A 55,188-nucleotide genomic window follows, 5' to 3' on the forward strand; every position below is an offset into this window, starting at 1 on the left:
CTCATCAATAATTCATCCTTCAACAATCCTTCTGATGTTGTCTTTAGCTTTGTATCCAGGGCGTCTAGGACTAACGCTGTGAATTTGTCCAAAAACAGATTCCTGTATATTTTTCATCAAGGATTAGCAATACCGTGGGGATTGTGAGTTTGGACCATTACTCTGCCCTTGCGCTCAAAGCTACATTTTGAGTAGTTTGTTCTCTGGATTGGTTAGAACAGCAAATTCCAAGGGTCCCGAGGAACACGTTTACCAATAGCCTCCTCCATGACCTGATCCCAGGGTATGATAGGACTAGGCACATGCACCAGATATGGAAGAGGTATGAATTGTTTTTTCCGCAGGTTTTCCAGCGCAGATCTTTTTGGCACATATGAAAGGGAGTAGCCTTTTACCTTAAGAGTGTTATATGCGTGCTCCTTGCGGGTGACATAAATAGAGGCTTCCCAAATATATTTTCGGTATATTAGTTCATAGATGTTCTGATCTACTTCTGATACCAGCCTGCGGCGTCACTATGATTAGGTTGATTTTTAATACAGTTACACAATGCTCGCTCCCAGGCGGACTAGAACTATGCGTATAATGGGTATGATGGCTCTCTCCCACACCCAGCTGTGTATAGTCAGCGCAGGGCTGTGAACAGATGATTGATTGCTCACTTGGATCGATGTAACAACCCCGTCCAAGTGTGTGTTCCCTCTCTCGCCCCGCACTCTGTGTAAGAGGTCCTGGGCTGTGAATTTCCATGTGACCTGCTGTCTGTGGTGTGCAGGAGTGTGTTTTTGACCCTTTCTGCCAACCGCCCCCTCTTCTGACAATAGCTCTTTTCTTCTAGCTCGCTCTGATGCAGCTGATGTGGGACAACCCAATGTTTTGACAACGGGTCATGTTTACCGAGGGTGGAGCTTGGTAAACAACGGGTTAAGAAGACACACCCTATAAACCAGCATTAATCGCAAGCAGAGATATCTAAAGCCATCACGATATGACGCTGGGCACGGTACACAGTGCTATCTATATAGGAGAATGTAATTAAGTCTGCGAGCCGGACCCGCTTTATCTCATGCACCGGTTTGACGTAGTCTGTCAGTTCTAGTCTTGTCGTACCCCTTGAATATATGTATTGTACGGAGCGCTGCGTAGATTGTTAGCGCTATATAAATAAAAGATAATAATTATTCAACAGCATATGAAAAGTGAAATGATTCCAGATCCGGTGTGCTCTGCGTAATCATACCTATCTGCATACATGGGAACTCATAGGGTTGGACCCTAACTTTTTATCTCATTTTAGGGTCTTGGTAAATGTGGAGACTCTCAGTCACAAGTATGAAGTATTAATACTCTACTCCGATTTTCCAGCTGGTGCTTTTGATCTATGGCATATGCCAGTTGAAATCCCTGCTTGAACACAGGTGACTTCACCGTATTTTGGACATTCCCAAGTTCAGGTCATGTATAAAGTTCTCAGATATGTCTATCATCCCTTCATTTAAATGGTAGAAAATAGTCTTATTAAGAATCATTCATAAACATGTTTGAACATTCCACAAGGCACTTTGTCTCTGCAACCTGAAACATAAACGGACAAAGACAATATGAAGTGAAGGTCACGGGCGGTAAGGGTTAATACTGCTGTCCTGTCACGGGACGGCTGGGAGAAGGGAAGGAGGGTTTGGTAAGAAGGTGAAATGACCTCCAGGCGCTCCCTGGTAAAGGTTCTTGTGGCCCGGGACTGTGGGCACCTGGGGTCGGGGGGGTTGCTGGAAGTTGGTGCCAGGTGACTGTGGGCCTGCCTTGCACGGCGGGGAAGGGCAGGCCCAGCGGTCCCATTCCAGGTCCTGGTGTTCCCGGTGTACCAGGTGTGCCCAGCTCCACCCCCGGGGCCGGAATGCGGAAGCAGTGGCTGCGGGGAGAAGAGGAGGAGTCCGGGGGAGACAGAGCGGGGTGACTCCCGGAGACAGAGCCCGGGACTGCGGAGGAGACCTGGATTTACACACCCCAAATACAGACACCCCCCAAGGACACGTGTAGAAGGAGAGGCGAGGGGAAGACCCGGATTTACCGGTCCCGGCAGCCGCCTGGGTTGCTATTCGTACGATACACGAGCCAGGCTGGCATAGCCAGCCCCACCATGCCACCCACCTTGTGAACCATGTCCACCGAGACCGCCCCACCCCCGGACCATGAGTCTGTGCCTCCGGTGCCAGGCCCGGGCATCACGGAGCCAAAAAAGAAGAAGCACAAACCGGGCACCTTGCGGCGGGCTCTGAGCTGGCTCCGTGGGCGCAGGAAGAAGAAGCCAGAGGCCAAGCAGCAAGAGAGCAAAGGTAACGGGGCAGCGGGAGCGCCCGGGCACCGAGCAGACAGGTGGCGTCATATTTATTATCGCGGCGTATAGACAGCCTTTGAATAGTATAGAGCGCAGGAGACGGGTTTCGTTGCCTCCGATGGCATGTGCAGGGCACGGATGGGGCAGGGGTGTGTTGCTTGGCTGAGCTGGCTGCAGGTTGCACCGTGCTCCGTGTTACAGGTACAGCAGGCCACTCGTGATTTGGTGAGTGGGGTCTTTATCCACGCTCTGAATGATCGTGATGGCGAGCAGAGGATATCCGACACGCTTAGAACATCCCATGTATGTCTTGGGCTCCAACTCCCATTATGCACGGACAGCTCTTGGCTGAGCTTCATGAGAGGTGCATTGTGCAACAGCTGGATAATCTTAACCCTTTCCTGAATCAGAGGTCAAGGACTTTTACAAGCGGTTGATCTGCCTTAAGAAAGGTGACAGACCCAGGAGATGGGGTTCCTGTGATCATGTCTGTACATGCGAGCGACTGTATTTGAGTCTGCATGTTATTACCTGTGACTTTCTATACCGTGCATGTATTTACTGTTCTTATTACATATTCCTACTTATCCTATTACCTAAGTCTCTGTAACAGGCAATTTTTTTTCATATTGATTATATTTTTCTGTGCAGACGAGACATTAATAATTTTGCGAATGCGTGTAAAGCTATTTCCACTGATTTTAGTACAAATGATTTGAGTTTTGCCATTTTTTTATGTTCGGAACCATTAGCATTGGTGGCAGCTGTTTGCTTTTTCAGTAGGACGTAGTCCGTGTCGTTGAAGAACTTGACAGGGGTTTTTCAGAGCAGGTTATGTAGAACTGTCCGTGTTAACAGATATCTGGCCAGAGGATGATAGCAACGGTGCCAACGGCATGTTTACAAATCCAAGACAACCAGCACATTAATGTACATGGGATTGTGTGTGCAGATTCCTCAAGCAAACGCAGAAAGTATGTGACCACACGTGACGTTTTGTGAATACCGCCTGTCTCCTGCATTTTCTAACGTGACACACAATCACTTTCCTTCCTGTACGTGTCACACACCCTTTTTCCTGGAGCCGTGTGTCGCACTCTGCTTGAAATCACTAATCTAACACGCAGGAGTATGTAACCTTCTTCCCACACGGCGTGCTTGCGTGTGTGTCCTGGAATTGTGTAATATTTTATTTTCCCCAGGCATCCCATATATGAAGTTTGAGCTGCGTGTTCCCAGGTGGAAGTGTGTGTGTGTGTGTTGTGTAACACTGCTGAGACGCCCAGAGTACACAATGTGCAGCGGCTGTTTTATATTCAAACACCCAAGGTTTACAGTTATGTTTCAGTTGTGTAACATTGCGTGTGCAAAAATATATAACCGCACGCACAGAACTGCCTTTATTAATCATTATGTATTTAAAGAAGAATAAAATGATAGCCGTATACATATTATTAGAAAAGGAAAATCTGTTATGTTACTTTTTTTGCGGCCCTTGAGGCCTGAAATTTGCAAACTCTCAGCATCTGTCAGATCCCCCGTAATCTCAGCCTGACTCAGCTGTAACATGTCTGTGTTTGCCTGATAGGGGAAAACATTGCAAAGTACAAAGGTGGATACGTTTATTTCTCGTTGCCACAGGGTTTACTATAATTGCTCAGGACAAATGTTACAGAAATGTTAATTTCTGTATTTTCTGTATTTTGCATGTATATTTTAAAGAATATATATATATATATATATATATATATAATCTCACACAAACAATACAGTATAACAGGCATTTGCACAGTATGTTGACCGACATGATCTAGTGACACGCCAGTGTCATGGAATGCATGTTAGAGCTCTTAATTCAATATACATTCATTATCTGCGCATGGGTATCTCAAAAGCCCCGCATCAGAATGGTCACCAAGCATGCCCTGGAACTGACTGGCAGCAGGCATGCCATGTTCCTTCCATGCCATGTTCTGGTTTGCTGAACACATCTACACGGAAAATAGTTGGGGTGTGGGGAAAGGGCCAGTGAATATGGGGGGATTCTGCAGAATTCCTCCATGTATTTGCAAGGGGATACCATGACAATGTAAAGGGACCCCTCCGCTATTGTATGCACTAATGATGGCTGGAGGGTCCCTTTTAATATTTGGACTAAAACAGTGTCACTTCGAGAATAGTGATGGGCTGTCCGCACCGTAACTGTTGGTAACAAGTTGGTTCCTAAATTCCCAGGAAACATTAAAAAGAACTTCCTCTTTTATTTAAGAGACACAATCGGTATGATGTCTTATACATACAGGACAGACCCTGTAGAACTAATATTAAGATATAAAGCCATTTTTTGGTTATATACTTTTTTTCTTCTGCTTTGGATGTCTGTAGAGTTCTATAGCTGCAGGCTTTACAGTTTTATCTGTGCTTCCTAAATCATCCACTGTGAGGACAGCAGTCAGATTTTGCCCTCTTACACTTGTTTTTGACAAGCGTTGGGGCGTGATTTGTCATTGCTAGGTAAGAATGAAAAATGAGGCCTGGAGTTATGAGATGTTACAGATCTCCAGTTAAAAAAAAAAAAAAAAAAAATTAACCAAAAACACACATATACACACACATTCATTCTACCACAAAGACCTATCCCTCATATTGTAGGGAACAAGTGATCTACAATATAGTAATACACTGATGGGACCTATGAAGGCCGTTCTGGACTGCCCTTGTTGCACAATCAGACTGATAAGAGATTTTTCTTCTGTAATGGCACAAGAGAGCTTAAAGCTTGAGATGGGGTGCACTGTAGGACAGGCTATTAAGCGTCTGTCTGTCCTTGGTGGGTTAATCTCTAAGTAACAAAATAACTGTACCCATTACAGTCCACTTAGTTCATTAACAGCGTGCAAGGGAGCTCTATAACTGGAGTGATCGAGAAGGCATCCTTTTCAGAACTGTAAGCTTTTTATATTTTAACTTTTAACTCCTGCTTGGTCTAGTAACCACAAAGGGAGTATTTTACTAGAAATCATTTGGGTGAATAGAGCGACGACAACCATAAAAAGGGTCTCTTGGCATTATCATAGATATTGTATGAGCACTCAAATACTTGTCCCTACTCTTACTCAAGACAAACATTACATTACAAGTCGTGTTAGTTTCTTTTTTTCAATAAAGTACGGAATGTCTTTGCATCCTAAACCAGTGCCCAAGGGCGCACCTAGAATTCATTATGGCAAACAAATACAAGTAGTACCAAGCTGAATCCCAGTGTATAAACCATACCCAGGTAGCATACATGGCTTCCAACACTCCTGTGGTCTATTCACTAAAGTGTTAGATGACGTGGGTGTTTGCTGGAGAGTTGATTTCCTCACTTTGCTATTCATTATGAAGGGCTATACTTGCAAATCTGCAAGAAGATCATAGCTGGTCATGGATAATGCATAGTTCAATTGATAAGGTGGCATTTAGGAATTATCGTTTAATTATACTCTATACAGGGCTGGCCAAGCTCTCCACCTAGCAGAAGCGTAATGCATAATAAAGTTGGTGAGTTCAGTCTCCTCTGCAAACTCTCCTACCAACTCTACTGAGATGAAATTTTACCCCCGACAAGAGTACTCTTTGATGCCCCAACCCCCCCCTCCATGCCATTTTTCCCCCATTGGAGATGGAGACAGAGGATTAGGTAAAATGTAAAGAAGTTTTATAATATGGAATGGGCTCCTAGTGGAAGCGGTAGAGGCTAAAACAGTGAAGGAATGTAAACATGTATGAGAAAGGCATAAAGCTATTCTGAATCTAAGGCGGCCAAGGACTGATTAAGGTCTTTACATCAGAAAAAATGGACAGACTAGATGGGCTGAATGGTTCTTACCTGCTGTTAAATTCAATGTTTCATAAGAAAGGGGAGCGCTTCTAAATAGAGGATTGTTGAGAGGACCGCAGTGTCGCGCTATTCCGCTTGCCCCAAAGTGGCCGTGAAGCACATTAGTCAAATCCCTAGAAGGCCGTTGCCTTTAGGTGTGTTACTACTTTTCCTCTTCGCGTCGCTACACTTGAATATAGCAGTACATTGGATAGATATACCTTGACAGATCGCCATACAAGAGAACTTTGTGGCTCTGAAAACCCAGAGCCCTCCCCTTGCGGTATGCAGGTCGGCGGTCCGGCTAACGTTGGGTTGTGCTGCAAAGCGTTTCCCACAACCTGGTCACCCATGGTGACCCATAGAAGTGGCACTTCCCCCGGAGTCTGCCTGCAAAATTTAGAGAGTTCCCAGGTATGCAGATCACACACAGACAGTGTCCCCACACACTTTCTTTTCATGTCTAAATCAAATTTTATTGAGGGAGAGAAAAAAAAAAAAACACTCAAGGCTGAGCAAGTTGGCGCATTAAAATAAACTTTTCACAGTAGACATAGAAGCAGTGTATTCTGCATCGTGATCCTTATACCCCAAAAGCCACCTCCCCGCTCCTCGCACACTTCATCATTTGTGAAGGAACTGCACTAGTGCACTCCAGCTGCCTCACTGCACACTGCATGGGGACTGACTCCTCACACACCCAGTATGTACACACAAACTTTTAACCTGCTTCCTAAAAGTGTATTAAATTGTGCCTTATTTAGGTGACATTGTCACACAGCTGCTTTCTCTGTAATGTTGTCTGTACAGGCATGTGGTGTGTTTATGCCTGAAGAATCTGAGGAGTGTATAATGTGTTTGCTGTCTGTGTGCATTTTGTTAGTGGGAAAAGTGTGTTTTGTGCGGCCTATAATGTTTTAAGATCATGGTGATCTCTTGAGTCGTATTGTGCTGATGTTAACCCGTGATATTGAAGCCCTGTGTCCTCCCAAGCAGCGAGTGAGTCAGTGGAAAATAAACAAGTAATACGCCCCGAATTTGTGGTCGCATTTAGGTTGGGCTGGTCCTGTCACGCTGGATTCTTCTCTCATTGTTACTCCTTACAGCCTGTGCATCGCTTGCGATGACCTTGCTTTTCAATCTTTCTCGGCGTGAGAGAAGGGTTTATTTAGATTACAAACTCTGCTTCCTATTATTAATGCTTCATTATTCTAAGAGGGCAAAGATGTAACCATTGATCTTATGTCTTTCAAAGCTCAACCCAAAAATGATGGCGATTCCCAACCTACAACTGCTCCCGGAGATGAACCCCCTGAAAATGTTTTCTTTCCTTCCGGAAGCACACCCTTCCTGGAAGATATCCACAACCAGGCTCAAGAGGGCCTTAAATCTCTGCAGAGAAGAGGTAACATTTTGTGTGTGTGTGTACCCTATTTTCACAAAAGTACTCAAAGTTCTTTGTGCCTAAAATAGGCAAACCTAAATATTTATTTGGTGTATTCCAGAGAAACAGAACAAGAACAACACGCAGGATGAGAACAAGAGCCCCCAGGTAAGAAGGAACAACGGTGCATGTTCTCGAGAGCACCGTGTCGCCTACATAAACAGAATTTATTTTACTGCTTTTGCAGCCAAGAGTAATAGGTCTGCCCGGTTTTAACTGTAAGCAACTAATACAGCACGAATAATTAAAGATAACATTTTGTTCCTTAAACCACTGGGCAGTTGCTGAACTGTCATGATGACCTTCATATTTACTCCACATATAGCATACATATATACATATAGCAAGTTCCAGATGCTGTCTATAACCCATCTGTGGATTTACCCTTATAACTGTCCTTTAATTTCAACTTTAGTGTGCCTAATCATACCAACATTAGCATTTTACTTTATTTTACTGTTGGACCATTTTCCATCCTGAAGATGCTGTTCGCAGTCATCCCTGATGACTTTCTTATTTTATCGTAGTCTACTGTTGTTAACATTGTTTTAATATAAACATACACTCATACACTCATACTGTTCTATGTTGATGCTTTGCTATGTACAGAAGACCCTTACTTGCTCTTATGGAGGGACATAGCTGAACCACTGGTATTTGTACTGTTCACATAATGTCCTTATCTATGTGTCTGTGTACAGGGAACAGGGTAAATAATTTCTCCCTCTCTGCATTTTGTTTGTGTGTCTGTGTATATAAATAATAATTTCTAATACTTTTATCACCTTTATCATACTCTCTATTATTTCTCTTATATTTTCCTTTTATTATCTACCTTTAATGGTTCTTGTCCAACTCTTTAGACCCCGCTTGATACTGCTGAAAACGGAGTCAGCGCTCATTCGCTTCCTTCCGCCACAGAAAACACTGATGATGCTATGTCCGTTCGTTCAGAGATGATACAACGCAAAGGTTAGGCGGCGTATTGCAGATTCTGGGGATTCGTGAGCCAGCGTCTGATATAGAGCAGGTCATGGAGAAGAGTAAAGTAGTGGTGCTTGGAGTCTTCATTTGTTATGTGTTAAATAGAGGGATGGAATCTAAGGGCGGTGTTAATGTTGGCGCTATAGAAATATAAGATAATAATAATAAGGGGCAGCTACTAAACTAATGTTTAGTTATCCTGAAACACTGCCATGTGCTAGGGTATTTCTCAATTTTTTTTTTGAGGCTGCTTTTCTATATTAAAGCACACCTGACACTTTACAGTCCCATACACTAAACCAATATTTTTTGCAACATTTATATGAAATTGTATTTGCAGATTGAAATAAATATATAATGTATATATATAATGTATGTAGCTATCAGAATCCCATTTTATGTGTATACTGTGATCTTAGATTCCCTTTTTTCGGGATTTCCAAGATTATTGCTTTCTAGTACATTACCTCTTGCCTGTTGTTAAGTAACTGATTCATTTTGATTGGGTCATAGCCTTTGTAGAGGTGAGCGAGGAAAAGGAGGATAATTGTAGAAAAGGAAATAAATTAGGTAATGCTAGTTGTGCCACATTGAGATCACCGCTCCCATGAGGCATACTTTCAACTGAATATTTATAAAACATTTACAGTGATTATAGAACAAAAGCCACATGCTGTAGGTTATTTTTGTAGTTTGCTTGTTATCCTAAAAACAGAGAAAATTATTTGTGTATATAAAATTCAGTCATCCACTGCATTCGTTGACAGCCCATGCGTAATATACAGGTTTGCCGATTCTAGCACTTGAAGCAGTTAATGGAATGTAGCTTAAGGGGAACTGCAGTATAAATTACCAAAATGGATCCATCTAATGTATTAAGGTGAGGTTGCGGAAATGTATGCATCTGTTTTTTGTTACAGGCTCTACTTTTAGGCCTCATGATCCACCGAGAAGTCCCTCAGGGAGGTCAGGAAGGAAGCATAGACAGAAAAGGGCCACTGTGGTGGGTGTCCCACATCACATTGCTGCAGAACTTGGTAAGAACACAGTAGGGGAGTCGTTTTGCAATGCCTCGTTGGTATGGGCTTCAGTCCATTAGAGCAGGGTTCTTCACTCCCAAGATGGCCCTCACTGTATTGTGCACTGCACTGTAGAGTAGTATTTAGTAGACTTGTGCATTCAAATTTGCATTAATTGCAAATAAACCCAGTTTTTGTGAATTCGGCAATTTGTACCACACCCTGAAAACGAGGCCAGACCACCTCCCACGAAGCAAGCTAAGAATTGGGGCCCGCTTTCACTTTTATTCTCGTTCACTCTCCCATGCTCTAAATGTTTCCCACCTTCTCTGTCAACCGCTTCAGCATCTTCTTCATCTTCTTATCTTTTTTATCTTCTCCCTTCTCTTCTATTTTCTATATTTGTCCACATCCGCGCAGAGGCTGTGCTTATGGAGATGTTCTCCCCCGATCCTCCAATCGCGGGAGAGGAGGTCACTAAAGGAGCCGTCCTTTTGCCCTTACTTCAGCTCCATTGACATCATCTCCATGATCCTCCAATCGGGGGAGATGTCACCAAAAGCACCATCATTTTGCCCTAACTTGTACTCAGGGCAAGTGCAAGCACTGCCATATTCCCCTGTGGGGAGAGTCGGCGAGGAGCCGGAGGAAAAAAATATTTCAAATTCCTCCCAATACTGCCTTTAGAAATGTGTTTTTGGTACTACTATATTAGTGGGACATTTGGCAGGGCTTGCCCCGTGTGCCAGAAGATACACCCACTGTACCCTGTAAGCACACAATAGTTCTGATATATCAGAGTTCTGATATTTACTGCATTCGGTCACCAGGAAAAAATTAAGAGCACTGTGTTAAAAAAATAAAAAAGTATTTTTAATTCAAGTTAAACTGTACCAAATGTTCTATTCATTCTCTTTTCTCTCCTATCATTCAGGGCTCCAGTCCCGTTCCTCAGCCTCACACCGGGGCATCCATGAGCTTTTTCCACAGGCAGACCAAGGCATGACTAAGCTTGGAACTTGTGTCCCTGTGGTGAATGGCTCTCCAGGGTCAGAACAAGAATTTGTAGTGATTCCCACAGTGGATGGTAACCAGACTGCAAGACCACAGGATGGAGCTCGTGTTTCGCTGGCAGCACTGGAGAACACTGAGGCTGCTCTTCAGCGACATATAAACAGGGTGTATCAAGATGACAGCTGTATTGGCTGGAAGTCTGGACCAAAGATATCCCCCTTGCTTCTTCGTCCAAAGTCTTTGGCCGTCCCTGGCATGACTACGCATTCCTCCCAGAACGACCCTGTGGGCCCTGTCATGTCGATATCACCACAGGCCACATATATGTCTAAAATAATTCCCAATGCAGTGTTGCCTCCTATGGTCGATGTGGTGGCACTAAGCCGATCCAGTGTTCGGACTCTAAGCCGCTGTAGTCTGACAACAGCCAGCCCAGCATCAGTGCGTGGATCCTTACTCAGAGGAAGGGGTCAGTCTTTCTCCAGTGACGCGTGGAGTCGCTCTCAGTCCACCGAGACCATTGTTTCAGACTCCTCCACTATTTCCTCTCATGGAGGAGGACACACACGGGAGACAGGTGAAAGGCATGAGTCAGGTCTGAGTACAGGTAGAACATCTCCTGCTCCTAGCACAGGCACCCAAGACGAGTCAGATGCTGCCAGTATGTGTAGTGGCCGCTCGTCCATTCGTAGTGTGTCCTTGCGTAAGAACAAGAAAGCTCCACTGCCTCCTAAGCGAACCTATTCACTGCAGCAGCAGAGGGGCATGGGACTCCCTCCCAGGCCTGAAAGGAAACCTTCCAGTAAGCCTAACCATGCACCGGATCCTTGGGTGTTGCGAACAGGTGGGATGGCAGTAGAGAATGATGTGTTTTCAACAGCCTTGGATGAAGTCAAACTGAACTCCCCCAGTAGGTCAGACAGAACTCTGTCGCCTTCCAGTGGTTATTCCAGCCAAAGTGGGACTCCCACTCTGCCTGCAAGGGCTCTGATTGAGTATCCAGAGTCTCCTGGCTCACGTAAGAAAATACCCACAAAGCCAGAGAGGACCAGTCTTGTTAAGTCAATAGCTGTTGATCCCACAACTACTTTATCTTCTACTGAAAAAACTTCTCCTGTTCTTGCTAGTCCCCCAAGAGCTGGCTCTTCCATGCCATACCAAGAACGGCAAGACCTTATTCCCCCACACCCAAAAGTGCCTGCTCCATTGTGCCCACCACCCATCAAGGCACTGGTGGGAAGCCAAAAATCCACTCCACCTCCATCTCCACCACCCACTCATCATCCCACACCACCACCAGCACGGAAATCTGAGTCAGATGCTGATGTCTCAAATTCTGCATTAGAGGAGACTGTTCAAAAGGAATCTTTGTGGCCTCCACCACCTCCTGAGGTTCCAGATGAGCAGGATCTGTCTATGGCTGATTTTCCACCACCTGCAGATGAACTATTTTTACCCCCTCCGACAGCCCTTGAACCAGAAGGCCCTCTCACAACTGAACAGTTACCTGTTGTTGCTCGTGATGACCATGATTTACTTGCTGAAAGAACATCAAAAATAATTACCAATGAAGAGAAGCCTTTGAACATTACCAATGCTTTCATGGCCCAGCCTGCTCCTGTGCCACACTTTGCCACAGAGTCTTCCACAGCTCAAGAGCCACCTTTAGCTAAAGAGCAATCAGCACCTTCTGTCCCTCTGTCTTCAGATTCCTCAAAGACTCACCTGGTTCCATCTTCGAATATAGAGCCTCCTTCACCTGCTCCTCCAGGAACCTCAACATATAAACCACATTTTATTACCACTACATCAACTTTAACCACTGACATTAACAACATTGAACCTACTGTGCCACATGTTCCTTTGGATCCACCTGATATCGCTTTAAAAGAAACTGTTTCCAAAGAATCAAGTGAAACCACTGTATCATCATCTCATTCAGTAACTACTGTTCCACAGTCTGCTGTTGTATCAGCAGACTGCACTGTTCCAGTGATGCCAGACACCACCAGCACACGCCCCACCCCAAGTGTCTGGAAACCTGTCATTGCCCCTGGAGGAAGTCCTAAGAAAGTGGCTGCACCCATTCAAAATGCTGCATTGTCTCAAAAAGAAGATGCTAACTTGCCCATTGTCACACCTTCCTTATTGCAGATGGTTCGCCTGCGTTCTGTACAAGTTAGAGGACCACAGGTGCACAGCACTCAACATTCATCTGGACTCCCTGCCCCTCAGAAACCAGTTCGCAAATCCTTGTCCCTTAGGTCCCCTCCAGGACCAGACTCTCCCCCAGGGGAAGTTCCTGTGGGATCTTCACATCTGCCTCTGAAGTCCCCAGATCCAGATCCTTCTTCACACAGATCCTCAGCTTCTGCTGCTAGCTTTGTATTTGCTCGGGGATCCAAGAAGTTTGTGTTTGAGCCTCCTGCATCCCAAGAAGCTGAGTCATCCTTAAAGAAGGATCTTGTGACTGAACTTAAATCATACGGGGGACCACGCAGCCCAGAGGGTAAACCACCACTTCAGAAAAAGCCTAGCAAGATCCCCCCACCTGTTGCAAGGAAACCATCATTGGGTATACCACGAACCCCCAACAGTCCTCAGACGCCTAACAGCCCTTTGACATCAACTGCAGGCAGCAATGGCAGTGTATTCACACCATCCAGTGCAGGGCCATCTTCACAAGTAACTGGCACAGATGTAGCTGTGACAATGGCAGGCCATGAGCAGCAAAACTAGAACCCTGTGGGACAAGGTAATTCTTAACGCATGTACCATCTATAGATGCATCTTTGTCATTGGTTATTTCTGCATTTTTGCACTCTATCAGGTCATTTCACTGATAAGTTTCCCTCTATGCATGTACTGGACTTAGATCATATTGCTACTCCTTCTTACAGGGCCGCCATCAGAAATTTCGGGGCCCAGTACATGCTTAACGCCTGGGCCCCATGTCTGTCCCGCTGTCTCACCCATCAGTCCATCTTAAGATGCTTCCGTAAGCACACTTTATGAAAACAGTGGGAAGGTTAGGGTTAGTGGCATCTGGGTGCAGTGTTTCTTCAAGACCCCGCTATAACTAACATACAAACCCGCTTTAACACCCACTCGCTCTTCCCCAGTATACTTGCATACACACACATTCCTTCTCTTGCTCCTCCTCTCCCCTCCTGAGGGCACTACTAACTCTCTGCTCACCCTAACACTGCTAGCACCATATGCTGAAACACAAACTCACAATAACATCATACGCTGATACCCATGCATACATGCTCACCAAATAACACCATACGCTGAAACATCCTGACACACACATGCTAACATTGTATGCTCGAAAACTTTTAACATCTTACAGTAACACACACGTGCTAACTTCTTACACCATTATATATACACTCATGCATGTAATGCAGTAACGCACAAAACACCATATGTGCACACAAGCTAACACCGCACTCTTATATACATTCACACACACACTCTCCAACAATACACACTAACGCGCTGCCTCCGTACTGTGCAACTCTGGTTGCATCTTCTCGTTCTTCTGTCTTCTTTTTTCTTTTTGTCCACTGCTCCAAGAAGTCATCTTTCCTCTGGTGCTTCTCCATGGACAACGTGACATGAAATTCTGCAAAATAGCAGAGCTTCTGGGCGCACTCTCTTGCCGGATTGGAGTGTGCGAGGAGGTTCCTCCCTTTTACAGAAGTTCCCAGCGAGGTTAGTTCAGGAGCCCCAGTATGTCCAGGGAGGGTTGGTGGAGCTTGTGCTAGGCGCCGGGCCCAGTAGACCAGTACTAGTCATGCCCTTCTGATGGTGGTCCTGCATTTTTAGTTTCTTTTTACCTGCAGTCATCATTGGTATTTTTATTGACTCGTTTGAATGCCTCCAATTTATTCTGCGTAGGTGCTGCATATATGTTGTGTTAAACAGTTTCAAACAATGGGGGTTTTCTATAACAAAAGTGATTCTGGAGCAAACTTGCAAAAGTGGTCCTAACTGTTGATAAGACCACTTCACACTGAACAGGAATCACCTTTTTATATGTTACCCCAAAGTATCTGCTTGCTTTATCAACATTTGGTACTAAGCCCAGACCATTACAGAAAATAATGAATGACAGCAGTGCTGTTTGACCCTAAACATTTACTTTTGAAACTTGTACTGTACCGAGTCTAGACACACTTATTACTGCACCTACGTCCTGTCCTGCATTAGATGTAACCACTTCCCTTTTTTTCTGCACATCGCTATAATATAACTTCTCAATTTATTTCAGCCTGGCCGGTTGTGGGGATATTCAGGGATGTGCTGTCTCAGGGACGCCTCTGCAGGAGATCCCCGCGTACTACTGGATTCACACAATTTGCCTTAACCATGGACAGCCTTGGTTTTTATACAACTGGTGATGGATTTCACTTTAATCTACTAACTGTCCTTGGACTGGAGAGGTTCTGTTTCACCATGACTTGGCTTGGAGCTCCCTCTGTTGGGGACAACGTGATTCTGCAACGTTCTCAACAAACTGATGCTGGACTGTTTGAAATTTTAGCTTTTTAAATAATTTTAGTTTTTTTTCTTTTTAAGCTCCTTGGCTTCTAAATCAGTAGGCACATTCTGTTCTGATCTATACACAGAGTTGCCCACTGCTCCTATAGCCTTGGAAATATACAGATACTGGTGTATTCTGCACAACGGTAGAAATCAGAGCACTTTTCTATGAAATGCTACAGCTTTTTTTTCCCTTAGCCCTGTGGCTACTCAAAAAGAAACTGTAACTACTGAAAGGCCTTGGAACCATTAGCAATCATCAACGTTAAATCTTAGATCAACAGAGCACAGTTTTGTAGGGTAATGGGAATACTTCTTACCTTCATGGCTATGCAGACAAAATATTGTTCTTTTAGTTAAAGTGCCTCAATATAGATATTGAAACTATTCAAATGTTTTATGAATGTGATAAGGCATCTCCCTAGTAGAGCTCCCTATCTGTTTTGAGACTGCTTTGCTGGCTCCTTGCGGTGATCCAACGTAATGGGCTTTGTTACAGGTGAAATGCATGTAATGCAGAGGAGAGCCTATTCACCAGCTTGACAATAAGCCTATTATGGAACGGAGTAACAATAGCTGTTTTCATTCTAGTTAATCTCTCTCTTAGACATCTAGCTCAAACTGCAGGTGAAGGCTATCCTAGTGAGACTGGGCCTAAATATTCAGTTATGAATGGCCATAGACATCGCTTGGTGTCTAATCCTAATTTTGTTAGTCATGTTTTGAACATGAAGTGGGCCAGAGATGGTCACCATGGTTCTCAGATGATCTCAAAACGGCAGCGAGATCACAGTTCAAGGTAGATTTGTCCAGAAGTATTTCATAAACGATAAATGCGTTTTGCCTTTAATCTATGGCAGGCCTTTGTATCCCTGTCTAAACCGAAGTGCCAGATTATATGATTTTTCAGTTAGACTCCCCGCGTGTAAGGAGTGATCTTGGCTCTGGAGGAGCTTAGTTTCTACCTCTCGCTTACAAAAAGCACAACACTTGATTACTGCCCACTACAATCCTTTATTTACGCGAGTATATGCTTTCTTCGTTGACACGCATGGTTCTCCTCTGCACAATTAACAATGACACTAATTTAGTAGCAAGGGTCCAATTCCATGACCTAATCATTCGTAGTGGAGGTGAATGATGCATGGTTTGCGATTCAATTACCAGTCTAAAATCAAATTATAGACAATGAAAGCTTAAAAAGAAAAAAAAAAAGCGCCACCGTGAAATCCAATGTAGAAACACAGCGGGCATCAAATATTTTCTCCGATTTTCTAGGCAATCAATAACTTAATGTATAGTGCCAGTATTGCAGTGCAATATATAGTGTAGCAAATATAGTATAAAAGGAATAAAGGGGATATAACCCCTTGCAATTCTGGCACCTCCTTTTTAAAATACCGTAACTACAGGTATTTAAGCCATTCATAACTATCAGTAATTATTAAAAAAATGACAATTACTAATCATATATGTATATATGACAGTGATAATGTGTAAATTATGATTCATAGGATTTAAATATACATATATTAAGGTTGCATCCCAGTTTGCTTTTATCAAGGTGATCTGGAAACATTTTACAGCTGGTTTAGTTTAACAGAACAGATCAATCTACTTTGATCTGAATTGGCTGCCAAAAGGTGTTTCTTTGATCGGCTGATTAAACATAGTGTTCATTGTCACGTCATTTTATGAATGAGGTTGGGTAATTATCACACATTACTTGGTTATATACCCTGGTGGTTGAATCGCTGACCGGCCAGTAACAACTTGGCATCCCGCTAGGCAGGTCATAGAATCAAACCTTACGCGGGATCTTCCCTCATCACTTTAGGCAAAGTAAGTTATATCAATAGAACAGGATTGTCGACAGGAATGAGAGGGGAAAAGGTGTCTGCTTAGCCATCAATTAATGACTGCCAAACATTGTGTGCACATTAATATTCTATATGGATCAGGTACTCCTTGTTTGAACATGTCTGTACCATATACCCCAGGAGCAGGGTTAAATACAAATCACATCCCACAGTGCTTCAGTGTTTAGAATCTATTGTGTGTGCGGGTATTAAATCACAGGCGCTCATAGCACGCAATATGAAAAAGTACACTGTATAAAGTGGTTTTGGTGTGCTGGATTTACTTGCTGTAAATGTATATATAGTAGGTTGAATTGAGATGCTGAGCTCTGCTATGCACTTGCCAAATTAACTGAAAAGTTACACGCTATGGTATATACCCACTCAGATAAATATATATATTTGCCCAAGTGTTAACATTGATGCCTGCATGGGATAGGATATATTTAATCTTGACTCCTGGGAGTGCTTTGCCTTGTTGTGGATAGTAAATTGAATATGCCTGGCTCCAAACTTTAAAAAACGGTTGTGTACAGCACTGGAGATTTCTTTTTTTTTAATGGCTTTTATGCAGAAGGGCCGCAGGGTGTTTTTTTTTTGTGGGTGCAAAAGGTAGGCACAAGCCACCTCAGCTGCATCTTTTACTGCCTCTGTAAGCACAACATTATATATATATCAATAGATATTTATTTGTATAAACAGAGCACTTACAGGATCCAGCTCCCAGAATAGAGACCAAAACTGTAGTTCTGCTTACAGTAGATGTATATTTATCTTACGCTTTCACCTGAGATATGTATGAACCATACAATCCTTATATATATATATATATATATATGTGCTGTTACCAAACTGGACTCATTTTCTTACGCTAAACAGGACCTAGGACTTAAATTTGGTAGAGGTGGGATGGATGGAGTGTTGCACATATATAAGCACACACCGAGGTAAATGAAATACATTTTTATTCCATTAATGCAAGTTGTACACAGATCTTTGCAATGTGAGTGGCATTCCTGTTTTATCACATGCACCTAGTATAAATATTTGAACATCGAATCCACGTGTATCTGGCATCCGGGCTGTGGCGGGGTTAGGAATTTAAATCCATGCTGCGTTTTCCGTTGTTTCAAGGTTGAATCTCAGCTGATATTACCCCCTTTTAGCGATTTACAAGTCACAAGCCCTAGCTTGGTCAGAAAATTCTTCCCTTTCCATCGAGCACAGAGATCATCAGAGATCTTAAAGTCAGCCTGGAAAAAGATGACATGTTAGTTAACAGGTGCAAATGTAGGGGTTGATGATGATGATGTATGCTATCAGAAAACAAGTGTGGTTATCAAGACAACCAGAACATGGGAAAGCCAGGATACCTGAAGCTTCTCAAACACTTTTTTCTTCGGTTTAAGTTCTCCTTCTGGCTCGCCAGTCTCATGTCCTTCTATGTAGACTCGTTCCCCAGGGGCTGAACCTTCAGGAGGGTCTAGTGGTTCTACTTCTTTTTGTTCCCCTTCCCTGGTATGAAACAAATGTATAAAACACATGGAAATCTAAAATGTCTTTGTTTTAACTGTATGAGGTTTATAAAATCTAGCCAACTAATGGCATAGAAAAGAATACAGCAGAGAAGTATAATTGGCAGGACTTGAGCCAACGCCTTCACGAAAAAAAGGTATTTTCCTAGGACCCAATAACTGAGGCAGAGAGAGAACGACAGCTTGTGGTCCTTTCCTGTCGTTTTCTCACCTCCTCAGGTGGACCTGGCTCGTAGCCACAATAACATGCCCAGTGTTAGGGCTATGGAACGTATCTCCCTAACATCCATCACATCATTTTCAGCTTTCAGTTGCTCTCTCCTCCTCTTCTAATACAACAGTAGTTCTGCGTGTGGCTTGGAGATGGTATATAATCGCATTAAATTCCTTTCTGGTAACAAACAAATGAAAATCTTACATTTGTGTTTCCACTAAATAATTACATTTACTGAGAAGCTAAATCAACATTCCTCAATACAAGATTTTGTTTCTGATATTCTGTTACTATGTGTGCTCCTTCTGCGGATGGTAGGGGATTTTTTTTATTATTAATATTTTAACACGCATCAGCAGATCCATGTTCATATATAAACCAATCCGAGAAATGAAACGCTTATTGACTTACCTAGATGCACATAACAGCATGCCCTGTGATTCCACTCCACGCATCTTCTGAGGCTTTAGATTGCAGAGCACAACAACATGTCGTCCCAAAAGCTCATCTGGGGATACGTACTGTACCAGTCCACTGACGACAGTACGGGGATTCTCTTCACCTACGTCCACTGCCTGTACATACAGAGTGTCTGCATCTGGGTGCTGCCAGATTAAAAAAAACAAGGACTGTATTCACTTTATACATTTGTGGTAATAAAACCTACAAAGTGTGTGTAAACCTGCAATACTCCTTTTATATTAAAGAAGAGAACATCCAATATCGGCATTTTTGAATTGCATAAAAACAACCCCAAAACATTTTCTGTTTTACTTTAATATCTTTCTTATGACTATAGTGTTTTCCCCCTCTCCAGTGTTCCCTATGCCTGTGTTTGTATTCTATACAATCCAAATACAAAAGATTGTTCACATATTTGCTAAAAATATTCAAGCACTGGATACAGAGCCATTATATTGCATAGAATGTTAAATTTTAAGTTATTCTTTTAACATACATTACAACTAACTGATTATGTGGGATTGACACACCAGGGAGATGTATGATTGTTGCTTCACAACTTACCCTGTTCACATTCAACACCTTCCCAACTCGCAAATCTAAAAGAGACGGATCAATCTCCTCCTGGACAGCATTCTTAGCTGTACCTTTAGCAGCATTCTCTGTGAACAAGCAAGGGCAAACAACACAAACAATAGGAGTGAATTTTACGGCACAAATAAGACAATGCGGGTTGACATTTATATTCTGGCCATTTTTTTTTTTAATGAATTTGTATCATAGCCCTGCCAGGCATCTATCTAGTCTGCCTGTTACTTCTGATCTAGGGACCAAAACCTAAACATATGCCTATGCCATGCATGTTTAAAAATCCTCACTCTTAACATCAACTACTCCTGCTGGAAGGCTGTTCCACTGATCTACCAACCTAAACATAGCTTGAATTACTTTCAGACCACAGGTGTTAATCTCATGGAATGACTAATGAGGAAAGGTAGACAGGAATCAAACGCCCAATCTTGTGTTTACTCACTCTGTTTGGAAGGGTCAGGATATGCCTCATTACTAAGTTTCCTCATTTCTGGTTTGGCAAATTTTTCTCTAATTGGGTCCAAAAGTTTGTTCAGAGCTTTCTCCACAGAAGCCTTCAAATCCCCAGGGTGAACCAACTGCAGACAGAAAGCAAAGAACACAAGTCCAAATCACTGCCATACAGAGGAAAATCACCAAAAAATAGGCCTTATAACATCTCTTTTTGAGAACCACCATCGCACCTGCTCAGCAAAGTCCTTTTCCAGGGTCTCATAGTCTACGTAAGTTTTGTTTCCCCCATATTTCTCATCTCGGAGGATCACAAACTCTGTATGTAGGGGAAAACCAAAAACAAGTGAGTTTAGAAGATGAAACCATGCTTCAACCATGCTCTTATCCGCACTTAACAAAAAGCCAACCTGATTTTAGGGGAAACAGAACATGTCTGACAAAGCTTAGAACTCCGTTGTTCTCTATGTTTCCAGGCTCACAGAAAGCCTTCTTCAATTTCTTCTTTACGTCTGCAGGAGAGTCCAGGAGATCAATCTTCGATTCCTGGGAAATTTTAAAATCACAAGTGAGTAGTATAAAAGAATACAGATCAGTGATTTGAGTCTAGGAACCCATGGTGAACTGCAAGAACTGTCTACAGCCCTAGTATGTATTACATGTGCCATATGTTACACACATTGCTGGTACCATCATACAGTCAGCAACCTAGCTGATATGAACAGGCATTATTTGATGGTCCACCAAAGTAGAGTTAGAGCTACACTCCAGCTACCTTACCGCCACACACTCCAACATGTAGGACATTAAAATTAAGCCCTTCCGTCATCAGAATAATATTTGTATAAAGTCTGTATACTAAACTAAGTTGTGAATCACCTCAGCACAAATTAAGCAATTCAAATGTCTGCTTTTAAGAAGAGGTACTGGTGCCATAGTAATATGCAGTTTATCTTTTAGGGAACTATTTGGTCAAGCTATTACTGTTTTAGCGCACCTGTATATTCTGGTCTTTATTTTAGTAACTGCTATTATACCTATAGAAAAAGTCGTCTTCTTCTCAGCTTCTGGTACATTGAGATATGCATTATACGACCAAAAGTACGCGGACACCTGACCATCACACCTATGAGCTTGTTGGACATGCCATTCCAAGACACAGGCATTAATATGGAGTTGCCCATAACTTTGTGGCTATAATAGCCTCCTCGCTTCTGGGAAGTCTTTCCACAAGATTTTGGAGCGTGTCTGTGGGAATTTGTGCAGATGCAGCCAAAAGATCATTTGTGAAGTCGGGCACTGATTAGAAAGCCTGGATCTCAATCGGTGTTGATCCCAAAGATGTTAAACGGGGTTAAAGTCAGGACTCTGTGCAGACCACTTGAGTTCTTCCACACCAAATTTGTCAAACTTTGTCTCTATGGAGCTTGCTTTGTACACACTTTACAGTAAGCACTTCAGTAGGTAGTATTCTTTTGGCATCTGCCAAACCCAGATTCGTTCATCAGGCTTCCAGACAGCGAAGCATGATTCACTGCTCCAGAACCCAGTGGCCGTGTGCTTTACTACACTCCAGGCAACTCTTGGCATTGCACAGTGATCTTCATCTTATGTGCAGCGGCCCAGCCCTGGAAATCCATTTCACAAAGCTTGTGCTGATGTTGCTTCCAGAGGAAATTTGGAACACTGTAGTAAGCGATGCTACAAACAAGATTTTTACAGGCTACATCACTCGTGGTCCTGCTCAGTGAGTGTGCGTGGTCTACCACCTCTTGTCTGAGCTGTTCCTTATAAATGCTTCCACCTCACAATAATAGTGCTTACAGTGGGCAGGGCAGAAACTTTACAAATTGACTTACGGCAAAGGTGAGATCCAATGACGTGCCATGTTTAAAGTCACTGAGCTTGTCAGTACTGCCCATTCCACTGCCAAAGTTGGTCTATAGATATGGCTACGTATATGCTTAATTTTATTGCCGTTAGACATGGATGTGGCCGAAACACCTAAACTCAATAATTAGGGGTGTCCACATACTTTTGGTCATATAGTGTATTAATATATTGAAATCATTTAAAACTAGGGTCCTCAAAGCACCCTGTACATAAACCTCCTGTATATATATATTCAAGTCTCACCTCTTCAGAGGAGCTCATCTTGCCTCCAGTGAGACCAGGAACCATGGGGTTCATCAAGTGAATGCGCTTTGCGTAGCCCAGGGCGGGAAGATACTAAAAACAAGAGGGTAGGCAACAGAGAGATAAAATGTAATTAATATCCAATATATTGTACACAGCTTCCAATTGTTAGGTGCACAACTTTTGTTTATTTGAGCAAGTGCATTCAGAGATGGGCTACTACAGCACAGGTAAGTAGGGCTCATTTGTTGATCCCCCTCTGACACGTCCACAAATCAGTAATATAGTGAGGAGTGCCTCTGTACCTCCATCTGCACAGACCTTCATTCATCATCTCCCTTGTGCAACTTGTCATTTTGTGAGGCTGAGTGCTGGGATATGATATTATATCCTTGCACTCAGAACGCTTAGGCTGAATCCAGAGCAAGGTAAGTGTCACCAGACCACCACAATATATCAAAAGCTCAATATTCTTGTAGTTTGCATTTAGTTCTCATAGAGACCAACAAGCCACTTGGTCACCAAAACACCCAGAAATGTGCATCTCTGAAATCGGTGTTATATATGTATGTGTTACATTTGTATAATATAATTATATATATATATATATATATATATATATATATATATATATATATATATATATATATATATGTAGTAGAAGTATTATTAAACACTCATCTACAGACACCAGACAAGCCAGAAAAAAAAATGAGAATGTTCTTGTTCGACAAATACACTGCGCTACACGAGACATCGCCGTACTTTCAAGGCAAATTTGGTGCTCTTTTTTGTTTGCCTTCTCTAAACATCCTCTCTATTGCCCAACACTATATGCACTCTAATGAGGAAGCTGCCGCAAGCATGAGGTCCCTCACCACAAACACTAGCAGAGTTCATCACAGTGACACTAGACATTCCCATAATACTTTCCAACTCGTACTCGCACTAGAAGCAAGAAGACACACCGCACTTGTGATCATTCTCCATACGCTCAGTATGTTAACTTTACCTTTTCAGCAAATGTGAAAATTTTCCTTTGGTCCACTCCGCCAAACTGGGCATCTACCTTCAAGTATTCCTCATCCAGAGCCTGCAATGGCACACATAAAAAAAGAACTTTTAGCAAAAGTTTTTTTTAACTCTTTGCTGCCCCTGGTTTCTGTCACAATCTTGTTGCTCCTACCTGCAGTCCTGGGTACAACAGCCCACTGAGCAAAGGATGCTCCACTTGTTTTACCACCTCCGCCCCTGCCTTCTTAGCATCGTGCTGAGTGACAACTGAAGAAAGTCTGTACACATCCAGCGTGTACTCCCTGAAACAATGTAAGGGAACAGGGGTGTCTATGCAGGCAAGAGTTCATATATAAGCAATATTCAGATCAATCAAATTTAAGAGTAGAAAAAGACAGAAAAGGGCCAATGGATTATATGCGTATTCGACATATACTGCAGGGATCTCGGATTCCTGTTTCACATAGCAAATTTGACGTGGATTAGATAGCGAGATGCAACAGTCATGAAATGCGTGGTACAGAAACAGACGAATCCCTTCCTCTCCTCTCATACTTGCTGAGCTGGTACTCTGTTCCCCGGATGAATCGCAGACGCTCGAGCGGGACGCCGATACTTTGCAGCATGGCCTGGATAACGTGCTCATAGTAACGCGTGCGAAGCTCCAGCAGTTCCCACGGAGCTTTCATGTTATCAAGATATGCATGGAGATCCGCAAACAAGATGGTCACCTGGGGTAATAGAACGATAGGTGTCACACATAGAAACACACAATGTGTCGGCAGATATGAAGCATTGGGTTCATCCAGCCTGCCCAACTTCTAAATACTTTCCTTGGTCCCTGGCCTTATCTTATTTCTAGGATAGCCTTATGCCTTTCCCATGCTTGCTTAAACTCTTTTGGAAGGCTATTCCATACACCCACTGCCCTCTTAAGTAAAGTAATATTTCCTGATATTACTTTTAAACCTTTGCCACTCTTGTTGTGGAAGTTTAACCATCACATGTTATATAGGGAGGAGAGAAACTATCCAAGATAAGCTGCACTTTGTTCTTATTGTACTGCAGTCCATACACCGAACTCCATCAGTAGACAGCCAAAAGCTCTGTGCCCTCTTGTAGCTTTCCTGAAACACCACAAGCCCTCTGCTAGCCACCATCTTAAGAAAGGCTCCTCACTTGGACTACTTTGGCTGATCTACAAGTAATTTTACCATTTAATAGTTTATTATGCATGTTTTCTGTATATGTACCAAATATATACTTTGGGGACATTGTTTATTTTTTTGGCTCAATGAACATTCCTTTGCTTCTGATCCTCTCCCCTTCTACAGCCATAACTCCCCTTTTATCACCTTAAACATTTCCTCCTATTCACCTCTCTTTCCCCTCTTGTAGCCTTCCTGAAACACCGCAAGCCCTTTGCTAGCCACAATCTTGACACAAGCACTAACCCACCTATTTGTTGTATTTAGAAATCCTCTTTTGCATCCTGCAAACACTTAAATATGAATGTATATTTGTTATGTGTGCGCTAACTACCTCACTTAAGTTATACAGTGCTGCGCTGAATTAATAAAAAGGTAATAATAATAAATCTTCTCTAGCTTTTCAGCTCATGGATCAAGCAAATCCCTTCCCTTTTTTACCTCACAACCAGCCTTCAAGAAATCCGCAATCTTTGACATCGGCACAAAATAGGCCACATGTGGCTTTCCGGTGGTGGCCGTTCCCCAGTAGACCCGCAGCTCTCGCTCCTTGAGAATTTCCTTCAGCTTGTCCTCCCCTAGGACCTCCTGCATTAGAGAGAGAATGTCGTGATGAAAAACCAAGAATCGGATTATAAAATAAAAGATAAGATGTTTCTATATTCGGAGAGGTACATTTTGACTTTTACTGGGTTGACCCCCAACCTTATTCAATAACATTTAGTAGGACGAATATTTGTTTAACAATATAAAAGTGTATAAGCATCATTTCTATTTAACAATAACATGATATCTGCTCTCCTTGCCATTTTGGACATGAGTTTACAATAAAACAGATATTCACACATTGCACACAATTCATTTTAAGCCCACATTCTTTTTTAACCCTTTCAGCACTGGAGTTCTAGCTAAACCACGAAATTGGCTTTAACAGGATTTTAGTGATAGCCATACAAGTAATGTACACTTAACCTATGGAAATATTTTACAAGTTAATCTATTCCAAGATACCCAGTTTAAGGCAAACCGCGTTACGTTATAATGATAAAAGGTTGTTTTGTCCTTATTTCCCCATATATGTGAAGAAAAAATAGAAAAAAATACTTATAAAAGTAACTACTACCCCTTAACTTAATCATACACATGTAGCGGCACGTATGTGAAGCGGCACATTGAGCAAATTAGAACTACTATTACTATCCCTATTACTACTACTACACAAGTTTAGTATATAGTTAAGCATTGCAAAGGATTTGTAAGGAAACGGTAACATCACACCTGTTGATGACATGGGTGTAGGAATGTAAGGGTGTCAGGTGCATTTCGTCTTAATTTAACATAGTATGACGTGTGTGACGCATGTACAGAAACACAAACCTGCAGGTTGCGTGTGATGAGATGAGCCTTCTCCTCAGGAGTTACACTGTCACCCATATTGTCTTGTTAAATACACGCACTTTTCTGCAAGACTCTGTATAAGAGAGAAAAGTATAACCATTGTCAGCACTTTACCCAGATGTGTCCGCAGGCAGAATAAAAAAAAATAACCAGATTGCGCAACTGCTTAGGGACCCGACGGTGTAAGGGACGCCTTGTAACATAAAAGACGAAACCTATACATTTGTGACACCAATTCCACATGAAATTATCACTGAAGTGTATTTTAAGTATAATAATACTTTATTATACTATATATTATATATCCTCAGCACATGCATCATTATTCTTTATATTAAAGGGATGCTCCAGCCACCAAACATACTTTAATGGGTATGTGCATCTATTGCGTTCAATGGGAGAGCTTTCCTGCCACTGGTTGGCTGCTTCAAGCACCCAATCAGACACAAGAGTTGTTAGACTATGGAGGAGGAGAGCTGCAGGTATTGCCTAAGGTAGGAGCTTGTTTTAATCCATATCCCGGAACTCAGGGAGTACCTTAATACGCATCCTTCTTTTGTGGCACTTTTAGGGACAGCAAATGGTCCCGCAGCAAATATTTTTGCTTAGGGTCCCCAATAATTCAGAAGCGCCCCTGTCTACAATAGAAAACAAGCGCATCACATGCCGCTTTCTCTTAGACAAGCCAATAGACAATTATTAGACTGAATGATAACAGTCTAATCACTACCACATTACCCTAAGCAAAAGGATGCATTGAAGCTCCAAATCACCCAAATTGGACTTTGTATTAAGGTTTTTACTTTACATTACAATCAATATTTCAACCTATACCGGCCTTTAGCAAGCTTTGCTTAACAGAAGTGTAAGAACCCCAGCGTAGATCAAAACAAGGCCTGTCCTGTGCCATGAAAACGTCATGTGTTTTGAGGTGCTGCATCTCATCACTTATTTGGGGTATGGTTTTGAGGTGTGGCGGACCAGTATTGTGTCTGCGGCCTCATCTGGTATTGCTGTAGCTTTGTCCTGCCGTTGTTATTATACCGCCAATCACTAACGAAGGTTACGCCATATATAGAAACATAGAAAGTGACGGCAGATACGCCCAACCTCACGTCTTTCCTTCCAGACTGTATATGCTAAGATCCTTTAACCTTTTCTGACAGGCCTCACAAAATATTTTTATTAAAGCAGCTATACTGAACGAGGCCATGTATTCATTTACAATATTGCCCCAACATCGTTCTTGATTCGTAACCTGAACAGTGGAACTAGCTGCACTAGTCTTGTGCTGGACACTGATAATTGTCGAGGTTCAATGTATGAATCCACAACACCAGGAAGCTTCCAGGAAATAGGAACTGGAGCAATGTTTACACTGAACTACTACCCCAATCACACTCAGTGACAATAAAGCAAAGAACGCTGGTTAAGACAGACATGAGACAGACACCCCATTAATAGAGCAGATTGGACATTAGATATTGGACAGGTTCCCAAACAACTCATCACCTACTGTGTTACATTTATTGCAGTACATTGGCCAAGTTCCTACAGCGGAGCTCACTCACTGCTTCCTAAAACCAGATGTCATCACAAGTGTCTGGATCTCAGATTCCCCAGCACTCTTCCAGGTGTACACATTCATTCCAAATAGGATGAGGTAGTGAAATATGATTTAAATACCATATGAATGACACTGTGAACATACTTTGATATTTTAAATATTTCTTAAAGTTGTAAACACTAGACGTTTGACATCTTCAACCCATTCAAGCAGATGTGTATAAATAATATCATAATGACAAGAAATAGACCAGCTGACATTTCCTGTGATGGGTAACATCAGGTGGTTGATGCCAAAATCAGATCCTGACCAATACAGTGGTCCCACGTGAAAATTACCTGTATGCCTTTTATTTAATGATAAAAAAAACCCCCACAAAACAGATCAACTGAATGACTTTGACTTATTTCCATTACAAAGCCTGACAGACATGTGTGGCCCGTAAGTAGCCACGCCCAGAACACCGATCTACTGCTTTTATAATGCAAATCCTCGAATACAATTAACCATGCTCTGTAACTGTGTCACCACCACACGGACAGACATACTAGACATTTTCCCTTATATGTAAATCGTTACGATCACTCTTAATAACATCACATCCTAACCGAGCCGTTTCGTTTTACCTGCCGGTACACGTGGTTCTAAAGGCGTCCACTGATACTCGCCGCCGGTGATTGCGTCAGACGTGTTCCGTTCGATGCGCTCGGCACTTGATTAGGCTGGCTGGCTGGCTGGCTGGCTAGTGGTTGGCAGGTTCGTGCACCATGGTGCGGACGAATCGCAGCGCATCGATCTTAAAGGTGCAGGCGGACGCTTAATAGATCCGTTAACGAAATTGTGTGACCGGAAATTGAGCTGCATGGATGACCCTCACTCTCGAAGTCCGGTAAAGCAGGACGCGCTTGTGTTTAGTATTTTCGTTAAAAAAGAAGAGTCACACAAACTTTTTTTTGGTATCTCCGTATTGTGGAAAGTTTCAGGGTTTCTCAGACGTTTTACTTTACATTCTCCATGTTCTTTAATTGCTAGCTAACTGACAAACGGGTCACCAATAGATTATTATTATGATTAAAATACTTAATGAACAGTTAAAGACTCTGGAATTATAATGACAACTCTATCAGGCAGAACATCATCTTGTGGAACTTGATGATTATGTTCTGATAATATAGACTACCCCAAACTACGATAATATAGACTAATCTCTATACCAAAGTACTTATTACTAGTATCCGATAAAGATCCCTTTTCGAGTTGTGCTGTGTTGAGTTGTGTTGTCTACACAATATGTGCCTGTACCACTCCTGATGGGAGGCTGTTCCATTTATTTACCACCCTCTCAGTTAAGTATAACCTCCTTAAATTATATGTAAACTTCTGGCCCTTTTGTTTTAGGCTATGACCTCTTGCCCTAACATGTTTCCTCCTTTGGAATTGACTTCCCTTCTGTGCCAGAGATGTGTGAAGTGGCAGAACCTCATCCTGCTATTAATGGCTCTCCCTATACAACCCAGCACCCTGCTTGCTTTTTGCAACTATTTTTTGCATTGCTTGCTTAACTTTAACGCTTTAAGAAATAATCGTGCCGAGTCCCTCTCCTCTCTTGTCTAGACATAGATTTCCCTAAAATGATTTTTTTGGGTGTGTGTGTTTATGGTGATTGTTGTAAATGTACACACGCCGGTAACTTTTTGCAGGAGAACGCATTCACTGTCTGAAAAAAGTCATAATGTATTAATTGAATCTATCACAACCCTCCTCTTCAGTCAGATAGAGTAGATGGGAAGCTTAGCACGTTGTTCAGATGGGGTCCGGTGCTACAGGGGTATGGTTTAACTGTCCCATGTGACGAGTCAGCTTCTATGGGAATGCTGACAGTTTGTCTTGTCAGGTGGAGACTAGAATTTAGGCAGACATAGCAGATCAGCGCGTGCTGACCTCCTCTGTCCACCATCTTAAGGGGGGCAGTGCCATGACTAACTCATATGATGTAGTGGATGCGTGGAAGGGTAATCCAGCAGAGGTGGTTTGTTTTTGTGTAAGCATTGAATGGATTAATCAGATGTTAATTTCTTGTGCATGCCCTCTGTATCTCTTCTAGCTAGTGTCATCTTCCCAGCGGACCCCTGAGGAGATTCATGGCCTAACTCAGGGGTGTCCAACCTGCCACCCTCCAGCTGCTGCAGGACTACATCTCCAATACTCCTCAGCCAGCCCCTTCGCTGAAAGAGCATTATGGGAGATGTAGTCCTCCAGCAGCTGGAGGGCCGCAGGTAGGACACCCCTAGGCTTACTGATAAGGATCCTGAGTTATAAGAATTCCATTCTTGGCTTAAGTGGAGGGGTTTTCCCATCACCTTTACCCCACCCTTACTTATTGGCAGATCAAAGATAGAATCAATCAATCAAGGTGTCTTATAATTGGTCATGTGGTCAGCGGGGTGCTTTCTTTGCAAAAGAGTCTTATTTAGGGGCAATGCAGCGATCTCAAAGGGGAACTCCATGATATACTCAGATTGGAACAACATCAAAAAAGTATAGATAAATGATACCATTTATTGGCTAACTGTTTAATTGCGAGCTTTCGAGACCAAGTTGTTAGGTCCCTTTCTCAGGCATTAATGAAGCTAAAACAGAATTTTCGAAACACAAAAGCACAATTCACACGTTAATAAAAACTTAAAATAGACACAGAGGTATCGGGGAATTTTCTCAGCAGTACATTAGCTGGACTAGCGGAGATCTAATAGACAGATAAGGTTCAGTCAGAGCATCTTTGGTCAGTTTACTCCCTTGTTAGAGGGGCCATAAAACCATTTGACAGATGCCAGATCCATGAAGGTGTCAAATGTTCACAGGAATAAGTTGTTTGAAGTTAATTCGAATTGTAAGAGGATTAATGGTTTGTAATGTTATAAGGGGAGATGAATTCTCTGTCTCTATTGAGGCCAGTGAGTAGGGTATTAAACCAGCAGATTAGTTTGACCTCCCATATTTTTCTCTCCCTCTGGGTGCAGAACGATCCCATCAGTACTAACAACTTCACATGCCAAATGATGTGTCCAGGCTGGCAGAAATGTTCTCCAACAGGTGTATCTATTTTTTTATGGTTGATGGTATGTCTGTGGGAATTAAACCGTTTGTGCAATGCTTGGCCTGTTTCCCCCACGTACATCGCTGTTGGGCATTTAGGACACATGATGAAATACACCACGTTAGATGATTTGCACGTAAAGCAGCCATTGGTTTTGTGGTGTAAGTGTGAGCCTGGTATCTGTATTTCATCTGTGGGAAGGATGTGTGCACAGGTCTCACATCTCTTTTGTTGGCAGGGAGAGGTACCATTTGCTGTTCGCCTGTGAAGGGTGCTCTTCACTATCCATGGTATGAGATTGGGAGGCTGTTTGAATAAAAGCAGTGGGGGATGTGGGAATATTGCCTGAAGTCTTTCATCAGTGTGCAAGAATTCTTGTAATTCCTTTGAGATCTTGCTCAGGGCTTCCATTTGTGGATTATAGGTGACCACTAATGGTACTCGATCTCTTTTTGTGGCTGCTGGTATCTCAGGAGGTTTTCTCTGGGGATATTGATAGCTTTCTGTATTAGGGAGTCTGTGATTCTTATACTGTACCCATGGTTGATGAATTCCTTCCTGAGATTCTGGAGGTGTTTATTCCGGTCCATAGGATCCGAACAGATGCAGTTATATCTAATGGCTTGGCTGTATATGATTGAGTTTTTGGTATGTCTGGGATGTAAGCTGTTGTGTATAGTCTTAATGAAATCTGAGGAGTTCCTCTTCGCTACCAGTCCAGGTGATTAGTATATCGTCTATGTCAGGGCTCGACAAATCCCAGGTCGCCATGGCGACAGATAATTTTGTCCTGGCGCCTAGGTGTTTGTCAGCCTGTTACAGCCACAAACAAATTGCCACGCGGGGGCGCTGCTGCTGTCTGCCCAGGAGTCTGGGCAGACAGCACAGCCACTGAGAGCCCGCCCCCGAGCCTGAGATCCCTCCCACGGAGTGAGCCTGTAGGCTGAAACCGCGGTTGCATGAGAACCTGCAATCGCGTTTTCAGCTGCCACAGGCAGCTTCAGGGAAGGTGGTTGAGTGTTGATTGGGCCCCCACACAAGTGTGGGGATCTGACACAACACCCCCCTGCTGCCTGATCGCTCCATGAGAGCGACAGTGCAGCGTTAACCCCTTCAATGCCACATTTTAGGGGTTAATTCCCGTTTTGTACAAGGCTCTGCTGCTGGTGGCCAGGCAGGCCAGCAACCGCAAAAACGAGCCCCCACAAGCCCTGTGATGATTCCTGTAGGCATGGAAGCCTGCAGCAGTCATCAGAGACTCCCCCCTGCAATGGCTGGTCTATAGACCAGCAATTGCGTCCCAGCTGCCAGAGGCAGCTTCAGGGACAGGGGAGAGGGTTCTTTGGTCTCCACATGAGTGTGGGGACCTGACACAACACCCCCTGCTGCCTAATTGCTCCATGAGAGCGACAGTGCAGTGTTAACCCCTTCAATGCCACAATTGTGTATGACACATTCGTGGCATTGCAGGGGTTAACAGTTGTCCCCACAAGCTTGTGGGGACTAAATATCAGTCAATGCTGTGCTTCCAATGGAACATCAGCATCGAAAGAGTTAAAAAAAACAACAAAAAAAACAAAACAAAACAGCACTGACCTGAAAGTCTAGGGTGCTTCCAGGTCAAATGCTGTGAGTTTAGTAAGTGGGCTGATGATGATCGGATCACTCCTGACCAACTGTTAGTTTAAAAAAATCCTGGCTCCTTACTTTTTTTGCTGGCGCCGAGAGTCACAACAAATTTGTCAAGCCCTGGTCTATGTCAGGGCTTGACAAATTTGTTGTGAATCCAGGCGCCAGGTAAAAAAGTTAGGAGCCAGGATTTTTTTAAACTAACAGTTGGTTAGGAGCGATCCGATCATCATCAGCCCACTTACTAAACTCACAGCATTTGACCTGGAAGGACCCTGGACTTTCAGGTCAGTGCTGTTTTTTTGTTTGTTTTTTTTTTTCATTTTTTTAACCCTTTCAATGCTGATGGTCCATTGGAGCACAGCATTGACTGATATTTAGTCCCCACAAGCTTGTGGGGACAAATGTTAACCCCTGCAATGCCACAAATGTCGTTCTCAGGGAAGGATCAGGCAGCAGGGGGGTGTTGGGGCTGGTCTCCACACTCATGGGGAGAACAAAGAACCCTCTCCCCTGTCCCTGAAGCTGCCTCTGGTAGCTGGGACTCAATTGCTGGTCTATAGACCAGCCATTGCAGGGGGAGTCTCTTTGATGACTGCTGTAGGCTTCCATGCCTACAGGAATCATCAAAGGGCTTATGGGGGCTCGTTTTTGCTGTTGCTGGTCTGCCTGGCCACCAGCAGCAGAGCCTCGTACAAAACGGGAATTAACCCCTAAAATGTGGCATTGAAGGGGTTAACGCTGCACTGTCGCTCCCATGGAGCGATCAGGCAGCTGGGGGGTGTTGTGTCAGGTCCCAATCAACACAACCCCCTTCCCTGAAGCTGAAAACGCGATTGCTGGTTTTGCAGCAACCGCGTTTTCAGCCTACAGAATCACTCCGTGGGAGTGATCTCAGGCTCGGGGGCGGGCTCAGAGTGGCTGTGCTGCCTGCCCAGACTCCTGGGCAGACAGCAGCAGCAGCGCCCCCGTGTGGTGAATCAGCCCCTTACATCCACAATTTTTTCTGGATGTAAGAGGCTGACAAAACCTAGGCGCCAGGACAAAATTCTCTGTCGCCATGGCGACCTGGCGCCTGGGATTTGTCGAGCCCTGGTCTATGTAGCGAAGATATACCAGTGGTTTGGTGTGGCAGGTGGAGATGTAGTCCTCCTCCCGTTTGGCCATGAACAGATTGGCATATTGTGGAGCCATTCGTGTGCCCATAGCGGTCCCCATTTTCTGGAGATAAAAGTCCTCTCCAAATGTGAAGTAGTTGTTGTTGAGGATAAACTCTATTAGTTGTGTTATGGGTTCCATTCCTAAGTTCTCCTGTTCTAGGTATTTGCGGCAAGCTGCTATACCGTCACAATGGGGAATGTTGTTGTAGAGGGATTCTACATCCATGGTAGCAAGAATGGTGCCATCAGGAACTGTGATTTGTTTCTTTGTGTAAGCATTGAATGGGTTAATCTGATGTTAATTTAATTCAGTTTCTTGTGCATGCCCTCTGTATCTGTTCTGGCAAGAGGTGTCATCTTCCCAGAGGACCCCTGTGGTGATTCATGGCCTAACTGATAAGGATCCTGAGTTAGAAGAATTCCATTCTTGGCTTAAGTGGAGGGGTTTCCATCACCTTTACCCCACCATAATTTATTGGCAGATCAAAGATGGGAACCAATTCTTGGAAAAGGTGTCATATAATTGGTCATGTGGTCAGAGGGGTGTTTTCTTTGCAAAAGAGTCTGATTTAGGGGCAATGCAGCGATCTCAAAGGGGAACTCCACGATATACTCAGATTGGAACAACATCCTAAACCATCTGGATTTAAGGAGTTTCCACAGGCGTGCTTATTGATGGAACTTGTGAGTGAGTGTCCTGTGTTTAAGTCCCATTGTTTTTAAGAACTATTTGCCTGTTTTATTTTTCTTTTGTATGTCTTGTTTTTTATAATTGCGGCACGGTGTAGTATTTGTCTTTTTGTTATTAAAATATTAATAATCCAAATCTGTCTTTGGGCTCTAGTATTGATATCCACAAACCCTAAGAGATGATAACACGTTACCAAATTATTAGCTAATTTCTAGAGGATATATACCATATTGGCTCGAATATAGGCCTCACCCTTAAAGTTTGGTGCTATTTTAAAGGAAGAAAATACACATTAGTGGAATGGTAAAGCAGTATTTTGTCTAATGTACAGGAACACACGTATTTTAACATTCTTGGTATCTATCAGTTTGTCAGCATGTTATATACAAACAGAAAACCAATAGCCATTTTAAGGTCCCCCCCTTAATTCATCATGCACCTTACTTATAGATATGCCACTTTGCCCATCTGCTTTATGCCTCCAGATATGCCACTCTGACCCCCCTAGATATGCTTTATGCCCACTAGAAATGCCTGCCTGCCCCCCTACATATGCTTTATGCCCCCTAGAAGTGCCACTCTGCCCCCCTGATATCCCACTCTGCTTCCTATATTGACCCTCCCACTTACATTCAGCCCCAGACTCCCTGGTGTCTAGCGGGGCCGGTGGACGGTCTCTGCTGCTGGCACTTTAGCCGGGGCTTCTATGACGGAGACGTGCCGGCAGCGGAGACAGGTTGTCTACGCGCAACGTCGCAATCGGTGAACGTCTGCGCAATACGCGTAGGCAACCTCCGCTGTCGGCACTTCCGCCGGGGCTTCTATGGTGGAGCCCTGGAGAAAGTTCCAGCAGCGAAGGTTGTCTACGCGCAACGCGCAGACGTCCACGGCTGCCGGAGAGGAGGATCCAGGTCCCCTGCAGCGCTGCTGGGGATCTGGATCCTAACCCTGCTGCTTACCCGCAGCAGGGCTAAATGAAAAAGAAAAACAAAAAAACACCCGCCTGGAACTGCATGTCCCGGGCGTTGGGCGATACGAACTGCGCATCCCTCCGCGAAACGCAGAATATAGGCCACACCCCCACTTTAAAGACCTAAAGAAAAAAGTGCAGCCTATATTCGGGCCAATAGAGAGAGAGAAATATGGAGAGATGTTAATTCGGCTATTGCACGAATCCGGTATCAAAATGGTGAGTGGTGGTAGACTACCTGGGGGGATACAGGCAGGATTTGGGGGTTAATTTGGTAAAGCTGATGCCTTGTTAAGGGGTAAAGTTAGTAAATCCAGAGGCCTGGTGCTGTTAACCCTTTCATGTCCACATCGTCACGGCTTGGCAAGTAGTCCTAACCGTGACAGTGGCCTCTTGTTTTTCTGGCATGGTTGCCCCCATTAAATGTTCTCTGTACTTATTTGCATTGCTATGAGAACCTTGCTGCAATACTCACTGTGTGTACAGCGTACAGTATGAGTGTTTCATTCCTGTATTTAGACAGTCTACTTAGTATGAAGAAAATAAGGGTTGTGTTACCTGTAAACTTTGGCTAGGCTGAGTTCCATAATGACTTAAGGTAGACTTTGCCTATATCTTTGTTGTCCACCTGGTAATGTGGTTTGTCATAGCCCTCTAGATATTTGTTATGACACCCAATCTGCTTGAAAACCCATAGCAGATAATTGTATCTACTTGGCTTAATATTGTATGACATGTTCCATTAGAGGTTTTGCTTGTACCGGTGGTGTTGCCATTCCATAATGCACCTCCACTGTACTTGGACAATGATAATGATGCCGTTTAATTAAACTTCTGTTTCCTTTCAGTAGTATAAATTACAAACAGCTCCATGGAAAATTCCTGTGACGATTGTGGATGGACTTCACCTAAAGAGAATTCTGACCGTCAAGTTGTGTTTTGTTTGGGGAATTTGCAACCAGACAGTATGAAAGCAATGAGGATTAGAATTGTAAATGAGAGAGCGACAGGAACAAAGCACAAACTTGAGGAGGTAACGACATTGTCCCCAAGTCCTAAGAGAATACACACTGCTGTGTTTAGCTGCAGCACTCCTTGCTCTTCAAGCCGTTTACAAGCGTACAACTGTCCCTTACGCACTGATTTTGCTCCCTGCACCACTGATGTATCTCCTTGCCATAATCTGAATGTGGTATCCAAGCAGTCTAATGAATGGGATGACTCTTTATTGGATCTCTCAGATAATGAGAGTGATTCCCCCTTATATTTGACTGTGGATCAGATTGAGTCATTATTGGAAGATGACTCCTGCTGTACTGCTGAGCCTTCAGGTTGGGAAAGCGAGGTGGAAGTTTCTAAACAAACTGTGATTCAGGTGCCTTCCGACAGAACTCTGCTCCCTCTAAAGTCTCAAAACTGTGATGTGGAAAATAATGCCCCTCATCCTAAGCAAGAAGACAGTACTTTAATTGGGACAGTGGAGAGTGAAGAGGAGGATAACTATGCTGCAATGATTCCATCCCCCTGCCCATCATTGCCCTCTAATGAACTGCTGGATGAGGTACCTAGAGATAACTCCTCTGATTTGTACACCATGAGGGCTCCATCTCCTTGTAAATCAGTGGTAGAGAGATTAATTCTAGATAGTGGATCTGGAGCCTCTTCACTGCCAAACAACTTTTTGCATCAGCCTGGTTTTAACATGGGGGATACCACCAGAAATCAAGGTTCTACTGCTTGTGCTACTAAGGTCCCATGTATTACAAACACTACACGAATGGGCTCTGATGTTGCTGAAATACAGAGTGAGGGTTCTGATTTGCCTTTTGACTGTGACATTGATGATATCCTAGCTCTAAGTCCTGGGGATAGCTCATCGGCAGAAGAAGACTGCACGCTTGTTGTCTACCCCAGCTGCCAGAAGTTGGGGTTGGACATGTCTGACTCTACAGTCTCCACAGTGCCTTCCAACTCTCTCCAGTTGCCTAGTTCCTTCGCTACTGTTAAAGCTTCAGACAACCCACAGCTTCCCTTTTCATTTAATAACAGACTGTGTCCCAAAGTGCTACCGATAGCTATGGGGAAGTCCTCTATTCTCGCAGAACAGACGGTGATTACAGATTCATGCAGTCTGAAACAAAACGGGCAAGAGGTGGACCCTGGCCGTTCTGTTGTCTCCCCTGATCAGCCGTCCCTCACTGAAGTTGAACAGGAGAACAAGTCTGTTGAAGCTCCTCCAAGTATTCCTGATGGCAATTACATTGCAGAGAACCAAAATCCATCCCCGGTAAACTCTACCTGCAAGCACATATATTAACCACAAAACTGTAAAATCAATGCCGTTCATTCTTTTATAGAATAAATTAAGTATTGGACCTGCTTATACCTCTTATACCCCGTAGTGAAGGGACCCTGCATACTAAGGCAAAGTTAGTAGTGTTTGCGCAGAGTACACACACTTTTAGAATTGCAAGCACAACGGTTAAGATGCTAAAACGTTGCAGGATTCTCTTTTTTTTAGATAAATCCATATAAACACATAAAACAGATTTATGCTTGTGCTTCCAGTTGGTAATTTTTAGATCACTTCCAATAAGCGATATTCCTATTCTATGCATCTGATATACTCATCTTTTCAAATACACTTCCCCTAGTCTTCTAACAAACAACTTTGTGCCAATATTTATTATGTTCAACTTGGTGAAGCTTATTTCCTTTGGTTTCTTTTTTTTTTGTAATTCAGGAATCATCTTCTGTAGCCCGCAAAACGTCAGTAGTTCCTGTCAAGCCAGAAACAAGGAAACTGGGGAGTGTAGCTCCTTTACCAAAACCCACCTTCAGGTATCTCCAGTAGCTCTAAGAGTGTTCTAGAAACGTGTTGGGTTCATGGTAATTCATATTCTCAGTTGTCTACTGCCAGTTTAGTCTTGTGTCCATCCTCTATGCATAATGCAGTTTACATATCTGCCTGTAATCATTGCACACATGTACCGTATTGGCCCGATTATAGGCCGCACCCTTATAGTCTGGGGGGGGGGGTAGTGCGGCCTATAATCGGTCCAAAACGGTATAATCTTGTCTTGGGAAAAACTTGGCACGGAGGCATCTGTACTGAAATACTTTTCATATTACAAAAAACGTTTATCGGTTTCAGGCCACCAACAGGACTGGGTAAAATACAGCAGAAGGCTTGCACTACCCACTTCTGGTTACTTCCCCATTGCACTTTGACAGTGATTTTCCTAATCAGTTACCAATAAAGAATCCAACAATTCACCCAAAATACCTCTCCGGGCCTCTATATTCTTTATTTCAGACCACAAGTTTCTCTGTGTCAGCTAAAGGAAAACCAAAAACAGTACTTTGACCGTGTAGAAATGCACCTTGACGGACTTAGTACATCAGAAGGTTAGTCATGTACCCTTTTATCGGTTATTCTGGGTATAGTACAAAGTGTTACAATAACAAAAATGCATGAGCGTACCAAGAGAAGGACGCATAACACTAGTAGACGAATATATTGTACCACATGCTTTGTCACACCATGCCAGACAAGTCCAATTATTTTTAAACCTATGCATAAAAAAAAAAAAAAAAGGTTCAGAAGATGGATGATCTGCCTACCACCGCACACAACAGCCTTATTTTCTGTGCTAGTCATTAAACCCATACAACACTTATACTGTTTTGTAATGATATCTTGTGCTCATACTGTACCTTCCTGTATTTTTTTTCCCCAGATCCCAATTATGAGCTGGCCTCATTACTGAACAGGATCAGCAGAGAACACCCCAGTTGGCAGCACCCATCTGATTTTACCAGGAGGTACTCACGTTTCTCTCTATTCTTATTACTACATGACCAAAGGAGAAACTTTGGCTGTCTGATATTACCTTGTTTAATTCTTACAGAAATCACCCCCGAACTGGTAGGAAGAGATCTAAATGGTGCACCTTGGACAGATGGGTGCTACAAAATGGAGGCAACAAGCAGCGCTTCCAGGATTTGCCCTGCACATTTCAAAGAAGCCCAATTCCTGATGTCCTCCCTTCTAGGCCATTGTAACATTACACTTGTATGGTGTGTCCTGCCCTACCTTTATGTACCCGATAGCAGTAGAAGGATGCAGCCATGGTGAGAACATATTTCCTATGAGTGTTCGTTCAGTTTGTATATATATATTGTTATAATTCTGTTTTGGTTTTATTGTCTTTGATGGGCATTTTATATCTTGTGAAAGCTGTACTGGCCCTGATGTTTACTTTTTAATAAATTGTTTTCACACTTTGTTTGCATACTCGTTAAGACATCTGTTTTTCCCCTGTCTCATACTACTGGTACCTCTCTTTTGACTCTTTTCCTGTCTTATAGGCTGCACATCCTGTTTGACCTCTGTCACATTATTGTCTTTTTTCACTTCTCTTCTCTGTTCGGAATGGTTCCCACCTGCAGATTATCTTGGTTTAAGAATGATTTATGGATAGGGGAGTGAGTTATCTGTAAATCAGTGTGCCCCTCATCCCCTCCCCCGTCTACTTTTTATCGGATTAAAATCAAAACCAAGATTACTATGAATGCAGATGGTGAGGGTGGCAAAATACAGAGCACAAAATAGAATATTTTGGTTATAAGGATAACATGAGACCTGCAAAACTGGACAGACATTTGTGTGAACTCATTTCATTTGGAATAGAGATATTGGCCACACTGTATATTTATGCACTGATCAGCCATAATATTATGACCACCTGCCTAATATTGTGTAGGCCCCCCCTCTTTTTGCCGCCAGAACAGCCCTGACCAGTCGTGGCATGGACTCCACCAGACCTATAAAGGTGTGCTGTAGTATCTGGCGGCACCAAGATGTTGGCAGCAGATCCTGTAAGTGCCTCCATGGATCAGACGGCACATCCCATAGATGCTCGAATGGATTGAGATCTGGGGAATTTGCAGGCCAAGTCAACACCTTGAACTCATTGTGTTCCTCAAACCATTCCTCAACCATTTTTTGCTTTTTGGCATGGCGCATTATCCTGCTGAAAGAGGCCAATGCCATCAGGGTGTACATGGTCAGCGTCAAAGTAACATCCACATGAATGGCAGGATTCAGTGTTTCCCAGCCAAACATTGCCTCTGCCAGCTTGCCTTATTCCCATAGTGCATCCTGGTGCCATGTGTTCACCAGTTAAGCAATGCAGACACACCCAGCCATCCATGTAAATTAATCAGATCAGGCCATCTTCTTCCATTGCTCAGTGGTCCAGTTCTTGTGCTCACGTGCCCATTGTAGGCGCATTCAGCAGTGGACATGGGCCGGCATGGGTACCCATGTGTTCTGACACCTTTCCATCAGAACCAGCATTAACTTTTTCAGCAATTCAGGCTACAGTAGCATGTCTGTTGGATTTGACCACCCAAGCCAGCCTTTACCCTACCCCCCATGCATCAATGAGCTTTGGCCACCCATGACCCTGTTGCCACTTTTGATAGGTACTGATCACTGCAGAGCGGGAACACCCCACAAGAGCTGCAGTTTTTGTCGTCTAGCCATCACAATTTGGCCCTTGTGAAAGTCGTTTAGATCCTTATGCTTGCCCATTTTTCCATATCAACTTTGAGGACGAAATATTCACTTGCTGCGTAATATATCCCACCCACTGACAGATGCTATGATAACAAGATTATCAGTGCTATTCAATTCACCTGTCAGTGGTCATAATGTTATGGCTGATAGATGTATATCATCTATGGGGATTAGTAAATTAGTAAAGGCCATAAACCGCTCCGTGGTAACACTGAGTAAGACGTATGAAGTTAGAGGTGGATATTTGGAATGATGGTGCTAAACAGCTATTCAGGATTTATCTGGTCTTCCTAGTCATCCCATTTTTGTACCAAGGATGCATTGTGCGTTGAAGCCACCTCTCTAGGAACACATTTGGGAGATTTTCTGTGGTGTCAGTTCACTGTGGATGTCTCCCGCATGTGCCAATCTGTCTGTGCCATCTGTCATCAGCGGCTTGGCACCTGCAAGTGGATCACCTCCATCACAGCACATCTGTCTCTTTCTAACCCATGATGAGCGAGGTGCTCTCCCACGGTTTACAAATACACACAGTTATCACCGCTCAGATCTGCAAAGTAGTAATGAAACCACGGGTGGATATTTCACCCTTGCCTGGCATGATCTGAACTGAGAGAACATTCTCTTTCTGTCCTATGTATGGAATTTCCATCTTAAAAAAGTAAATCAACTGTTTTCGTGTCTCCCTGTGCCTTGTGCCATCAGAATTGCGTGGAAAAAGGCTGTAATGTGTCAAACCACACAAAGTCACAGTTTAGCCAATTTGCTCATGTATAAAATCAATCCAAGTAGATCTAGGCTAAAAGAGATCATGTCTAGCATTAGAAATGTCAGAGTATAGCATGAATCTCTCATAGTATTTCTTTTTATCTGTGTTGTAATATTGCAGTGCCATAGAATGTAAAAGCAGCTTTTTGGAGCAATATTATAATTCCCTAACTCAACAAACATATAGTAGATGGTACTAAATTGTCACATGGCTTTAAATTATTGCTGTTATTTTATTTAACGTTGTAATGGAATTTTCATTGTTACATTGTAATTACACAGTGAACCTTTATATATCTCCCTCCTGGGGAGAGGTGACCTAGTGTCCTTGTGTGACCCCTCCCCCCTCTATACACTGACTGTTTAATATTGATATAAAATCTGATTTCAGATACACAGTAATCCTAACAGATTATCCAGCAAGAGTCAGAAAAACCAGTTCACAGATTAATCCTGACCGAGGGAATATGAGTATTGGCATATGCATATCTATATAAATGTGTGTGTGTGTATATATATATTTATATTTAGTTTTATTTTATTGATTAGCCATATGCTGTTGACAGTAAGTATACAGATACATGAGACATCTTGTAATGTATTCATTCCACTAACCAAAAAGTTAGTGGAAAAGGGCTGTCCATTAACAGGCCACATAGGAGAAACGAAGAATATCCCACACTACAGTCATATTTTAACACTGTGTTGGCTGGTGGCGGTTCTAACAAAGGGAAATCCACATGTTAGTGAGTTGATACACTGTGGTGTCTTCGTCCCATTCAGTCGACGCCGTGTCTTTGGGGTTGATTCGGCTCTCTCGCTTAACTTTTCGATATGAAAAGTCAACATTTTTTTTTCTCCAGCAAGGAAGGCTGAGCTGGCCCTATATAATCCCTAACTGAATAGTTGATAAGGCTCTGGAGAATTTTTACTGATTTAACTATACATTATACAGGCCCATGCAGCAGAAGCGTACTGTGGTTGAAGTAAAGTAGGTACAGAGACTCTGTGATGTTGCAGAGAGCACACATTTGGCCTTTTTTTCTCTATTTTTCTTGTTAGTTCCCAAATGATAGCCAATACCCCAGACTCAATATGTTGATATCACAGGGTCAGGTGATTTCCTCCATTGAGAAAAGTGTGTCTGTAAATACGCTGTTAATCTCCTAGCTTTTGTCTGCTATTGTTTTCTCCTCACCTCTGCTAAATCTATTTCCCATGGGTCAGTTATGCCATGTTATCTCCCCTTGTTGAAGGTGATGTATCATGTGCAAACATCCAAGCTGCTCCTATCCTTGCCTGGCCAAAATTCATGTGTAACCCCACACTATGGAAGTGTTTGGGGCGACCATGCATCTGCAAGTGGCAGTTTGAATGTGCCTTTTTTAGGCTATCCTCAGACAAGCCTGAGGAACCAAAGAAGGTGACTAAGCACTCTGCCTTTTGCAACTGGAAAGCAACTTTATCCAGCCTGGGGAGAGTTATGAATTATCCAGCCCTGGAGATGGAGGAAGAAAAAAGTTTGAGACTAGGATTGTTTTTTATAAGGATCCTTTAAGAGCATGGAGTAATTTAAGACCTTCAAGAGTCTTACGGTCTCCAGAAGGGCGACGACTATTTCTATTATCTGAGCAATGTGCTGCACCAAAGATTGACACACCAGAGGCAAGGGCCACCGGACGGTCAGCTTTCCCATTGTAAGATTCTTCTCGCTTTTCTGATCCCGTGGATAGAAAAGCAGACAGCACAACAAAATGGGCAACTACAGTGATATTCAGACTTGGCATTGCAACTAGGTCAGTCATGATGATGTGGCTACAGGTGGCAGGGAGAAAGATATCCTACTGTGTATCAAAACCAATAATGGTGACACAGGTATAGAATTTGTATGATGGGCAGAGTTTTGGCTCTTTTCATTGTGCCTAGAAGAGCTCTTAAGCTGAAGTCTTGGTCTACAGATAGCAATTACAACATGTAACATATTTGTGTGAAATACCATTTGTAGCGAAAAAGCTGTTTGAAAGAGCTACAGGTAGGCTGCAAAGATAGGGTGTTGATAAGATCAATATGGAATCGGATTATGAAAATAAAGCAAAACACCATATTCCCGCAATATAAAATAAGTGCAATACCCCAATTCATTAGAATACGTGGAAATTGCATGGACATTAAAAAATACAGAACACAAAAATTAAAAAAATATTTCTTTTCAAAAACCATGATAAAGAGTCTATTGAGAGGGCAATAGAGGAACTGGCTCTCAAAGAGAGAGAAGAAATTCTAAATTCCAATAACAACAAACATAAGATAGATCGGGCGCATATAGACATCCCATTTAATATTAGATCATCACTGTGTCTTGATTTATACAACAAAAATAAAGCCAAAATGGAGAAGCTATGTGTGAAATATGAGGTAGACCTTAGAACCACCTTTAGCAGCAATAACTTCATCATTTCTGTATGACTTTATCAGTCTTACATCTTTGTAGAGGAATTTTGGCCCACTCTTCTTTACATTTTGCTTCAGTTCATTGAGGTTTGCGGGCATTTGTTTATGCACAGCTTAAGGCCTTGCCACAGCATTTCAATCGGTTTGAGGACTGGACTTTGACTGGTTCATTGCAACACCTAGATTCTTTTTCCAGCCATTCTGAAAAACACAGTGCTAAATTACATTGACTGACTCAGACTAGAGTTTTAAGGGAATGTTACATACCGTATTTGCTCGATTATAAGACGACCCCCCAAAATCTGAATATTAACTTAGGAAAAAAAGAAAAAGCCTGAATATAAGACGACCCTAAAGGAAAAAAGTTTTACCAGTAAATGTTAATTCATGTAAACTATTTTTTTTAATAAAAGCTATGATTGAGAAAAATATTTTTTTTTTGTTTTTATTTCTTTTATATTTTCTATTGTATTTTCCAACCTGTCCCCCAGTTACGCACATCTGCCCCCAGGCTTGCCACACCAATATGGCACTGTGGCCCATGATATGCCTTTTAACCCTCTATATGCCACTGTGCCCCATGGTATGCCTTTTGACCCCCTATGTGCCACTCTGCCTCCAGAAATGCCTTTTACCCCTATATCCCATTCTGGCATTTAGGGGGTTAAAATGCATATTATGGGGCAGAGTGGCATATAGGGAGGTATAAGGCATTCCAGGAGGCAGAGTGGCATTAAGGGAGTTAAAAGGCATTATATAGAGCACTCTGCCTCCAGAAATGCCTTATACCCCTATATGCCACTCTGGCATTTAGGGGGTTAAAAGGCATATTATGGGGCAGAGTGGCATATAGGGAGGTATAAGGCATTTCAGGAGGCAGAGTGCACTATTAAATGCCCCCTTAACGCCACTCTGCCTCCTGAAATGCCTTATACCTCCCTATATGCCACTCTGCCCCATAATATGCCTTTTAACCCCCTAAGTGCCAGAGTGGCATATAGGGGTGTAAGGCATTCCAGAAATGCCCTACACACACACACACACACACACACACACACACACACACACACACACACACACACACACACACACACACACACACTTACTTACCGGTGCTTCCAATTTCCTGGTGTATTGCCGGGGCAGCGGGTTGACGTCTCATTCCGCGGCAGCCGGAAGGAGGTGGAGTTGGCAGCGGGGGTTTGTATGCGTCCGTCGCAAATACCTTCCCCGGCTGTCAGAGATCAGGAACTCTGGAACAATGATCTCTGACAGTCGGGGAAGGTATTTGCGACGGACGCATACAAACCCCCGCTGCCAACTTCACCTCCGGAAGCACCGGTAAGTGTGTGTGTGGGGGGGGGGGGCGACGACAGGAGGATCCAGGTCCCCTGCAGCGGTGCGGGGGATCTGGATCTTAGTCTCCTAATCAGACCTCTATTTGAGGTCTGATTAGAAGACGACCCCGATTATAAGACGAGGGGTATTTTTCAGAGCATTTGCTCTGAAAAAAACCTCGTCTTATAATCGAGCAAATACGGTAATTTTGCAAAGGGGATAATCATAACTGTTCTAATTAATTTCGGATAATAATGTGGTCTCCAGATGGTAATAGTTTTAACAAGAACATGTTTAGTTTATCACAGCATTCAACCACCTCTCCCTGATCAGAAACTCTCCTGTTACTAAGCGCTAAGAAAAAAAAAAAAGACTCCCTCAGCCAATAACCAGACCCCCCTCTGTGATTAACACTCAGTCAGACACATTTATTAATTATTTAATTCAATGTCTACAAAAAGAACACTAATATACACTATTTCACTGTTGATTTAAACCTTGTTTCTTATTCCTTTTTAAAGCAGAGATTTCTCTCACAATACATTACACACAAAATCTTCCTTGTCCGTTTCACTTATCCCTTTAATGTAACCAGAAGCAAAGAAAACATACAGTGCTACTTTTACATGTATTAAAACTTCTCTTTAAAAGAAACATTTCTGCTTTGGGGCCCAAATCCCTTTTTCTATGGTTTTTGAATGAGTTCTACACACCCAAAAATAAATATGTTTCTTAATTAAATTATGTACAGTATCTCACAAAAGCGAGTACACCCCTCACATTTTTGTAAATATTTTATTATATCTTTTTATCAGACAACACTGAAGAAATGACACACAATGTAAAGTAGTGAGTATACAGCCTGTAAAACTGTGTAAATTTACTGTCCTCTCAAAATAACTCAACACACATTCATTAATGTCACACCTTGGCAACAAATGTGAGTACACCCCTAAGTGGAAATGTCCAAATTGGGCCCAATTAACCATTTTCCCTCCCTGGTGTCATGTGACTCGTTAGTGTTACAAGGTCTCAGGTGTGAATGGGGAGCAGGTGTGTTCAATTTGGTGTTATCGCTCTCACACTCTCTCATACTGGTCACTGGAAGTTCAACATGGCACCTCATGGCAAAAAACTCTCTGAGGATCTGTAAAAAAAAAAAAAAAATGTTGCTCTACATAAGGAGGGCCTAGGCTATAAGAAGATTGCCAAGACCCTGAAACTGAGCTGCAGCACGGTGGGCAAGACCATACAGAGGTTTCACAGGGCAGGTTCCACTCAGAACAGGCCTCACCATGGTCCACAAAAGAAGTTGAGTACACATGCTCAGCGTCATATCCAGCATTGCTGCAGAATTTGAAGTGGTGGGGGGTCAGGCTGTCAGTGCTCAGACCATACGGAGCACACTGCATCAAATTGGTGTGCATGGCTGTTGTGCTCGAAGGAAGCTTCTTCTAAAGATGATGCACAAGAAAACCTGCAAACAGTTTGCTGAAGACAAGCAGACTAAGGACATGGATTACTGGAACCATGTTCTGTGGTCCGATGAGACCAAGATAAACTTATTTGGTTTAGATGGTGTCGAGCGTGTTTGGCGGCAACCAGGTGAGGAGTACAAAGACAAGTGTGTCTTGCCTACAGTCAAGCATGGTGGTGGAAGTGTCATGGTCTGGGCCCGCATGAGTGTTGCCAAGGTTTAGACATTAATGGCTGTGTGTTGAGTTATTTTGAGGGCTGTACACTCACTACTTTACATTGTAGCAGAGTGTTATTTCTTTGGTGTTGTCACATGAAAACATATAATAAAATATTTACAAAAATAGGGGTGTACTCACTTTTGGGAGATACTGTAAATACAATACATTCATCTTCTGTACAGCCACACCTTTACCCACCACAAAAATAAGTGTTAATTTTTGGCTGAAAACCGATAATAGCAGGGGCTTAACAAGCGGCTATGCCATGTGGGGGAGAGTGGGCAATGGGCCCCAGTGGCCCCTGAGGGGGTGGGTGATGGCATTTGAGTAGGTGGTTAGTGTGCCAGTCCATGTCATGTAAACATTTCTAAAGCAATTGCACCAACTCCTTTAGCGTGTCCTTGTTCAGGTACATATGGTACTTAAAATCCCCGGTTCTATACCCAATGCACCTTAACAAGGACACTCTAAAGGAGTTGTTGCAATTGCTTAGCTCTGTGTGCAGTTAACAAATTAATCTCAGAAAAAAAGGATTATTAATGTTTGGAAAACCTGGCCTGAGGAAGAGATTATTATTATCCAGGCCATTGTATATTTGTTTTGAATTCAGTTATTAAAGGCTTATGTTTAAATACCAAGGTCATAAAAATGTATAATGCCACGAAAGGATTAAGACCTTTCACACTAGACAGCAGTCAAACATTAAACAAAAAATTAAATATGTGATCAGATGATGGAGAGCTACAGTTTCATTTTACTATACCTTCCGAACAGCCATCCCCAGTGAGTTTGTTCTACAGAAACAGCTTGGATGGTCCTGTATAATGCAAATGTATATCACTAACAAACCCCATATTTCATGGTGCCATTTTTGGTCACACTGCACGTCAGGGTCCAGTATTTTTATTATTAAATGGACATTTTAACACATAATTTCTAATATCACTTTGGCCCATGACATCATGGGGCCAACTGAGAGAGTAACCAAAAACGTCTTAAGTATGAAATTAACTATTATCAAATGTATTTAAGTCACGTAAAACAAAGTTATTTAAAGCATTTAAATTGTAAACATGGCAAATTAACTAGTAGCTCTCCAAAGAAAAGTAGAGAGAAAAATGTAAGAGCCTCAGACCAGTCAGGGTGCCCACACTGACCTCTGTCACTGCCGAAAGCCCTACAATGGGCACGTGAGCATAAGAACTGGACCACGGAGCAATGGAAGAAGGTGGCCTGATCTGATGAATTGTGTTTTTCTTTTACATCACATGGATGCGTGTGCGTCGCTTACCTGGAGAACACATGGCATCGGGATGCATCCATGGAGACCCCACCTCGCAACTTACAAGACTTAAAGGATCTGCTGCTAACGTCTTGGTGCCAGATACCACAGCACACCTTCAGAGGTCTAGTGGAGTCCAAGCCTCGACGGGTCAGGGCAGTTTTGGGGGCAAAAAGGGGGACCTACACAATAATCTTATGGCTTATAGCATTATATATTCTTAAAAAGATATTCTAAAACACAGCCAGAACCGAACAAAGTCCTTCAGTCCGATAACTTAGAGGTGGTATCCACAATAGGAGGGGTTTTTTTTGGTTATCATGTCCCATTCACATGGTATTATTTGGTATGATTGTTTTTATAGCAGTAGCAGATTTTCTTGTATTATGCAAATTAACATTATATTGCATTAAATGGCAAACCACGCTGTTCAAACTGTGCACACTATCCAGTCCTAACAATACACATGCATGCAATATATGAAACCCTTCTCCCAGTGACCCTAAAATCTAAAAGTCAAAGAACCCTAGGCAAAATCTAGCCTTCTGCACCTTTTCAGCCATCAGATGGTGAATGTGCAACTAGCTTTATGTGGGGTACTACCTTTCAGTGGGATATACTATATAAATATAGTTTATATACCGTATATATATATATATATATATATATAATTTAGATCAAATAAATTATAGCATTAACCCCTTCTTGAATAAGGGTACTACACTACTGAGGGTACACCAAAATCTGGAGCTTTATTTTTGTGGCTTTACAATATGTTTGGTTACCTATAATTGCCCTTTTTATTTTTAGGGCTTTTTTGTCATATCAGCTTTAGATGTATAGTCCAACATTTAGTATGAATAATATATTAAAAATTAAAATGTATGATAGTCACATAGTACATATTTTTGGAAAGCTGGACAACTAGCAGCAGTTAGGCTCTTGTCATGCAGCCATTTCGCCACCAATCTTTGCAAAATTAAGCCATTATTATTTATTTCTTTTTTCAAAAACACTTTTGTGGTTTCCCAGCTAGGGGGCTGGCTGTGGCATAATGCCTAAATGTTTTTCCAGTGTTCCAGTCATTACAAGTCAGCTGGCTGCCTGTTTTTAATATATTTTTTTTTTTTTACTTTACTTTTGTTGGCATTAAAGCAGGCAACCATAGTCTCATCTCCATGCAACGATCACAATTTTCTTTTAAACTTTCTGAGGTTGCTGATCAGTTTGAGAATGATCAGCAGCACCCACTTCCCATGAATAAAGCCATTCATAAAAGAAATCTCGTGTGTTCACATGATCGCATAAGACATAGGAAGGGTGAATGAAGGTTTCTGAAGACTGCCGCCATGATAGGTTTTCTTGCACATGTTTTTATGACACCATGGAATACCATGAATATTTTAGGGGACAGTTTACTGTCCCAAACAGTCTCACACCAAAGAAACTAGTGAGGGAGTGCCTAGGAGCGAGCACCATTATGGTGCTTTGTTCCAGTTACTCCTATAGAGTACTCTATAGATAACAAAGGGCGGTAGGCTGGGCCAGCTTCAACGGTGGGAAAACATGGAACAGAGAAAAGGGATTAGGGAAATTAGAAGAGTATTTTAGTAGGGCCATTGGGCCTGTTATTACTTAACTTGTTTCCTTACTCCGGTGACAGTATCGGTCAAAGGCAAGCACTGATTTTGTTCTCAGGCTTGTTTCAGGGCTGAATGGGGCTTTTGACAGAGGCGCTCCAGTGTGCGAAAGTGACGTCACATCACATGACTCCGAGGTGTTCCTGGGCGGAGCAAGAGAGGAGACTCTATGAGGGAGCAGCGCGAAGGCAGCCTTACGGGATTACCGGGACCCGCAGGTACAGAGTCTGACCGCCCGCTCCTGCCTGCAACACCAGCAAGACCGCCCGTAAGTTTTTTGGCGGGTTCCGTGGGACCCGCATCTCAATGCAGTCCTCTAGTAAATAGTGATAAGGGTTATGCTACACTACCGTCAATGTCTGGCTTGGTGTATAGTGCTGGGGTTACGCTGTACCATATCTGTTCGGTAAATGTTATTTATTTAAACTAATTTATTTTTTCAGATTTCTAGTTTTTTTCCAGTTGACATACAGTTTACAAATTCGTAAAATAAGTATTCTTGCCATCATTTATTTTTTTGTGGGTGTCTTTACATTTTAAAGTGAGGGGGTGCCAAATACTCTAGGTACGCCCCAGGTTGGTACAGTACAGTACAATCCTTAATCTGAAAATACTTTGTTGATGTTGCATTAAAATTGCACCTTTGGTTCAGTGTAGAGGACTGCATTGGGAGGCTTCCGGGCACAGGCGGTCTTGCTGGGGCTGCGCAGGGCTCTAGTTCAGTGCATCCCCTGCACCCACCTCAAGCACACTCTGGCCGCAGCTCTGTCAGAAATAACTCAAGGTACACATAACACAGGTTAGGAAATTCTGATTTAGGCCATTTCACTTCTTGCCCCATGAGTACACTGTGTCTGTCATTTATATAAGTAGGTTAGAAACGTTCAGAACATTGCACTTTGAGCTGTACCCATGAGAGAAAGTGTGGCCCAGTTATGTACCTGGCTTTCAGTGTACCTGTGTATTTATGTCTCCATAAAAAATATTTTTATATGTCTATCAACCCTCTATATATTGACTTGCCTCGCACAGTATCATTAACTAATAAGGAAAAAATCTAAAATATTTGAGGTAAAATGACACAGTGTATATAGAGATCATTTCAAGCATGGGCATCTATGAAACATTATTTCTGGGAGGGTGGCAAATTGTTAGCCCTATCCTGGCATAGAGCATAGGCAGAAAAATGGTGGCATTTTAAGGTTTCGGGGAGGGGGGCTTTTCTCTTACAATGGATACACAAGGGTATGTAGAGTCTTCTTTGCAAATATAATGTTTAGTTTACAAAAGTATACTAAATCAATAGAAAATTAAATCATACTTTTTTATTAATCAACAAAGAGATATATCATGTCCATGTTTTAGAGCATGGACTTAATTCATGAAAAAAATCTAGTGAGAGGTGTTAAAAACTTGACTCAATCCACCTTGGGTAATTTATTGCTTCGGGTATAGAAAAGGGACGATCAGGACAGAGCTTGTCTATTACCTTACTACATCACACATCTTAACTATTCAGGGCCATTTTTAACACTGGGTAAGAGGGGCAACAGCCTATTGGGCCTCCAAAACAGCCATTGCTTCGTGTTCAGTAAACATGGCCAGTAATCTGGAAACCGACAGACTGTGGGTCGTGGCTTAAGTGGATGTCGTTGCTGAAATGCATAGTAACATACATTTTCAAGGATTACATTTTTGGTAATTACTAGACAAGAGCGGACATGATGGTTGTAGCCTCTAAACCCTTAGCACTGTATGTTATGATCAAAAATTACAAAAACACCTATGGGATTTCCTCTATACAATTTATTTAGTATACCTTACTTTGTTCATAAAATTATGATGTTTTGTATTTTGTCTTTAGACAATTACAAATGTAATAAATTTATTTACTCTAATTTTGTTACAAATGTGTCAATGGTCTACATATATACATTACTTTTATTATTATTATTATTATTATTATTATTATTATGCGTAAACTAGACTTTAAAGCAACATTTTCCTGCCGCAGGTTATCGGTTAATTGAGTACTAGCTGAACATCCACAAGTATCTACATGTAAGCTTATAAACATCTCATGACTCATTATTTAGAATCTGTTGGCCGCATTTAGTGTAAAGTCACTTTTGTAAATCATTAGCAAATTTCGTATATTTTCATTATAAAAACAATAAGGCCTAGCAAACAACGCCTTCAATGAAGTACCCCAATATTCTTTCCTTTCTTATCTGATAATACATTCCCAAAGCCATTTGGCTTAATTATCTGCTACTGTTGCATTCTTTGTTACCAATTTATTGTTTAGTGAATTCAATATGTTTTAAGTGTTTTCCAATAGCATTTAAGATCATTAAAACATATGAATGAAAAAATTATGAATGTATTCCTAGCTGTTTTCTGGCCAACACTTTTGATGCATTCCAATGAATTTTTAAACTTTTAATTTTCTGTATTTTTTGTTTTTCTACAAGTGTTGTCTTTCAACTGGAGAAATTAAAAATAGCATTGTGACTACCCAGGGAGAATTACTCCCAGAATTATAAACTATTAGGGTGTTGACCACATTTAGATGAGGATGTTTTACCACCCGCAATTTTGGGCCATTGTTACACCCAGTGCACTCTCATTAAAAGTGAAGAGGCCTGGTGGCGAGCTCCCTCATCCAGCCCAATTGTATCTGAGTGGAGGGTGAGGCCTGCTCAGCTGCCAGCACTGACCTCTTCCTCAGTGGTCTGCACTTGGATGTCACATCATATCCCAGTGCTCCCCAACAGCAAGGGAAAAGTGTTATAAGAGGTCTGTCACAGCAGCTGCACAAACTTCCACCTCAGTAGTCTGGCACCGTTGAGGAAGCGCAAGGGATGGTCATGGTCAAGTCAGGTATTAACGAGTACTTGCTGGGTGTGGGCCAGTGGCGGAACTACCGGAGTCGCAGGGGACCTGCCAGTCAGGGAGGCCCAAGGGGTGCCGAGCGGTCGTTTTCAGCAACCGCTCGGCACCCTTCTGTCTCCCCTGCTCCCTGCCGTCGCCTGCCTCAGCGCTGCCCCAACTGCAGTGGTGGGAGCATGAGGCGTCTGTCTCGGGTGCCGTCGCTTCGCACTGAGCACCGGCATATGATGTCATATGCCGGCGTTCAGCAGTGAAGCCGTGCGCACCGCGGCATAGCAGCGAGACAGAGGCCTCGCGCCCCCACCGCAGGACTGCATGGTAAGTGACCTACAAAGAGGGGTAGGGAGAGGGTAGATAGTGAGAAGGGGTAGGGAGAGGGTAGATAGTGAGAAGGGGGGGTTGGGAGAGGGTAGATAGTGAGAAGGGGGTAGGGAGAGGGTAGATAGTGAGAAGGGAGGGAGAGGGGGTAGATAGTGTGAGAAGGGGGTAGATTGGGTTGGCGGTGGGGGGGCCCTGAGGCTTCTAGTTACGCCCCTGTGTGGGCTGATTCCTTGCTTTGTAGTATGTAGATGTTGCCCATTTCAGCAGCACCCCAAAATGTGAATGTATATGTTTTTTAAGGTGTGCTTCCTTTTTTGTAGGTTCTGCCCAGATCTTTGGTGCCTCATTAATGGTGTCCAGAGAGGGTTTTAAATTGCAGGAGAGTCTCATTGGGTTAAATGGAAGTCCAGTCTCACTGTTTCAGCTCTATGATAAGCAAAACAGTCATGTTAGGAGTAGCTACGGCTGGCCAAAATAAATGTATTTTATGTATATAGAGGATTATGAATCTGGAGACAAAAAGACACTGTGACGGCCCTGGGTTAATCGGTGCCTTCTGAAGTAGTTGTCATGACCATCCGGGGTTAAAATGTACTGATTTATTGGTGATTTATGTACCCCAGGATTGTCACCGCTCCTTCACCCTGAAAACGCCGGTTTAAGGTGGTACGAGCATTGCAGGGCTTGGTGGCCTGAATGTGGCGCTGGACTGTCTGGGCAGGGCGGGAAGGTGTGGACATAATTTATAGTCTTCCTCACACCTAACCTCTATTTCCCCAATAAAGTGTTCTTCTTTCCCTGGCTATTAGTCTCGTCTAATGCTTCAGGGACCCGCTATATAACCTATTGTCCTTTTCAGGACAATCTCAGCACTGTATTCAGCTACGCCTCGGCGAGCTGCAGTGCTACATTCCGGAGGACACCGGGCCAGTCCCTGGACGCTGCCTCGCTAGAATCGTCTAGTGCTGGTAGTGGTTAACCCTTTCGGTCCCGGCAGGAAGCATAGCAGAACCGACGGGCGTACCCATTCGGGGTACAAGGCGTGTCCGTCGCAGACACAAAAAAGCAAACCCCCTTAAACACAGCCTCCCTGTGCCACGCTTGCCCCACAACAGCCTGCCTGTGCCATCTTTGCCCCAAACAGCCTGTCCGTGCCATCTTTGCCACCCACTTACACGTCCATGCTATCACACACATACTCATTCATTCACTTGTTCACATGTACTCATTCACAAATATTAATTCACTCATTCACTCATATTCATTCACAAATACTCCTGCACTCACTAATTCACACATACCCATTCATACATTTTGGACTCAACTAAAATTAGCCAGTTCCCATCCTATATTGAGATCTATACACCTTGACAAACTTAAAAAACAAAGCTGCTGCATACATGGTGGTAACATGTTTTATGATAAGGGCCTGTAGGAAATGGTAAGAAAAGCTACTATTTTGTTTTGGTTTTTTTTTTAAGAAGACAAGGTATCTATGCAAGCATCGGTTTAATGAGCTTCAAACTGTTCAAGCAACCTCTTTGCCCAGGCATTGGTGCATGTTTCATGAGCTTAACTTTTGGCATATTGACCCCTCTGAAATTGTCATTTCTATGTAATCTATGCAATGTGTTTTGTGTGTGGCCTAGTTTACAAGATCAGAAAAGCTTTGATAGTGAAATATAAGCTTCTGGTGACCTTCCAAAATAATATTCACACTTTACAAAACCGAATACATATTGCAAAGTCTGAGTTCAAATAAAAAAGAAGTACATGAGAAGTCCTAAAGTGTCATCAAAAATATTTACAATTTTGCAATACTCTTGAGGCTCAAACATATTCTTTTCACATACTGATTACGGCTTTACTACTTCACTTTTTTTGCAATGTAACAAATGTAACCCAAATATATTTTCCCAAATAAAATGGCAACTCTAATTTCCCAAGCAGCATTTAAGTTGAAAGCAGTTATTTAATATCTTATTAAATATTTTGTTTGAAATACTTTTTTTCTGCACACTGGAC

General features: G+C 42.7%; 3 protein-coding genes across 4 annotated transcripts; 2 read left to right on the forward strand and 1 right to left on the reverse strand.

Moving 5' to 3' along the window:
- The first annotated feature begins 1,879 nt into the window (after positions 1 to 1,879).
- On the forward strand, positions 1,880 to 15,266 carry KIAA1522 (KIAA1522 ortholog). Its single transcript, XM_053454772.1, has 7 exons — positions 1,880 to 2,333; positions 7,453 to 7,602; positions 7,703 to 7,749; positions 8,505 to 8,613; positions 9,546 to 9,662; positions 10,579 to 13,413; positions 14,938 to 15,266. Exons 1-6 carry the CDS (start codon positions 2,159 to 2,161, stop codon positions 13,395 to 13,397), a joined length of 3,417 nt encoding a protein of 1,138 aa, XP_053310747.1. The 5' UTR covers positions 1,880 to 2,158; the 3' UTR covers positions 13,398 to 13,413; positions 14,938 to 15,266.
- A 2,750-nt stretch (positions 15,267 to 18,016) lies between these two features.
- Positions 18,017 to 28,379, reverse strand: YARS1 (tyrosyl-tRNA synthetase 1). Its single transcript, XM_053454777.1, has 14 exons — positions 28,270 to 28,379; positions 26,056 to 26,149; positions 25,120 to 25,266; positions 24,026 to 24,201; positions 23,643 to 23,772; positions 23,469 to 23,549; positions 22,457 to 22,549; positions 20,731 to 20,866; positions 20,554 to 20,639; positions 20,313 to 20,448; positions 19,844 to 19,941; positions 19,229 to 19,422; positions 18,442 to 18,583; positions 18,017 to 18,321 (listed from the first exon to the last, which is right to left on the reverse strand). Exons 2-14 carry the CDS (start codon positions 26,110 to 26,112, stop codon positions 18,211 to 18,213), a joined length of 1,587 nt encoding a protein of 528 aa, XP_053310752.1. The 5' UTR covers positions 26,113 to 26,149; positions 28,270 to 28,379; the 3' UTR covers positions 18,017 to 18,210.
- A 20-nt stretch (positions 28,380 to 28,399) lies between these two features.
- S100PBP (S100P binding protein) lies at positions 28,400 to 39,477 on the forward strand. Of its 2 annotated transcripts, XM_053454776.1 has the most exons (6): positions 28,400 to 28,532; positions 36,042 to 37,477; positions 37,934 to 38,031; positions 38,507 to 38,598; positions 38,931 to 39,015; positions 39,102 to 39,477. In XM_053454776.1, the coding sequence occupies exons 2-6, from the start codon at positions 36,062 to 36,064 to the stop codon at positions 39,253 to 39,255; spliced, it is 1,845 nt and encodes a 614-aa protein (XP_053310751.1). In that variant the 5' UTR covers positions 28,400 to 28,532; positions 36,042 to 36,061; the 3' UTR covers positions 39,256 to 39,477. The 2 variants fall into 2 exon arrangements, with proteins under 2 accessions (XP_053310751.1, XP_053310750.1); XM_053454775.1 differs by lacking the exon at positions 28,400 to 28,532 and having other exon boundaries at positions 35,951 to 37,477.
- Positions 39,478 to 55,188: the final 15,711 nt, after the last annotated feature.

Source organism: Spea bombifrons, chromosome 2 (genome assembly GCF_027358695.1).
Source record: "Spea bombifrons isolate aSpeBom1 chromosome 2, aSpeBom1.2.pri, whole genome shotgun sequence".
NCBI lineage: Eukaryota > Metazoa > Chordata > Amphibia > Anura > Pelobatidae > Spea > Spea bombifrons.

Bases quoted from the DNA above. Each gene is read 5' to 3' on its own strand.
- KIAA1522 (XM_053454772.1), top strand. From the start codon at position 2,159: ATGTCCACCGAGACCGCCCCACCCCCGGACCATGAGTCTGTGCCTCCG. The intron at 7,750-8,504 runs GTAAGAAGGAAC...CCAACTCTTTAG, and splicing joins ATGAGAACAAGAGCCCCCAG to ACCCCGCTTGATACTGCTGA. The intron at 8,614-9,545 runs GTTAGGCGGCGT...TTTTTGTTACAG, and splicing joins AGAGATGATACAACGCAAAG to GCTCTACTTTTAGGCCTCAT.
- YARS1 (XM_053454777.1), bottom strand. From the start codon at position 26,112: ATGGGTGACAGTGTAACTCCTGAGGAGAAGGCTCATCTCATCACACGC. The intron at 20,449-20,553 runs GTGCGATGGTGG...TTCTGTCTGCAG, and splicing joins AAAAGGACTTTGCTGAGCAG to TTGGTTCACCCTGGGGATTT. The intron at 18,322-18,441 runs GTATCCTGGCTT...ATCTTTTTCCAG, and splicing joins AAGTGTTTGAGAAGCTTCAG to GCTGACTTTAAGATCTCTGA.
- S100PBP (XM_053454776.1), top strand. From the start codon at position 36,062: ATGGAAAATTCCTGTGACGATTGTGGATGGACTTCACCTAAAGAGAAT. The intron at 38,032-38,506 runs GTATCTCCAGTA...TCTTTATTTCAG, and splicing joins TTACCAAAACCCACCTTCAG to ACCACAAGTTTCTCTGTGTC. The intron at 39,016-39,101 runs GTACTCACGTTT...TAATTCTTACAG, and splicing joins CCATCTGATTTTACCAGGAG to AAATCACCCCCGAACTGGTA.